Raw genomic sequence first — 72,089 nt, 5'->3', positions numbered from 1 at the left:
GCCTGGTCTTTCTCTTGGGTTGCTTCCAGCCACCTAGTTTCCTCCCATTTGGCCACGCGTGCTCCATGCCACCATTTCCTTCCACATACAAGCAATGCACATGCTAACACCATCTAATTGCAATACTTTTATAATATACAAATAATATGCATGATTTAAATTCCAATTCCTCAAGCCATGGTGCCCCGCGGGCTCTATAATAAATCTCTTCACCTATGATGTACATATAATATACATGTATTCATATAATGTGCATGCAAGCCACTACCTCCCTCAAGCAAGTGCCTATGGGCCCCCACTTCTATGGCTTGTCCCTCATAATCTTCCATTGCAATTCACCCATGATGAACATCCAACATACACACGCGTATGTCATACACTCATGTAATTACCCAATGGGTCCCTGCCATTTCCTAATTGAATTATATAATATAGGAATATTGCACGAGTATAATTGAATAATTATATAAGATGTATGCAATTGATTAAGTTAATTAGATATATATATATATATAATATACATGTAATTATCTAAGTTAAGGAGGAAGTGCCTATCAAGTTATAAGGCTTTCTAAGCTGCACCCTAACTCATCTTGAAGGAATTAATTCATATGCACAAGAAGGATGTAATCTCTTTTAGAAATGTCACGTTAAATTTACAGTAATAGACAATACCTAGAAGTATCCTCTATCTCCCAAAAATTTCACCTGGACAGGCCATCTAGGGGCCAAGAATTTGCTCTGGCGGGCCGCCGTAAGGCCCACCTTCTCCTAGAAGACTCCCTAAGCCATTTAGTCCTTTGGCGGGATTCCTCTTGAGCCTATCTGAATTAGCCCAAGGACCACATTCCTCACACACACCATGTGCAAGTTCATCCCTGATATTTGGTTAAAAAACACTATAAATGGCCCCTTTCTCGACAGGAAAGTTATTCACCGAACACATAGGAGGCTACTCCCGGATGGATTAATATCTGCTACCAAAAATAACCTCGAGGGTTTATTCAAGACCCCCGAAGAGATAATAGAAGACCGAACTTACCCGATGTACATTTCCACAAGTAGATACCTGTTAGTTGTTCACCTCATTTTGTCATAGCTCTAGTGTTCTTGAGTTATAAATTCATATTATTGTATTTTTTGAAACAACAATTTGGCATCATCTGTGGGAAGACTGTCAAAAAGCTAAGTTTGACAATGAGAACAATCAGGTCTGTTGGTGTTAAGAATAAGTAAGGTAACACAAAAAGGAACACCAAAAAATACACCCCATATGGGGGGCTCGTTCATTGATGGGGTCCTCCAAGATGAAGTTGTCAAATGGAGTGTATGAATTTTCACGAACCCTTAACAGCTATAAAAAAAAAAAAGGATCCTTAAGTGGCCACGGGAGCACTAGGGTCCTCGGCAAAGCATCGCCAACTATTTTTCTCCTTAAATACAAGGGATCCAAGAAATACCCCAATGCATTTAGAGCATAACACAATGCTTAATCACCAAAAGGGGTCCAACTTATAATACCCCATATTTTCGTGAAATAGCCACATATTTTAAGTGAGTTTAAAATATCAAAAAATATGTTTGAAATGGAAACAAGTGATCGAATCAGTTGTAGGGAGTACCCTAGAGCTTAGATACCTAAGGTTAAAGGTATATTTTTGGCAAGCATCTCGAGGTGAGATTTATGACGCTGAAAGAAATCAAATCAGAGATGGTTTTTCGGTTAAACTAAGTTGTAGCCTAAAATAGCCGAATGATGGTAAGGGGCTTCAGGAAATCGTATATATTGAGTAATTTTGAGTTATTAATTTTGAGATTTTAAGTATCTCGATAAATTTGATGTTTGAGGGTGTAATTGTAATTAGAAAATTATCCAAATGAAATAAGCATAAAAATTAAGAGCTTATGTGGTAAAATATTAAAGTTGATGACTTGAAATAAGGGCCAAAGTGTTATTTGAAAGAAGTTTGGGGTTTTAGCTTGGATTTCAAAAGATCAATTCATTCTAGTTTTGGATTTCAAAAGCCACTCAATTATGGCTTTGAGTCTTTGGAGTCCATGGCTAAGATTTTGACAAGTGGCATAATGTGATTGGTTGGAGAAATCTATAAAAAGACACCATGGGTTGTTCTCAAATCATTCCAAGCAATCTTGAGAGTTGAAGCACTCTAAGAGGAGGAGCTTTCTCTAGAGAGAGAGTAGGAAGTTCAGCAAGAAGGCAGGAAGGAATCGAAGGAGAAGCCGGGGAGAACGAGCCTCGTCGGAGTTGCGGGTCTTCGCCGAAATTCGCTAAAATTAGTCAGAAAAAAAGTGAGATAAGTCCCTTTTTTGATAATCCTATAGAGGGAGAAGAGAGGGTCGTGTAGGTTCAAACGGGGGTCGAATCGGAGTTAAAACGAGGGAGATATGGCCGAAATACGAAAACGACGCAATGTTGTCCGAAATCTGGAAGCAGCGCGTGAGATACACGCGCCGAAAAATGGCTGCGCGTGAAGGCACGTGGCCGACCTTCTTGGGGCACATGAGGGCACGTGAGGGGTCTACTTTCCTTAAAATTTTCCAGTTATGCCCCTACTTTAATACCCTTCAACCCTATGTAAAAATATTTGAGGTTAAGTTTACCAAAACTCGTGTTTTCTATCGAAACCTAGGCCGTTTGTTGTGAAATTATATCGTTCAACAGATAAACCAACAAGGTGAGACTCCTATACTCCAAATCTTATTTTTTATTCTCTTATGGGAGACTTCTATTGCATGAGACGTGTTTCGTGAAGTTCTTACACATAAACGCTTGTTATTCTCTTACGTGAAATCATGATGCATATATGAAATGTATTTTTCTGAAAATTATATGCTATTGGCTTTTTAACTGTTGCATTTATAAAATTCGTGTGGCCATATTGTTGTACCTATTTGTTGTTGGCCGAGGGCAAAAGTCGAATATCCCCCGAGAGGCACTATGCGTGCGTCATCGAGAAAGCTCTCGTAGGGAAGACCGTGAGCCTAAGGAACAACGGATGTGGTGCTTGCATGTGTGCTATGAGGTCGGGCCGAAGTGACATGGTTAGGGACCTCCCGAGAGACGTTATGCGTGCACCATTGAGAAAGCTCTCGTTGGAGGAGGCTAATGTGTTCACGAGACACTTCGGAGTAGTTCTCCTTATCTTCTCATACATTTTATACCTAATCATGCATCGATATAAACCGTTTTTTTGGAGTTTCTCACTAGAAGATTCATTTTCTAATTGGACTATGTCCCTGGAATATTCAACGTTTCAGGTTCGACGAGCAGCTTTAAGGGAAATGAGGTAGCTGAAGATTTAGCTTAAATTACTGTCTATAGCATGATTAGCATATTTTTGTGCGAACCTATGTAATTTTGGATATGTTTAAGATGTTCAGTTATCACTTGATGATGTCCATGTAATATATTTTGTAGACGTCTTGAATAATTTTATGATAAATAAAGTATAATTTTTGTGAACCATATCAGGTTCGATCTAGCTTCCGCATTCAAGATTTTAACGTCTGTCTTTGCTATTTGATTATTGGATTTGTTAAGCTGAGAAGGTGAAAATTAGGATTTTTTGGGATATTGTGTGATGTATGACAGCTATTGTGATATGAAAAATTTTTATATTCCCGAAATCCTAAGTTATAACATGCTCAAGAAAATTTGGGTGTTACACAACTTGCATTGCTAATGAGAGGATCACGTACATTTATCAGAATCCTCATTACCTAAATTAACCTATAGAGATCTTCCAAGAAACATGACTCTAGGAAGCATGAGTTGGGATCATTAAGTGTTTCTGTAAAACCCGGGAAATTATTAAGAGTATATATGGTATTTAATGAAGGGTATAACTGGAATTATCTAAAGAATAAGGCTATAGGACACACTAACGCAGCTTTGGATGACCGAATTAGTCGAAGGGAGTACCCCGGACCCTAGACGATTAAGGAAAATGGTATAGTATCGACGAGTGATTTAAAATATGATTTTTAGTGATGAAAGAAATTAGATCGGGAACAATTTTCGGTACAGTTATCGACTGGGCTGAGAAAATCGAATCGACGTAGGAGACGTTCAGAAGGTCAACAGAACGGGTCAAGGACTAGTATTTAATGTATAGAACAACCCTTAAGCGATTTCGGGTTGAAACAAATGGATTTAAGGTCAAATTAACCAGTCAGGCCTAAATGCAATTTTCTAAATTTATCCGAGGGAGGTCAAAACGGTAGTTTTTTAGGAGTTTCAAGGTTCAAATGAGAAGTAAAAATATTGTAGGCCTTGGTGGTATAGTTGGATAGATCAGGGGTATAATGAAAAAGGCCAAAATAAGAGTTGAAGAAATCAGGGGGTGAAAGTGCAATAAAACAAAGTTATAGTGTGAACACAGTGAAGGGAAATCGACCGCCACAAATCTTCCCACGTGGGGGGGGGCCGAATCCGGCGATGGGACGGCCAAGGGCGACCTGGGGGAGGTAGTAGCTGGCGTGAGGATGCTTGGTGACCAAGCCATGGCCGGTAATTAGCCGGAGGAAGGTCGATTTTTCGGGTATAAAAGGGGCCAAGGGTTTCGATTTTTGAAGCATGAAATCGACCTCGTTTTTGGATGATTTTGAGGAAATGGTTAAGGGGCTTTAGATCCTTGCATTCAGGAGAGTCATTGGAGTTTTTGGTGGGTTTTCGAGTGAGTTTAATGGCCGATTGAGGCTTGGCCGAAGTCGGGTGGCGGACCGCCGCGAGTCGCTTGCAACTGCCATTTTCGGCCGTTTTTCGATGGCCTTTTGGCCTGAAACCGGTACCACATGGATCGATTCCTCATGGGCTTCAAGGGGGTACCTTTTTCGTGGTCATCAAAACACCCGTCAGCAGCCAGAATTTTGGAGAAGATGGTGGTGCGTGAGCTGCACGCGCCACACATTGCTTGCACTCACGCGCCGGCGCGTGAAGGCGCGTGAGAAGGGGCATTTTGGTAATTCTTTTTCCAGTATTTTTATTGATTTATTTTAGGATTTATCATGTGCAAAAATTGAGAAAAATGTTTGAGGAAATAATTATTTTGGAATTATCAAGGTGAAAAAAAGGGAGAAAATAATGAAAATTATGGAAAAATTAAGGAAAATAGATTTTAATGTTTCCTTAATTTAATATGGTGTTTAGGGAATATTATGGCCTGAGATTGAGTATAAGTTCAAGTATTTGGGATTCAGCTCAGCACGTAAATCGAGGTAGTGAACGAGGATCGAGGTGATCCGAATATGTCCGAGGTGAGTGGTCTGACTCTAGTTTTACCTTTGTTTTTGGATATGTCTTGATGTGAGTGTAGTGAGTTCAGGTGAACGAGTGACACGGTAGGGCACTCAAGACCAGAACTCGGGATGCTATGCTTATGCGTTTTATTCATATATATATGGCATTATTTGCATATTGATCATGTGGTATATTGCATCAACTGTTTTTACTTGCAAAAGAGTCGGTGCATGGCGTGTGATTTTCATATCATCGGGGTATTGATTTTCGTGTCGTTATTGGGTCCATATGGGACGGGATGGGGTCTTCTTGAGAATGAGACAAGGTTAATCCTGGTGAACGAGTGACACGGTAGGGCACTCGAGAGATTAAGTATGTCGCGGCAAGGTCAACCCCAACGGTGTGTGGAAGGTGTTTTCCACGGGAGGTTGAGTATGTCAGGGAGATTTCTCAAGATAGACGTGTTTGCATGTGTCGTTTTGTCTGTAAATGCCATGCTTGTATGTCTTTCATGCATTTGTAAACTGTTTCATGCCGTCACTTAGATGTTTTATCATCTAACCTGGGTTATGCCCCTGGAACATTCAATGTTCTAGTCAGGAACTGCTGCGAGGGCAAGGACATGGTCGGTTGAAGGTCAACGGTGCTTAGATTAATAGTCATTGTAAACTTTGGGGTTTTTGGTATGTATTCTAGCGTGTGTATAAGTAGTTGTACGATAACATTGTTATCATTTGGTTATCTGTATTACATATTTCGTTATGGAAATGCTATGTAAGAATCACGGTGTTTGATGTTAATGTATCCTCTGCATTATGATATCTCTCGTTTAGTTGTTAAGATTATTGATCTTGTTAAGTTAAACGGGCAAGACTGGGGTTTTCGGGATCTTGTGTTTGCATGTGAAGGTGGTTCATGAAGCACCGTGCGTGATGATATTATTTAAGAAAAAAAAAAGGGATTCCCGAAAATACCTTTATAGTGACACATCCGATAAGGCGGGGTGTTACAGTTTCCTTATGAGCATACTGCTAACAATGAGAAAACTGAAAGACATGAGCGGACGTGAAAAATAGTCAGCCGCGAAGGATCCATTAACAATACAACCTCAAGGAGAAGTGAAAATCCAGCTTAAGTCCTCAATGTATGATCATCTACAACTAGGGCATCATGGTTGGCCCAATAAAGAACCTCTGAAGGTTATAGAGAAAATTTTAGAACAGAGGAAAACATTGGCTTTTTACGAGAAGAAATGTAATCAGAAGGTCTTGCTTCCTGTCAACTTGTTTAGGTAACCACTCTCGCCAATGTTTGAACTTCCATAATTACCAATGCATTGAGGGAGGAGAAAACCCTTGACCACTGGCATGGGTTGATAACGCAATTGTGTGCCATACATTCCTTTCGACTTGGAAGAACAACCTATGTTGTGAATGCTCCAAAGGAAAAAGAATTCAATATATCTACTCAGCATTCAATAAGAAGCCTTGCAGGTCATAGGAGCACTATGGAGATCATTTTGAAAAATACTACTTTAGAAGCACAAAATCTACAGGTAAACGTGGCAATTACAACATATCTCCAGGGAATAACATGTATGCCTTCGAGATAATCTTGCTTTTGGCTCGCGCTCTCCCGAATGAACTTGACTGCCCGAGCTGGCATGTAGGACAAGTAGATGGAGATTTTGAGTATTTTCAATCCCTTGAATGCCTCGAGTATGAATAAAGAGAAAAAGGAAAAAAATAGGTGAGCGAAGGGCCTAATGGATTTGAGAAACTGGCATGCTAGTGCACATTAGGTTAATCAACTTTTCTCCTCGCTTGGACCATAATGCTTTTTACAAATTTCATGGATATCTAAGGTATGCCACCAAGCAAGGTGTGTAATCAAATTGAGTAATTGATTAGCTAGAAGAAATTGGATCTCTCTATGTTTGACAAGCTTAGGCCACGATCCGACCAATGGTAAAGGTAAAGGCTAACACGTAGAAGGAAACCATTTCGGCACGATCATGGCAACAAAGGCAATTGACAAGGACAACTAGAGAAGGGATGATGCATCAACCACTCCTAACGAAGATGACAACAGATGTACTTGGGAATGAATTTGTGCGATCTTGGTACGCGAAAGTGTAACGACTCATGAAATGTAATTTAATTTAATTAATAGTTATTGGGCTAATTTAATTTAAGGGGAATAATAATATATATTGTTGGTATTAATAATAATAATTTATATAGTTTTAAGGAAATAGGAAATTAGGTTAATTAATTATTTTATTCTGGAATATTTAAGGGAATAGGAAAAAAATTAAAATAAAATAAATTGTGTGATTTTTGGAAGTTTGAGTGTTAATGTAAATATTAAAGGGGCGTATGTGTGAATTCCAAAAGATGGGGGGGGGGACACTGGTGTGATTTCGAAAAAAGGGACCAAGGGTCCCTTTAAATTTAATGGGTCGCGCTATATGTTTGAAGGAGTTGGCTGGAGTGAGTGGCATGCGGGAGTGTGGAGGTGAGGGCGGACGTGGGTTCGAGCCCGCGGTTGCACGCGCGAGGCTGGAAAATTGGCTGATTTTTAATCAGCCAATTGGCATCCAAAACGACACCGTTTCGCTAAGAGGCGATGGCCTCCTAGCTGCTGCCACGCAGTCGCTTCCCAACCACTTCTTTTTGCTTCAATTTAAGCCTAATTCGGGGCGTTTTTCTCGTAGCAGAAGCAGCCCACAGAATTGGAAAAAAAGCAGTGCGCGTGCACAAGGAAATTGGAAGAATTTGGTGAGGAAAATTAGGATTAAATCAAGTTTAATTGAGGATTTAATTAGCCGGGTAAGTAGAGAAGCTAGTATTAATTATTCTGTATGGTTGGAATTTCGTTTAGAGCTTAATTTTATTAATTTTGGCAAATTATTGCGATGTTGCAGTTTGTATAATTTTTATCGCTTTGGGACAGAACAAGCCGAAGGATATCTTCGTTAATGCAAGTTCTTTATTCCCTCTGCGACATTCCTTTCGTTGTCAATTTATTTACCCTCCCTTCGTCTGTTTCGTCCCGTTTATTAATTATAGAATTTTGAGTTGTTTGATTTAAATTTAATTTATTAAGCTGGCTTCGAGGATTTTATTTATTGATTGCCTATGGGGGTTTGTGCCACCCCATGCCTGTGGGAATGATGCTGAACTCACTCGGGAATAGGATTCTTAGATGTTCGGGTATTATTATGAAATCTTGGCTGTTAATGGGCTTGAGCTGCTGAGCAGTGGGGGCAAGGGTCAGCTGTTTAGTGACTTCGGAGTGGCTATCATACGGTCTTTCTTAGGCTGTCGGTCAGGCACTCCTAGCCACTGACCGTCGACCGATGCTAGGCATTGCTGACTAGCTCTGCAGTTATGTGGTTATAGCATGACTGGTTATGTTCTATTTCTGTTGCATGGTTTGGTATGCATATGGGTATGGGCTGCATGTTGGGGTTTTCATGATCTGGTTATGCTTGGCCACGGACATCCTAATATTGTTAGTTGCATCTGGCACGGGCATATGCATCATGTGTGATTTACTATGTGGGCGAAGCATCTGCCTGATGCTTGGATGTATGGGTGCCAGTGTATCTAGTTAATGCTTACTACGCCTTGCATTCTATATGTGCATTGCATGGTTACAATATGTACAGTGGTCTCGGACAGAAGTACTGTTCCGAGGGAGCCTAGGGCTCGATTTTTCAGTGGCTCGGGTGTCGGGAGTACTGAACCGAGAAGTGCGCATAGGTTTGTTGAAGACATTTGTTGCCTTTAGGGCAGCGGCAGGTTGGTATGGGACTTGGGTGCCGGGTGTCTTGTGTGGGCCCAAGGACCGGTATGTGTTTTTCTTTATGCTAAGCTCTTGTTTTGTAGTGTCTCATGGCTTGTGTGTATGTGTGGGACTGTGTTCGGGGTGATCCTCCTCTTTTATTTAATTTATAGCCTTTCTTTTCTTATAAACTTGCTGAGTCTTGTGACTCATGTTGCTTTCCATCATTCCAGGTAAGGGTAAAGCGAGAATTGAAGGCGAGGATCGCACCACCTAGCAGCTAGCCGTGTTGGTAGGGTGTATAGTTAGCTTTCCCCTGTAGTCTTTGATGTTTGGCAGGATTTTTGTCCTTTATTTTTTATTATGCCGGGTCGTTTCTTGTATCTTCCATTTGTTGGCACAGGTGTCTGTATATGTTTTTTCTGCTATGTGACCGTTGTTTCAGCCGGGTACTCGTGTGCATGCATAGATATAGTTTTGCTTCAGCTGTTGTATATCGTATGTATGCATGCCAAGGTAATTTCCACGTCTGGTGTTTCATTTTTGTCCCTATCGTAAGTGCTCCCATTCGGGTAGTCCGTGTGGTTAGGATATCCAAGCGGGGGTGCTTACAGAAAGCATGGTAAGGGATTTCACAACAAGATTTAAAATGGTATGCTCAACAAGCACTACGCATTAGCCTAACAACCGAACTTGAGGAGGATAAGAGTCCAATTAAATTCACTATGGATGACTAGGGTGATGTGTTAATTCCATATGATGATCTTCTCATTGTCTTCATGGTAATCGCCAAGAATCTCATTAAGGAAATCTCTACTTGTTTACTAACACTCTTCCTGGCAAATATACCTACCCAAGACAATAGATACGCCACACAAATGGAGATTTGGGGTACTCTCAGTGAGAAAAAAGAGAGATAGGGCACATCGGGTTAACCAAATTTTCTCCTCGCTTCAAACAACCACAAGGAAGGGACCTTAATGTCATTGGGAAAAATTCATGAATGTTTAAGTTACACTACTAAGTAAGGTTAACGACTGTGTAATTAAATTGAACCGCTGATTTGCTAGAAGGAACCAGAACTCTTTATGTTGGAAAAGTCAAGGCTGAAGCTCGATTGTTAGCAAAGAACAAAGCTAAGCTCTAGATGAAAGCCACCTGGGCCTAATCATGGAAGAGAAGGCTACCTTGACATCCAATCAGATTCATGCCAAATGAATAAGGGTGATGTGTTGACACCTCAGGATTACCCTCTTATCATCTCTATCGTAATCATTAAGCATCTCGTCAAGGAAATTAGGACTCACAAAATTTTACTGAGAAGACGATACTAATAATGGAAATAATTCAGCTACACGTAATATTGAAAGCATTCCCTAGGAGTAAACTCAACAAGGTAACTTTATGGCGATCAAAACACGTTCTTTTACCTAATGCAATCTTGAATAGATCTTTTATTTTTGACAAAAAGACACAAGTTGAAGTGGCAAGTTATGGATGTAGGCAAGACACGCCGAACCACAAAAACAAAATATTGATATAGATATTTTCAAGTTGCGAACGTAGGCGAGACGCATCGAACTGCTGAAACAAAATATTGATATAGATATTCCCAAGTCGCGGACGTAGGCGAGACATGCCAAATCGTTGAAACAAAGTATCGATATAGATATTCTTAAGACGTAGGCGAGACATGTTGAACTGCTGAAACAAAATATTGAAATAGATATTCTCAAGTCACAAACGTAGGCGAGACACGTTGAACTGCTAAAACAAAATATTGATACTGATATTCTCAAGTCGCAAACGTAGACGAGACCTGCTGAATTGTAGAAACAAAATATTAATATGAATATTCTCAAGTTGTGGACGTAGATGAGACCTGTTGAACCGCGTAAAAAAATATTAATATGAATTTTATTAAGTCGCAGACGTAGGCAAGGCATGCTGAAACAAAATATTAATACGGATGTTCTTTTGTCGTGGACATAGGTTAAGCACGCTGAACTGGAAAAATAAAATATTGACAAGCAGTATTCTCTTGTTACGGAAGTAGGCAAGACAAGTTGAACTACATAAACAAAATCTGACAACATATGTTCTCTTGTTGCGGATGTAGGTGAGGCACGCTAAACCAAGTGAATGAAATATTGATACCAATACTCTCTAATCGCGAAGGCGTATGCTAAGGAGGCAGGTAAATCTGAACCACGCTAAACCATGTAAATTACCTCACGTAGGGTACATTTTGTATGCGTTGTGAGATCTAATGCAAGAGTTGTAGCCCAAGCACAACTTAAAAAGGCGACTAACTCACATAACCCTTAGCAAATTAGCAGGCAAACCCACCACAATTTCACCTCCAAGGGTTGAGTCGCCTAATGGTAATCTAGTGCTGATGACCTCGAACCGGACTAGGATCACTGGATGTTCCGACGCCTATGCCCGCAGGCTCACCTGGATCCATTGATAGAGTTCAGTGACGAGTGCCTAAACTAGACCCAACTTCTTGGTTGATCCAGTGCCTAGGCCTCCCGGAAAACTTAGAAGTCTGGAAGGAATCCCGAACCAGACCTTTGGCCAAACCCAAATTTCCTAAGTGTGGAGGAATGTGAAAGAAGTGGCTCTGCTCCCAGGGTCCCATCGCCTAGTTGCAATTTGGTGCTGATGAGCTCGGACCAAACTGGAATCACCGGATGTTCCAACGCTTATGCTTGCAAGCTCATTTGGATCCCTCAATTGAGTTCGATGCTAAGCGCCTAAGCTAAATCGACTCCTTGGTTGATCCAATGCCTAGGCCTCCTGGTAAACTCAAACGCCCGAAAGGAATCCCTAGTTGGACATTTAGCCAAACCCAGAGGCAGACTAATCCTCAAAGGAAGCGGTAGAGGACGAAACAACAACACGATAACCCAGAAAATGATTCCACCCTTAAAAGGTTTAGTCGCCTAGTTTAATCTGGTGCCTATGACCTTAGACCAACTCGGGATCACCGGATGCTCAGATGCCTATGCTCGCAGGCTCACCTAGATCCCTCGATTGAGTCCGGTGCTAAGCCCCTGAGTTAAACCCGACTCCTTGGTAGATCCAGTGCTTAGGCGTCCCTGCAAACTCGAACACTTGGCAGGGATCCCGTGCCAGACCTTTAGCCAAATTTAGATTACCTATGGTAGACAAACCTAAAAGGGGAAGTTTAGTACACTACAAGAGGTTTGATTTTTTCCGGCGGTTAAAAAACTGCCGGAAAAAGTAAAAAAACCGCCGGTAAAATTTTTACCGGCGGTAATTTCATCTGTCGGAAATACGTCCGTCGGAAAATATTACCGGCGGTTTTCAACCGCCGGGAAAAAAAATTACCGACGGTTTCTTCAAACCGCCGGTAAAAATAAGAATTCCCGACGGTTACTAAAATTTGCCGGCAAAGTTTTTTCTTTACCGGCGGTTTAAAACCGCCGGTAAAACATCATTACCGGCGGTTTAAAACCGCCGGTAAAAGCCGGCTATTAAAAAACTTTTCCGGCGGTTCAAAACCGCCGGTAAAACATAATTACCGGCGGTTTAAAACCGCCGGCAAAGGTTTTATACCGGCGGTTTAGAACCGCCGGTAAAATCCGGCTATTTTAAAAAATTTGCCGGCGGTTCAAAACCGCCGGTGAAACATAATTACCGGCGGTTTAAAACCGCCGGTAAAAGCCGGCTATTTAAAAAAAATTGCCGACGGTTCAAAACCGCCGGTAATAATATCATTACCGGCGGTTTTTAAACCGCCGGCAAAGGTATTCACGGCGAAAAACAAAAACGCACCAACAATACTAAAAAATTTTTTTTTAGGACCTGTGTACCTGTATAACATTAATCAAATGCAATCCTATATAACAAAAAATCACGAACAATTTTAAAAAATTCACCCACTACACACAACTAGTATAACAATTGTATAATAAATCTATTTAAATACCATTACAATTTTAAAAAATCAATCTTGTCACATCTCATTACACAATACCATTTTTGTACATACAAATCAACCCCTTAAACTAAAACATGTCCGAGTGACCTCAAATAACCCTTGACTACACCACCATACTGATACATTAAACAATTAAAATTTACAGTTATGAAATTCAAACTGTCAACCTTCATCCCTCTGTTATTGTCAACCCAATCACACTTAAACAAAACAAATTTGATGACATAGAGCTTGTACCTGCTAAAACATAACACCACAATAAATTCAGATTGAATTAGGAAAGAATAATAATTTTTGGTATTTACCTTGCTGACTATGTGAGTTTTGGGGGTTAGATTGTGAGTGGATCAAGTCCTCTTCAGGATGATGGAGATGTGGCGGGACTGGGTTTGGGTTTGGATGATGGGATGGAACTGATTGTGAATCATCGTGGTGTGAATCTATACTACGTGACATGGATCCAAATGGCCAACGAGTCTGCCTCTTAGGTGCCATCAATGTAATTGCCTATTATTGATTTGAATGTAAAAAACAATCTGTTAGCATATCAATTTAGGTTAAACAAAAATAACAAATCAAAACATAAAAAGCTAAAAACATAAACATATATACATACCACATCATTAAATATTATGCAAGGAAGACATATACATGCCACTTCAATATTAGAAATCATTATCATCACTGTGTGCAGTATAAGGAATGGAATTGTCGTCATCATCTGATATATCGACTAGCATACCATCCTCATCAGATTCTCCAGAAGAATAGTCTTCATCAGATTCTCCTAACTCTGCATGTAAGGACTGATCATTGTTGATTTCAACATGATTACTAATTAAAGCATCTTCCTCGTCACAGCTCCCTACCACATTTCTTTTACCCATGTTATACAAATCTCTAGGTGTCATCTTCATGACAACGTACCATTCTTCATCAAGAGGATCAGCCACATACCACACTTGTGATGCTTGAGTTGCAAGTATAAAAGGTTCGTCTGTTGGTTTATTCTCTTGATACATTAAACAATTAAAATTTACAGTTATGAAATTCAAACTGTCAACCTTCATCCCTCTGTTATTGTCAACCCAATCACACTTAAACAAAACAAATTTGAATTCGTTAGAGTATCGTATCTCAACAACATCTGTTAGGACTCCATAAAAGGTAACATCACCACTGATAGGACGTTTATCTTTTGAACTAGCATAACTTTCAGTATTTGCATTTAGTAATACTCCACTGTTTTGAGTCATTCTTCTCCTTTCTCGAATTATGAAATTAAAGTACACATTTTTTTTATTATGAAATAAAATTGATTAACCAGATTAAGTTATAATAATCTTACTCTCGATAAGATGAAATTGTACTACAATTTGCTAGCACATAACGATGGGCTTGTTGCAATGAAATCTCATCCAATGTGACTAATTTCCCCTTTTTTGGGATAGGTTGACCATGTGCACCCTCATAATTTCGAACCGGCCTATTAAACTTTGTTTCCACATCATCCAAATACCTTGCACAAAAAGTCAAACACTCTTCTGCCAAGTAACCTTCAGCAATAGATCCTTCTGGATGACTTCTAGTCCTTACATACTTTTTCAATGTCAATAAGAACCTACATGATAAGTTACATTATCAAGTAAATTCACAATATTTACTTAAAAACGAACAAACAAATTCACAAATTAAAAAAATCATGGCTTAATATACCTCTCGACTGGATACATCCACCGAAACATTACCGGTCCCGCAATTTGGACTTCGTCAGGTAGGTGAACAACTAAATGCTCCATTATATTGAAGAAGCTCGGTAGAAATATTTTCTCGAGGTGACAAAGCACCAATATAATGCGTGACCTCAATTGGTTACACTCGTCTACTGTAATATTTTTAGAACACAACTGTTTAAAGTAATTGCATAATTCAATCAAAGTTTTACTGACATACTTTCTCTTGAACACCCTCCTAATTGCCAATGGAAGCAAATGTTGCATCAAAACATGATTGTCATGGCTCTTAAGTCCACTCATTGTGTGTTCTTTGAGTTGGACACGACGTGATATGTTTGATGAGAATCCATCGGGTGATTTTATACTTTTCAATACTTTCAAAAATATATGTTTTTGTTCTCGATTCAACGTGAAAGATGTAGGAGGTAAATACTTTTCAAACGAGCTTCATCAATCTTCACTACCATGCCCACTCGATCTGTCTCTGCTTCCTTCATCCGACGCTCCCTCCTAATGCACTCCATTTCTAGTTGCGTCCTGATTTTCCTGCTGGTGGCTGCAGCCCCTGGAGCCACCGTTGCTCGGTCGCACCCGGTTGCCGGAGACGATGGAAACCAGTATGGGGGTTATTATCCGCCGCCTGTTTCAACACCCTTGACCCCTCAGGAACCACCGCTGACGGTCAAGCATCCACCTCATCATCCTCATCATCGGCGGCCTTCTCCCAGTTTACCTCCACCATATCAGTACCCGCCACCCAATCATCCTCCGCCTTCCCTTGGCTGTCCATATCAGTACCTGCCACCCAATCATCCTCCACCTTCTCTTCGCTGTCCACCTCCGCCTCCGCCACCTTCTTATGGGCACCCTCCGCCTCAAACGCGGCCCTCAACAACCCCATCACCTTCCCGGAATCCGCCGAGTCCATATGCCAAGCCACCGCCTTCGGCGCCCCCGCCCTACTCCATGCACCTTCCCTCCAACCTCCACCTTTAATTACTTACAAACTGCTAGCTATAGCTGCCGTATCCATGCATGACTATAGATTTACATAATGTGGTGCCTACTATAATTACCGAGAGAAAAAAAAAAGAATCATGGACATAATGATTCTGAGGTACGTTCGCTACATATTATTTTTTGTATGAAGAGTAATTGTTTGTTTGTAATTGTTTTTCATTCTTAGTTTTTTGTTTTTCATTTTGTAGATGACCAAGATGTTGACTCAAGCACTTCAGTTGTTGCAAAGTATGGACTCTCGGTTGAGGCAATTTGAGAGGAATCAAGAAGATATGGACTGTCAGTTGAGGGAAGTACTAAGACATTAGGAAGCTCTGTTAGGCATGTACGCTCGATTGATGCGAGTTGAGAGAAATTAGGAAGAACTGTTAGCTGTGCTACGCATCTTGATCGTCTCTAACCCCACAGATCAGCAGCTAGCTGAGGAGGACCAAACATCCCAAGCAAATGTAAGCCCCTAAATTTATCATATTTACATATGATTTTGAAGTATTACCATCTTATAATGGTTAATTAAAAATAGTTGTCAAAAGACGTGGTTATGGACGATGGATGAACCGCATGTGATCGTGCACCATCGCAATATTTTCGAACACCGTTCACCGATCCGACGCAACAGTATAGGAAGAGAAAGAGGATTAAGAAGAATGTCCTGGAAGGGGTCAAAGTGGATCCAATAATAGACACGACTTTGTTGGCCCCCCAAGTGCAAGAGGGGATAGGAGATGATGGTCCTCCTCCTTATAGTGCACCAGGCTTGGACGATGAATTATTCCCCCTAAAATGATACAATCAGTATATCAGCTCAAATGAAGAAATCGAGTAAGTATATATAACTAGTACTTTTATGATTTGCATTGCTAATGAATTATCACCCTAATAATAATTGTTGGTTATTATAGGCGGGACACTGGTTTCTTGCTAAATCTATTACCTAGCCGCCTCCAAGATTTAGAGCAACCGACGTCATGGATGGATGGGTGCGTGATTGACATGTTTTTGTGTTGCCTCCGATGTAGGAGAAATGAGGAGTCTGAGCATCCTCCATATGATACCAACTATGCGGTGATGCCAACATCGTTTTTTGTGAGTGCTCAATCCATCTCATTTAGCTCATTTTCTTGTTCATATGTATGTCGCCCATGATAAATTTCAAACCTTTATCTTTTAAGGGTTGTTCAATTCCCTCCACAGTGGGAATGATAACTCGACAGCCCAATTAACGCTGCTCAATTATGTCTCAGGAAAAGCTGGTGAAGACATCGCTTGGTGGCGAGTTGAATACGTAAGTGGTATTTAGTTTTAATGGTTGATTTAGTTAATTGGACATGACATATTTTGTTACATGCAGGTCTTAGTTCTTATTTCTCAAAAGAATGAACACTGGACTGCTACCAAAATTTATTTGAAAGAGATGAAAATTGTCATCTACGACTCCCTGGCACGGTCTGAAGATAATGGGAAGTACAGGTTCGAGTTCATGAAGCCATTTGGGAGCCTCCTACCCACGATACTGAGGCGCAGTGGATATTACAATCATATCTCCACGCATGTGCCTCCATGTAAAGAATAGGAGTTGGAGAGTCTTGATCTGACAAAGGTGAACATTCCACAACAACTGGACAAGTACTGTAATTTTTAAATTAAATATTACAAAAGTCAATTGAATACATTAAATTGTTATCATCTAATGGTTTGACATTGAATTTTTTTATTTGTAATACAGTCATAGCTATGGCTGTTATGTAATAAAATTCATTGATGACATTTTGAGACACAGAGAAGATCGTTGGGTCACCGATCAGACGAATGATGATGCCTTTTCCCTTCGGAAGAAAATTACATATTATCTATATAGATATAGTAAAGTAATTAATGATAATTGATGTTCGGTAAGTATTCTTAGGCTTTAGTTTTAATTCAATTGTTCTATCTTGTTTTATATAATAAACTATCTTTTCCTTTGTATGTGTAGTGGCCAGTGGCATTATATCCATTGTTAGGCTTGCATCTACAATCTCTCTATATTTGATTTACATTTCACTATATTTGAATAGGTAGCAAGCATTTTATTAGTTGAATGTTGAACTCATGCACAAGTCCTGATAAAGAGAATAAATATGTTGTTTTGGCATAGAAGGCAAAGGCTCAACTCATTCCGGACTCAAAGGACATTGAGATAACCATAACTGAGCTTTAGAAAAATTCCCTAAACTACACCCAGGTTATTTATTGTGTGTGGGTGTGTATAGCTTAAACTTAAGTCAACAAATATCCTAATTCACTGAATAAACATTTATCTTCTACTTAATTATACCACTAGTAGATTGAGAATGCTTATGAAAGGAGTTAGCAAACTATTATGACATGATATAGATGCATCAATGCTATGGTAATGGGTAAAATATGAAAACACACACACATACATATAGTCTGTTCATCACTGACTGTGGCGCACAAAAATATGGCAGCAATGAAGAAAATATGACTAGGTCGTGTTAGAGCATTTGATCTCTTTTTTCAGTCAGTATCAGTAACTGTAGTGTATTTATTACCGTGATCTCGTTTTCTGGATTTGTAACTTTATGTTCCCACAGTAACAACTTGTTTGAAATTTCCTTTCATGAATGAACAGGGGAATGAATATACACTGTAAGCTACTCAATTGTATTCCTATTTCCTTTGATGAATGAACGAGGGAAAATGTGGGAATTTAGGATGTGAATGGAAATGAATATATGTTCCGAAAAATATTCCAAGTTAGTCAAAACCTCATGTGGGTCTCTTCCCCCCCTCTTATCATTTTTTGCTTTTTGTTTCTCCTAGTGGGTTCTTTTTTACCACTTTATATTTTTGTATTAGTTTCTCTTCTTGTAAAACTACTCATCATGATGAATATTAAATTGTGATTTACCCACAGCATAATCCTTGCAAAGCAGTTGGCCAAGAAAACTTGCCAATTGCCATCAGAGAACTGCATGTGTTCTACCTGAATTACTTCTTGTAGTTAGATAGATGTAAGTATTATTATATGGTGATTTCTTGTAATTTTCATTGTTTTTTCTAGTTAGCGGTTGTATTTTACTTTTGTGAGTAATGTTTTGTATTTGTCTAATTGATAAACCAAGACATTAGCATTTTAATGTATTACTTATAGGTATTTAAAATGAACCGACCGACATCCAATATTGTTACTAATTTTAGTGTTCATAGAAACAGAATGTTGAAGTCCGAAAGTGGACTTCATCTTGGTTTAAATCCGCCTTGCAGACTTCATCTTGGTTTAAATCTGCCTAGCAGACTTCATATTAGTTGAAGTCTGCCTAACGCTATCCGGTCGGACTTCATATTAGCTTAAGTCCGCCTAACATTATCCGAGTCCAACAGAGCGTCCGGGCGAACCCCATCAACGACGAAGTCCGCCCGGATGCTCACTTAGGCGAACTTCATTATTGCCATCAAGGATGAAGTCTACCCGGACATTTTGGAATGCCATTACTGCAACTATTTCGTGTTTCAAATAATGCATTGACAACGAAAACCATTATAACTTAAAGACTATCCAACTATCAAAACAGAAATGAAGCTAAATGCATAACAATTTCTAAACTTTTATATATACCAGCCATCCATCAAATCCCATCACAATAGCAATTTCATAATAGCTTGGCATACATTCGAGCAAATTTATTTGTTTCAAGCACTTAATTAATCATAAATAATTTGTAACATAAATCACTACATCAATGACAACTTTTCAAAATAACATTCCACTTAAAAAACCAAAAACTAATCCAAATATACATCCTAAAATGAACAAATTTAAGTTGCTATATGCATAAGTGTCCTCCATATTACTAGAGTCTGTATTTAAATCCAAGACAAAAGTACCAATAGATCTAACACTGGAACTTCCTTCTTCATTCTTATTTCCATCAAAGAAAGCATAGAACGCAGCAATAGCTTCATCCTCAGTTTTGAATGACTTGTATAAACTTCCACTAAAACCAATCACATATGGTGCGCATTCATCCCAGCTGGAATATACCCCAGGTTGATTTCCTTTGAAAACAACATAGAACCTCTTTCTTTTTTCTTTCTTCCATTTGTAATTCCCAGCTATAGAATGGACAAAATCAACACCAATGTCGTTGGAAAGTGTTTCTTCATTCAACCTTCCTTCAAAAATAGCCTGGTACGCTTCAAAGAAAGACTTTTATAAACTGCCCCTAAAACCAAGCACATGTGGTGCACATTCTTCCCAGGTTGAATAAATTCCAAGTATCATACCTTTAAACACAACATAGAGTCTTTGTTTCTTCTTGTTTTTTATTTCCATAATTCTCTAAAAAAAGAAGGAGATAGAGAGGAAGATATGGAGATAGAGGTTGGATGAAGAAGAAGCATAAGATAGAGAAGCAATATAGGTTGGACTTAGACGAAGAAGAAGCACATAATAGCTTTTTGGGGAAGGCCATTGTTAATATTGATATTCTTAAAATACATTAAATAAAGTGAGAGAGATTGAAGCACATAATAGCTTCTTGGAGAAAGCCATTGTGACTCTTAGGATTCTAAGAATTCATTAAATCATGCGAGAAACTAAAATTTAACAAGAAAGAGAATGAAATTTTGACTTGTGACTAAATAGGGTATTGTTGGTAAATAAAATATTAATTGACAATACTTATCCTAACATTAATAAAGGAAATTCTATTTGCAACCATACGTTTTGCTCTTTGTAACCCATTTTTAATATTCCTAAAATACCCTAAGATGAAAACTCATATTTGCCCTTCATTTAAACATTTGACGCTCAACCACCCATCATTACTCTTCAAGTGCATGCACTCACTTTCTCGACCACCATCGCCACAGCCACTTTCTCACTCACAACTGAACATCGCGCAACCATTATTATTCAACACCAAACATTGCTCAGCTGAGTTCTCCTCGCCATAGCCATTACTATAAGCGATTGATGATTATTATCTGCAAATGTTTATGAAGAGTTTGACAAAGAAGACAACGAGTATTCCTGTTTCAGCGAGAAAAAACACAATTTATAACATTTATCACTAGTTCAATCACATGTATACGACAAATGAATTAAAAAAATAAGATTAATTAAAAAATAAAAATTACATTGCCTTGGGGGCCAGGGGATGCCCCGAACTCTAGTGTCCTGGGTGTTTGGGGAACCCCGAACCTTAGGGTTCGATAAACGGATTCGGGAAAAATCAATTCTCCCGAACACATGAGTTCGGGAAAAACCATTTTTCTCGAAATCATGAATTTCCCGAATCCATGGGTTCGGGAGAATGCAATTCTCCCAAATTCAATTATATAATATATTATATAATATTATACTATATAATATGTATATAGAATGCAATAGTATCCATTCTCTCGAACGCATGGTTTCGGGAGAATGGATACTATTATATGTATATTATATTATTATATATTATATGTATATTATATTATTATATATATTATAATTATATATATATATGTATAATGATTTTGTATATAAATTATTCTAAATCATTGTGTCCTGAATCTTTGGATTAATATTATATTTATTTTTTTTAAATTAATGTTGCTTTAATTTTAATTTTCTTTTGAGTTAATTTTAATTTTTGATACCAATAACTCAACCTAATCTGATCCAAATTTTACTGTGCGAAATTAGGTAAGTTCGGTTTCAATTTTGTACATCATTTGCTTTCATATTTTTTTTATCATTGGTATCAACTAGGTTATGGTTGCTTTCATATTTTTCAAGAAACCCCTTACTCCCGAAGGGCGAGCCGAACCTCGTGGTTCGGGGAAGCCCTCCCCCCCCCCCCCGAACAACGAGATTCGGGGGGTAAGGGGTTCCCCGAACCCCGCGGTTCGTGGAACCCCTAACCCCCCCCCCTGCTGAATGAGAAGCATTACCTATTTTTGCGATTTTGGGAAACTCCAATGAAGAGGGTGGGTGAGGCAAGTGAAGTGGACAATGACGAGAGGTGGACAGTGGTCTGTGAAAGTGGTCTGAAGAAGAAGAAGACGAATAACAAGGTTTGATACGCGAAGAAGGAGAACAAGAAGAAGACCAGAGTTTGATGCGAAGAAGAACAGATTGGATATGCGAAGAAGAACAAGGTTTTTTGAGATATGGGTGTTTAGAGGGTATATTTGGTATATAAATAGTTGGACAAAGTAATAAATGTGATTGCAAATAGTAAAATTTAAAAATTTTACGTATAGTGATTATGAAGAGCAAAATTTATTATTACAAATAGAATTTTTCCATCAATAATTGAAATGATAAAAAGGACAATACCCATTATATCCAAACAGCGAGGTCCGTTACGAAAATGGCTTGAGTGGACAAAATGGATGGCTCATTAACGCTGCAATGGTGAACGCTACCTACCTGCCTCTCACGCGTCATATGTGCATGCTTCCATGAATGAGAGAGAGAGCAATTAATTAAGCAGCTCAGCTGCTCGTCATCTGGAGGACGACCGCCTTTGGCCCCCCTCAACCATCAACTCCCCCTCCCCCACAACAAACACACACTAATTGCCATTAATGCCGCCACCCAACCCCCACTCGCATCCATATATATATATATATATATGCATCTAGACTTTATGTTATTATTCTGAATTTCTGATGATGATGTGATAAACAAGAAGGATGATGGCGATGATGATGATTAATCCTTGGCCATATGCATTCAGCCCATTCATTCATTCATTCATTCTCCAACCGTCCCGGCAGATGGCCAATTAATTCGTATGCGAACTTAAGTGGTTGTTCATTTATGTCTTATGCATCCACAGCTTGCCCCACAGCCCAGCACCAGTACCAGGACCAGTACCAGTACCATCACTCTCCTTAGATATAATATATTTATTTATTTCTCTCCACACTTCGTCTTCTTCTTTCTCCTCCGAAGCTCTCTCCGTCTCCCTATAGGAGGTACCCTACTTCACTCATTTTTTTCTTATATATTATACTAACATTCGGAAAGTTAACTGAGATTCACAAGATTCAAATTCATTTTAGTTGGTGTTGGTTGTTGGGCAGGGGAGTTGAGGAAGGAGCAATTCCAATGGGTTCCAGAGAAATCAAATCGCCTGCTCAAGCCCCGACCTCCACGCCTCTGAGTGTAGACCCCGCCTCTGCCTCTGATTCCTTCCGGAGAAAGAAACTCGGAGTATATTTCATCGAGTCCGATGATCGCCGGACGGCCCTGGGCGGTGGTTATACAGTCCCCATCAGTGGCACCACCCCCGTCAATATTCACGGCAAGCCCATTAAAGATCTGTCCAGAACCGGCGGCTGGATTGCCGCTTTCTTCATTTTCGGTGCGTTCCCGCCAGATCCATCCATCCCACTACCATTAATTTTCCATTCATTCTCTTACTGAATTCCTTGATCAACAGGGAATGAGATGGCGGAGAGAATGGCGTACTTCGGCCTCTCCGTAAACATGGTGGCCTTCATGTTCTACGTCATGCATCGACCTTTCTCGAGTTCGGCAAACGCAGTCAACAATTTCTTGGGAATCTCACAGGCCTCCTCTGTGCTCGGCGGCTTTCTGGCCGACGCGTATCTTGGTCGATATTGGACCATCGCCATTTTCACCACCATCTATCTAGCAGTAAGCAAGACCTCTATACATACATATATACATATATCTTCTATATGAATTATTATCCTGAATGTGGTGGATTTCTTCTGTAAAGGGTTTGACGGGAATAACGTTATGCGCCACAATGAGCATTTTCGTGCCCAACCAAGACCAGTGTGATCAGATCTCCCTGCTTCTGGGCAACTGCGAGCCGGCGAAGCAATGGCAGATGCTTTACCTCTACACAGTACTTTACGTGACCGGGTTTGGGGCCGCCGGAATAAGGCCGTGCGTTTCGTCTTTCGGGGCGGACCAGTTTGACGAAAGAAGAAGAGATTACAAAGCCCATCTGGATCGGTTTTTCAACTTCTTCTATCTCTCCGTCACCATTGGGGCAATAGTAGCATTCACGGCGGTGGTCTACATTCAGATGGAGCACGGCTGGGGATCGGCTTTCGGGGCCTTGGCCATAGCGATGGGGATCTCGAATATGGTCTTCTTCCTCGGTACTCCCTTGTACAGGCACAGGCTGCCCGGAGGAAGCCCTCTCACCCGCGTTGCCCAAGTCCTCGTCGCCGCCTTCCGCAAAAGAAATGCTTCCTTTGATAGCAGCGAACTTGTGGGCTTGTATGAGGTTGTTGGCAAAAGATCCGCCATTAAAGGCAGTAGCAAGATAGCTCACACCGACAGTTTCAGGTAACTGTACAGTAGTATCTTACAATTGAAAAAAAAAAAAAAAGACCTTTTGACATATTAAAATTGCAGTAAACAATGCCCAATAAACATAACTCTTAGAAAAGTAACTCAATAAACTATTTGGGTCAGCTGAGAGGGCACGGAAAAGATCAATTTTAGAGTGGATCCATGTGTAATTTTACCCAATCTGTTTGCTTTTTCCCTTTTTTTCTTTTTGTTTGGGGTCGGGGTTTGGAAATGCAGATGTTTGGACAAGGCAGCCCTGCAACTGAAGGAAGATGGCGTGGATCCAAATCCATGGCGGCTTTGCACCGTGACGCAAGTGGAAGAAGTGAAGATCCTCTTGAGACTCATGCCAGTTCCGGCTTGCACCATAGTTCTCAGCCTAATCCTCACAGAGTTCTTGACGCTCTCAGTACAACAAGCGTACACACTGAATACCCACATCGGCCATCTCAAACTCCCGGTGACATGCATGCCGGTCTTCCCCGGCCTCAGCATATTCCTGCTACTGGCCCTCTATTACTCCGTCTTCGTGCCGTTGTGCCGCCGCATCACCGGCCACCCCCATGGCGCCTCGCAGCTGCAGAGGGTCGGCATCGGCCTGGCGGTTTCAATCCTGTCGGTGGCTTGGGCCGGGATCTTCGAGCGGTACAGAAGAAACTACGCGATCGAACACGGGTACGAGGTTAGTTTCCTGACCAGCATGCCGGAACTAAGCGCATACTGGCTGTTAATCCAGTATTGCCTGATTGGGATCGCCGAAGTGTTCTGCATTGTGGGATTGCTGGAATTTCTCTACGAAGAGGCGCCGGATGCAATGAGGAGCATCGGGTCGGCATACGCCGCCGTAGCGGGGGGTTTGGGGTGCTTTGCGGCCACCATACTGAACAGCATCGTGAAGTCGGTGACCGGCGGGGGAGGGGAGACGCGGCCGTCGTGGCTGTCGCAGAATATCAACACGGGGAGGTTTGATTACTTGTATTGGCTGCTGACAGTGATCAGTGTAATCAATTTCTGCGCGTTTTTGTATGCCGCGCGGAGGTTTGAGTACAGAGCGAAGCAGGAGGAAGGGAGTGAAAGTGGAGGAGGGATGACTGGCACTAGATGAAAAACAAACTATAACTATATATGGATTGAAGTTGGAAGCCATTAATTAGTGGATATTATTGATCTCTCAATTGTGTGAAACATGAAAGAAGATGCTTTTTAATTTGTCTGCGAAACTAAATGGGGTTTTGATCCTCTCTCTCTATTCCATAGAAATTAAGTTGCTGGAATCTTGCAATGTGACTGGACTTTCCTGAATGAATGATTTCCTCACCTCACCTCACCTACCACTACCAGTCTACCACAGGGTGACTACGGCTTAATTATGCCTACCATTGTTCATCCTCCATTACCGCAACTTATTTAACATTTCTAGTTTTAGCAGTAACTCCAGATATTGATATAAACTTTTTCTAGTACTGCATACCCATTTTTTAGTACTATGGAGATAAGCTCTAATTTCTAAAATCGCACTCCCCATTTTTTGGAAGAGTAATACCAATTTTCTACAATAGTAAAAAAAAAAACCCTTTTCTAATACCGCACACCCCTTTTTTTTAGAACCGTAGGGACAAATTTTAATTCTAACACCGTATCCTCTTCTGTTTGGAATCATGAGGCCCATTTTTGCCCCTTTTGTACCGTATATCCCAGATTTTAATACTACAAGGTCATACTCCTATCCCAAGAGCCACACCTTTTTTTAAAAAAACTATAATTAATGCCTATTTTCTACAACCATGAAAACAACCCTTATCTTGTACCGCATATTACATGAGGACAAAGTCTCATTACAAGAATCGCTATCATCTTTTTTTTTTTTTTTCTACAACTACAAAAGCAACCCTATTTAGTACAACATACTCACCTTTTAGTAATGTGGGGACAAATTTTCTACAACCGCAAAACCAACCCTATTTAGTACCGCATACTCACTTGTTAGTACCGCGGGGATAGACTCTCATTGTTGGTGCTTGATATAAAGATAGAGCTTATGTATTAAAAACAGAAAAAGTTAAAACTGATATTAAGAGAAATAGGAGGAAATAATGAACTGATTCATTAATTCTTTAATCAATAGCATTTATATAGGCAAAATACACAAAGCACTAAATTAGCCACTACATGACAAGCAAAAACAAACTTTCCTATAGTTAGGGACATGTACAGACCCACAAAATCACTAGAAATAGAAAATCTTATTGACCAGGAATTAATACTTCCAACAATCCCTCCCTTAAACTGATGTTCCAGACATAACATTTAGTTTATGAGCCAAACTTCAATGCATTATCTTCTAAATTGGATCGGGAAGCACTGAAATGTAGGAAATTTGAGGGGCTTGGTTAGAATATCAGCAATCTCGTTTTCGCTCATGCAGTAGATTAAATTAATGACTCCAACATTTGTGAGATCTCTCAAGTAATGATACTTCACATCTATATGCTTGCTTTGTCCATGTAGAACATGATTTTGGAGACAGCTTTATTGCTAAACTGTTGTCACAATAAATTGTAGTGGCTCCATCTTGCTTGAAATGTAGATCTTCACGAATCTTTCTTATCCAAATGGTTTGACATACAAAGTCTCGATTTTTCAAAAGCTTTACTCGAGTGTGAAAGATTCATACTCGATTGTACAAAGTATCATACTCGATTATAGTTTTAAGAAACATAGTTTTATAAGAACATACTCGAATAGGTTTTTATGACACTTGGTTATTTTGAAAAACAGACTAACCAATACTCTATTAAATCAAAAACTAACTGAAGGTAAGTGTAGAAGTTTTAAAAGATTGTTTGAACACTTTGCCTTAAAAAATTTCAAAAATACATATACTTAGTTTACAAAAGACTTTTTATACTTAAGCTGAATTTTCATAATATTTTCTCAAACATTTAACATTAAGCTTGATTAACATAAAACTATATTTTGCTATTTTGAAGTATATAAAAATATATAAGCCTGAAGTTCTCCAATTTAAGAAAAATATATTTATAAGCTTCATACTTCTTTATCAATTAAAACCAATACTTAGTTGTTTTGAAAGAAATACATAATGTGGTGCCATGAAAAAAGATAGGATAAAAAAATCAAAAATCAAAAAGAAAAATAGAAAAAGCTGGCGGCAAATTGCCGCCAGCCTCGCGGCAGCCTGCCATGAGGATGGGCCTCGCGACATGGGCTAGCCACAAGACCAGCCTTACGGCAGCCTGCCGCGAGGCCAGCCTTGCGGCTGCTCGCGAGCGACAGCCTCGCGGTTACATGACGCGAGCTTGCTTGCAGCTAGTTGCCGCAAGCAGCCTCGCAGCATGTTGCCGCGAGGGCCGCAACCCCCACAGTGGTTGGCCGCAAGGCTCAAGCCTTGCGGCCCCAAAATCGTTGGCCACAAGGCTCAGCCTTGCGGCCACTTGTTGGCTGGCCGTGAGGACTAGCCTCGCGGCACCCTACTGTAAGTTGCCTCACGACAGGTTCGTGGTGATCCCCCTTCTTCGTTGAAGTTATCCCCATTGAGCAAATGCCACGTGTCAACACCAGCACCCTTGGGAATCGTGCCCTATAAATACCGAGCTACAGGGCATTAATGAAGGTCTCCTCCAACTTCGGTAAATCTTGTCATTTTGAATACACTTTTACTATTTTCGTGAATAGTCATTGGGATCCGGGACTGACTTTGGCATCGGAGGGTCTTCGCGGGGAAGATTCCCGCGAGCCCTCTAACCCATTTTTTGAGTATCAACAGGGTCAAATCCTTGTGGCAAACCTAGCGGCGAAGGCAAGTCTTGCGGCAAACCTAGCGGCGAAAACAAAGTCTAGCGGCGAAGGCAAAGTCTTGCAGCGAACCTAGCGACGAAGGCAAAGTCTAGTGGCAAACCTTGTGGCGAAGCTTGTGGTGAAACCTTGTGGCGAAGCTAATGGCGAAATCTTGTGGCGAAGCTAGTGGCAAAGCTTGTGGCGAAACCTTGTGGCGAAGCTTGTGGCAAAGCTTGTGGTGAGAGCTAGTGGCAAGAGCTAGTGGCGAATCCTTGCGGCGAGCATTCCTAGCGGCAAACTCCCTTGAGGCGACACCTTTTACCGCAACCTAATCTCACCCGACAACAAACTCGAGTGGACCCCACATCACAAATTTTAATTGTTGTATTTTGGCAACAAGAATTTGGCGCCGTCTATGGGAAACGCAACAAAAAGCCAATTTCAGCACAAAATGCCGAGAGGGACAAGATCAGCCAGTCGGGTAAGCCTGCCTGACCCCACTCAAAAGAGCACTCATACCAGGAAGGGAGCCACAAAAAGCTCCCACCAGGTGCACTCTACAATACCAGAACTTTCAGTAGATCACCCTAACAACGAAGTGTGTTCTGGGAACTTTCCTATACTCGAATGCAACCATACCACCGGACTGGGGGGCATGGAGCATTCAGAGCAAGGAGAAACACACATAGCTGGATTGAGGAGATACGAGACAGGGCGAGAGGAACAAGTCCCCCATGCGGTGCCCGCTAGTCAGGAACCACGCTCATTTGGACAATCTTCAATTCCAAATGGAAACCTCATGGGGACTTCAAGAATAGCTCCACCCACGGTCTTACTCTCAGATTATGAATTATTGCGGAAGAACTTTGAGGAGCTGAAGCAGCAGAATAATGAACTCAGAGTGAATAATAAGGAGAATATGAGAAGACTACAGGAGGTCACTGCTTTGTTACGTGAACTAAGGTCGGATATTCACATTCCCCACATGGGACAAATCGATACAAAGGTAGAACATCAGAGATCCCAGGACAACCCTTCAAGAACCCCTCGGTAGGGGACAAGAATTAGAACTCCAGGGCTGAATAGTCAAGTCCCGGAAGTAACGGACTCGAGAAGGAAAAATTGCAGGAGGATGAGAAAAGCTCCCACATATAGAGAGACAGCAGAAAACACCTACTCGGGAGTGCCTCATGACCCATCTCTTTGCCAAAATGAAAAGAAGCAGAAAACACTCAGCGTGTCTGACATTAAACGCCTCATAGAAGAGGTGGTAGAACAGAAGCAGGTAATGATGATACCAAAGGTAACTCCCTCGAAAGGGTTCCTTCTATCTGAGGAACTCCAAAGGTGACCAGTACAACTAGGGTTCGAGCTACCGCACCTTTCGATATACTCGGGAAGGGAAGACCGCAAAAAACATTTACAACATTTTATCGCAATAGCTGTGCTACATGGATGGAATGAGGTCACGTTGTGCAGGGCTTTCCCACTCTCCCTAATAGGACAAGCTCAACAGTGGTTCACCGAATTACCAGTAGGGCATATACAATCATTCGAACAGTTGAAGAAAGAATTCTTAAATGCATTCTCCATCTATCTCCCGAAGAAGAAGAATGCAATATATCTAATGAGCTTACAGCAAAAGCCGAATGAATCCCTGAAACAATACATCGAGCAATTCAGAGCCACGATGCAGGAAGTAAGAGATCTCCCACTCGAGTTAGCGGTGTTAGCCCTACTAAACGGAACTACATACGCCCCGCTTAGAAGATCCTTAGCCTTCTCCGAGCCAAATTCAGTGACTAAGTTGTTCGACCGAGCAGAACAGTTTGTCACCCAAATAGAAATTTTGGGCGCAGGGGAAGGTAATAAAAGAGGAAGGGAAACCCAGCCCGGAGTGCGAAGGACCTTACAAAATCCAGAAAATGGTAGACACCAATAGGTGCACACTACCAACACCACAAAGCGAGGCAATGGGAAAAGCTTGGAACACCGTGCACCTCGAGAGGTACTTCCCGGCTTTAGCCCCAGGGGAAGGGACGAGGCACGAGACATAGAGTCAACCCTATCGTTAGAAGCGTTCCTCGACCCGGTTAGAGGCCGAAATTGTCTTTAAATTTTCCATTGTAATGACATCCCCCGATAAATAAAAGAATATATCCCATGTATTCTCGTGGAGTAGGCAAAACTATAAGTCGAACCACGTAAAATCTGCAAGAGCCCAGATTATTTGTATGTGTCTTGCAGGTATAGCAGCTCAAGCACAGCTCGCTTCCAATAGGTCAAGTCGCCTAGCTGCAATCTGGTGCCGATGACCACGGGATGGCCCGGGATTACCAGAACATTCGACGCCTATGCCCGCAGACTCACCCGGATCCCTCGTTTGAGTTCGATGCTATGCCTTTTTGGCTAGACCTGACTCCTTGGTTGATCTGGTGCCTAGGTCTCCCGGCAAACTCGGATGTCTGGTAGGATTCTCATGCTGGACCACTGGCCAAACCCAAATTCCCGGAGGTAGACTGGCCCTAGGAAGGCGGAAAAGAAGTGAAGTGATCACCTGATAACTCCAACATAAGACTGCTTCCGAAGGTCAAGTCGCCTAGTGGCAATCTGGTGCCGATGACCACGAGCTGGCCCAGGATCACTAGAGGATCCGATGCCTATGCCAGCAGATTCACCCGGATCCCTCGTTTGAGTTCGGTGCTATGCCTTTTTGGCTAAACCCAACTCCTTGGTTGATCTGGCACCTAGGTCTCCCGGCAAACTCGGATGCCTGGTAGGAATCTCGTGTCGAGCCACTAGCCAAACCTAGATCCCCTGAGGTAGACTGGCCCAAGGAAGGCATGGAAAGACAACAACCCTATGATAACTCTGCCATGACCCCGCTTATCAGAGTTGAGTCATCCAGTTGTAATCTGGTGCCTATGACCACGAGTCAGCCCGGGATTACAAGGACATCCGATGCCTATGCCCGCAGACTCACCCGAATCCCTCATTTGAGTCCGGTGCTATGCCTTGTTGGCTAGACCCGACTCCTTGATTGATCCAGTGCCTAGGTCTCCCAGCAAACTCGGATGTCTAGTAGAAATCACATGCTAGATCACTGGCCAAACCCAGATTCCCTGAAATAGGCTAGCCCCAAAAAACGGACATGGAGAACATAACAGCCAGAGCGCTACAACCCATCATAGGATCGCCGAATGCTCCGGAGACTGTGCTCGTAGGCTCGTCGGGATCCAATGACTGAGTTCGGTGCTATGCTCCCGAGCTAAACCCGACTCCTTAGTTGATCTGACGCCTAGACCTCCCTGCAAGCTCGGACACCCGGCAAGAATTTCGCAGTGGAATCTACCTATCAAAGGTATGACTCCCTAGAGATAATCTGGTACCTAAAGCCCTTGGCTGGTGTTCGATATTTGGGCATCATAGAATCCTTGGTTGAGTCAAGGTGCTAAACCCAACACCTTGGCTAATATTTTTACTCTTCAAATTTTGTCTAAAGACAAAACAGAAGAGTAGGGGGCAATTGTGGTGCCATGAAAAAAGATAGGATAAAAAAATCAAAAATCCAAAAGAAAAATAGAAAAAGCTGGCGGCAAATTGCCGCCAGCCTCGCGGCAGCCTACCACGAGAACGAGCCTCGCGGCATGGGCTAGCCGCACAGCCTGCCGCAAGGATAGGCCTTGCGGCATAGGCTAGCCGCGAGGCCAGCCTTGCGGCTGCTCGCGAGCGATAGCCTCGCGGTATGTTGCCACGAGGGCCGCGGCCCCCACAATAGTTGGCTACAAGGCTCAATCCTTATGGCCCCAAAATCATTGGCTACAAGGCTCAGCCTTGAGCCTTGCGGCCATTTAGTGGTTGGCCGCAAGGCTCAGCCTTGCGGCCACTTGTTGGCTGGCCACGAGGACCAGCCTCGCGGCACCCTGCCGCAAGTTGCCTCGTGATAGGTTCGTGGTGATCCCCCTTCTTCGTTGAAGTTATCCCCATTGAGCAAACGCCACGTGTCACCACCAGCTACCCTTGGGAATCGTGTCGTATAAATACCGAGCTACAGGGCATTAATGAAGGTCTCCTCCAACTTCGATAAATCTGGTCATTTTGAATACATTTTTACTATTTTCGTGAATAGTCATTGGGATCCGGGACTGACTTTGGCATCAGAAGGTCTTCGCGGGGGAAGATTCTCGCGAGCCCTCTAACCCATTTTTTGAGCATCAACAGGGTCAAATCCTTGCGACAAACCTAGCGGCGAAGGCAAAGTCTTGCGACGAACCTAGCGGAGAAGGCAAAGTCTTGCAGCGAACCTAGCAACGAAGGCAAAGTCTAGTGGCAAACCTTGTGGCGAAGCTTGTGGCGAAACCTTGTGGCGAAGCTAGTGGCGAAATCTTGTGGCGAAGCTAGTGGCAAAGCTTGTGGCGAAACCTTATGGCGAATCTTATGGCTAAAGCTAGTGGCGAATCCTTGCGGCGAGCATTCCTAGCGGCAAACTCCCTTGAGGCGGCACCTTTTACGGCAACCTAACCTCACCCTACAACAAACTCGAGTGGACCCCACATCATAAATTTTAATTATTGTATTTTGGCAACAACACATAACTATATGACTATGAGGTTTTTTTCAATATACATATATAAAATGTTTTCAAAATCCAAATTTACTAAAAATATATTTTTCAAAATTATTTTCTTCATAAATCAAAACACAAATTTCTCAACAATCCAAATGTGCTTCTCCTATCATCTTAATCCCCTGCAAAATCGCTATCAATAAAGCCTACCAAGCCTGTTGCTTTCCCTTTCTTATAGAGTAAACTAAACTCCTTAGTTCCCTGCAAATAGAAAAATATCATTTTGGCAGCGAGAAGATGCATCTCTTTCATATTTTCCATGTATCTACTAATAAGACTCACAAAGTACATTATGTCGTGTCTTGTTCCTGTTAAATACATCAAACTCCCTATAATTTTCTTGTAAAGAGTACTGTCAACCTTCTTTCCTTCATGATCTTTGGTTAGCTTCAAACCATACTCCATTGGTGTATTCACAGGATTGCAATTTTTCATTTCGAACCTATCTAAAATTTCTTACACATATTTCTTCTGAGAAATAACAATACCAGTAGCAGATTGCTTTACTTCAATACCAAGAAAAAATGCATCATTCCCAATCAAACATATCAAATTTTACCATCATCGATTTCTTGAAATCATCAAACACGGTACTATCATTTCCAATAAATATAAAATCATCCACGTATAAGCACACAATAATCATATTTCATCTATCTCTAATTCTAACATAAAATGTATGTTCATATGGACATTTCTTAAAACTTTCATTCATAAAATAAGCATATATACCAAGCCTGTGGAGCTTGTTTAAGTCCATATAGAGCATTTTTTAATTTATACAATTTATGCTCACTTCCTAATATAACCAAGAGGTTGATTGATGAATACACATTCTTCCAAATCACCATGCAAAAATGTCGATTTAACGCCCAACTGAAAAATAAGCCTTGAGTTTTGGGCTTCCAATGCAATCATCATTCTAATTATATCATGCCTTACGATAGGAGAAAAAACCTCTTTGTAATCCACACCAAACTCTTTCTTAATGTAATACCTAAAATCTTTGTAAATTATTGCTCTTAAAGAAATAAAGCATTTCTTGGAATTAGAGGTCCTGGGGTGTAAGTGCAATTTTTGAAAAGTTTAAAAACTAGTGTAAATTTCCAAAACCTCAGGAATTGAAACAAAGAACCACTATTTCAAGGGTGATTGGAGAAGTCAAGGTTACCTCAAGGGCTCAAAAGATAAGGGGCTAAAGTGCAATTATGTAAAACTTTGACCCAAAGTGTCGGCAAAATGAACCGGCCAAACCGGTGATTTAAGGTAATCATAAGCACACAAAACAAGGTGGCTAGGTGGCATAGTAAGTGGGAGATGGGGATTGGCCGAAGCTTTCTATAAATAATGCCTTGGGGATGGATTTTGAAGTAATTCAAGAGGATTAAGGCGATGTTAGGCTAATTTGAGGTGATGATTCAATTCTTAAGAGAGTGGGGAGTATTCTGAAAGAAAGAGGGAAGTTTTTCGTCAAGAATCAAGGGAGATATCCAGTTTGTTGGAGTTTCAAAGCACTCATCGGAATTTGAGCTCGAGTCACTAGAAAACAACAAGGTAAGTTTAATTTAAGCTTATAATTGAGTAGAGGGAAGAAATAGGAAGCTGTAGGTTCAAACGGGGGTCAAAACAGAGTTAAAATGGTAAAAAACTGAGGTTGGTCGTTGCAGGTGAAGACAACCAACGTGTGCAGTGCAGGCACCAACCCTGCCTGGTTGTGTAAGCACGTGGGTCTCTTTTTGGCAGCGTGTGAAGGCCCATGCAGACCTCTTTTTACTTGGAATGTTCTAGCAAAATAAATTAAGTTATTCTCTACAACCCTGTGTAAAAATATTTTGTGTTTGGTTTATGAAAACTTGTGTTTTCTGTAGAAAACCTATTCTCACTCTCGATAAACAGTACACCGATAAGGTAAATAGCAAGGTGAGTGGTCCTTGCATGTTATTTGTGACATCCCGAACATTTGTTGGTTCATTTATGTGATTTGTGGCTTGCATATCATGTTTTTCCTTTACCTGAGCATATCTCTTTGTTTTATCATGTATCATCGTGGTGTGTGTGGCTAGTTGACGGCAGGGCCATTATGTGAGATCGAGGAGCAGTCATGTGAGGTGTTTGGGCATGCTGGATCAGCGAGGGAGATTGCAACATCTCGGCATCTCTACCACACATGGAGGTTTCATGACATCTTTACATATTGCATTAGCATACACTAATTTCTTTCCTTGAATCACTCACTAAGATGTTCATATCTTACGACGACATATTCAAATGTGCCATGTGCCCCAAGTCCAAGTTCAAGCAAAGGCAAGGAAGTGATAGACGCTTAGTTTAACTTTATTTAAAGTCGTTATTGTAAACTGGATGTTATATCGTAAATAGCAAATTGGATATTTGAGTTAAGTCATGTACAAGAGTGTGTATGTATACTACGGTTATATTGTAAACAGTATGTGTATGGTTGTTAAGAACAGGTATTATAGGTACGTGTATTATCTTGAGGAAGGCTCGTCTATTTAACATTTTAGGTTTCGATCCCTTTCTTCCGTTATTATGGGCTTTCCTAATGCCCCAACATAATTTTAGTTTAGCTTGGTATCGTGGTGTTAAGAAACGAGGTGTTACACCTTAGCTACAAGACGCGCCTTATATTTATTAAGTTCACCATTCTCCTTCAACTTCGTCTTGTAAACCCATTTGACCCTAATGGTTTTCTTCCCTTTAGAAAGATCTGTCAACTCCCAAGTGTGATTCCTTTCCATAGTTGCAATTTCAGCATCCATGGCTTTGTGCCATTTTGGTTATTTCACAGCAACTTCAATAATGGCGCGTGGTTGCCTATGCTTCTCAGCAATTGAAGAACCATGAAATAAATTACCCAACACATGATCTAGAGTTAGCTGCCGTGGTCTTTGCATTGAAAATCTGGAGGCATTACTTATATGGCGAGAAAGTAGAAGTTTATATCGACCATAAAAGTTCAAAGTATCTTTTCTCCCAAAAAGAGTTAAATATGAGACAGAGACGGTGGATTGAATTATTTAAGGATTTCGACTGTGACATTTTATACCATCCAGGGAAGGCCAATGTGGTGGCCGATGCTTTGAGTAGACGAGAAGCCTCCATTGCAAGTATGATGATGCAAGAATGGAACTTGTTGAAGTAACTCAGTGATTTATCTATCTCATCCTCTGAGGAGAGACCAGTTATATTTTGTGGCCACCTAACAGTACGACCAGAGTTAATTGACTGGATTCAAGAGCAACAATCTAGTGATGAGAAATTGGTTCGGGTCTTAGAGAATGTGGATAAATTTGGTGCCTTGGGATTTCGACAAAGGGATGATGGTTTACTGTTATATCAGGGTCGTATTTGTGTTCCAGAAAATGTAGAAATTAGACAAGAAATTTTATCAGAGGCTCATAGAACTCGTTACACTATCCACCCGGGGACAACCAAAATGTATCAGAATTTGCAACGCTGCTTTTGGTGGGATAGTATGAAAAGGGATGTGGCTATATTTGTGTCATAATGTTTAGTATGCCAACAGGTAAAGGTAGAGCATCAGAAGCCTGCTGGATTGCTACAGTCTCTACCAGTGCCAAAATGGAAATGGGATCACATCTCCATGGATTTTGTTACGGGTTTGCCTAGGACTCAGAAGGGACACGATGCAATATGGGTAATAGTGGATCGACTAACGAAATCTTCCCATTTCCTTCCTATTAAAAAGACCTTTCCCTTGAGTCGGTTGGCTAAACTATATATTGAGGAGATTGTGAGACTACATGGAGTCCCCGCCAGTATTGTATCAGATAGAGACAGTAGATTTACATCCCATTTTTGGAGAGCCCTACTGAAGCATTGGGGACCCAGTTAAAATTTAGTATGGCATTTCACCCACAAACAGATGGTCAGACAGAAAGAACCATACAAACTCTAAAGGATTTATTGAGGTCTTGTGTGCTAGATTTCCGTGGGAGCTGGGATGATCACTTACCATTAATAGAATTTGCATATAACAATAGCTTCCATTCCAGCATTGGAATGCCCCCTTATGAGGCCTTATATGGTAGGCCATGTAGGTCACCTATTTGTTGGGAAGAAGCTGGGGATAGAGCCTTGTTAGGGCCCAAGGTAATCGAGCAAACCACTGAGAAGATCCGACTTATTAAGGGTCGGATAAAGGTAGCACAGGATCGTCAGAAAAGTTATGCTGATAGACGGCATCGTGGCTTGGAATTTACTATTGGGGATCATGTGTGGCTAAGGGTCATGCCTAGGAAAGGTGTGCGGAGGTTTGGAGTTTCAGGAAAACTTAGTCCGCGTTATATGGGGCCCTTCGAGATATTAGAGCGGGGAGGGTCTGTAGCCTACCGCTTGGCCTTGCCACTGCAGTTGGCTAGGGTGCATGAGGTTTTCCATGTATCCATGTTGCTGAAGTACATGCCAGACCCTCAGCATATCATTGATTACCATACCCTTATGCTTCAGGAAGATGCGTCATATGAAGAGCTTCCTACAGTCATTCTGGATCGGAAAGAAAAGGTATTAAGGAATTGGACCATTCCTTATGTAAAGGTGCAATGGGAACGGCACGGGCTTGAAGAGGCCACATGGGAGCTTGAGGATGATATGAAGCAATCTTTTCCCCAATTATTTGAATAGCCAGGTATGAATTTGGGGGACCAAATTCTTTTAATGGGGGAGAGAAATTGTAACGACCCGTTACTCGATCGGATTATATTAATTTGAGAAAATAATATTTAATTAATTGAGTAATGACTTTGAGGCATTATATGTGTTATTTGTAGGTAATGCAACCAAAGTAAAGAGAATGTGGAAAAGATCAAAGGATTGATTCTTATAGAAATGAGACCCACGACTTTGCAAGGTATGTAATAAGCATTTTATGGAATATGGGGTATTAGAAATATTGTAAAATGAATTTTAGCTTAAGTGTGCATAAATATATGTAAGGGAAATGATTTATTAAAATAAAGGAGAGGGTTATTAGTGCATATGTATAAATATATATATATATATATGATATTATGTTATAAGTATAAAAGGGAATTGGGAAAGAGAAGGAAATTGAGAGAGGGATCCGTGAGATTGAGAAAGGGGAAAGCTAGGGCTCCAACTCTTCTTCTTCTTCTTCTTCTTCTTCTTCTTCTTCTTCTTCATCTTGGATGATCAAAGTGCTACAAGAGGTTGGTGCAAGATTTTAGTTAATTTCCATCTTCTCCTTCCTCTCTTAGCTTGTTCTTGTTATTGAAGGTAGGTTGTGAACCCTTTTCTCTTGGTTGTTCTTCAAGATCTAATCAAAGAGATAACTTGATAAAGGCAAGTTCTACTCCTCTACTCCTCTTCTAAATCTTTAAGTCTTGATGTTTTGAGGATTATTGTGTTTCATGCTTTTGGTTGAGATCTATGTAAAGATCTTTGTAAATCTCCCTAAATTCTTGAATGTGATGGTTGGAATTATTTTGAGACTTCAATAGGGTTTGTTCCACCCTATATTTGTTTGGGAATGGTGTATTTTGGCTTTAGATTTGAGTTTTGGGAGAGTTGGAGGAGTTTGGGGGTGTGTTTCTCGTCATTTTTGGGTTCTGGGGGTTTAAGAGTCGACTGGTGGGGTCTGGGAGTCAACTCCCCAAGGTTTGCTCTTGGTTAGGTCGACTCTGGGCATGTGACAGTCGACTTTGCCTTGAGAGTCGACTCCCGGGTGTCAAAAGTCGACTCCCGCAGTAGACTACACTGCGCACCCTATACTATTTTAGTCATAACTTTTTTTGTAGATATCCAATTGACAAACCGTTTGAAGCTTCATAAACTAGACTCAATAGGATTCGATTTGATATATTATGGGTACTATTTGGACAAAATTTGAAAGGTATCCCTAGGGTTTAAATCCATATCAACAAGGATTGGGAGCCAATCCACAATCCGTGGCATTTCTTAGTTTGGGTTTTAGGGTCTCATGAATGAATATTATGAGAGGTGGTTGGGATGCATATTTGGGGGGTGTTTCACGCATTTTCATGTTATGATATATATATATATATAAATGTGTGGATTAGCCTATGTATTGGGTGGAGCTGATTGACCTCAAGGGTTGCGTGTGGTCGCGAGCATCGCCCTTGGAGTGGAGCTATCCGGACCCAATGACCTCCTGGCATTTTAAGGGGTTGTGACCTTGGGTGGGAGCTAACTGTCCTCGAGGGTTATTGGTGCTCATGAGCTCAGCCCTGAGAGTGGAGTTGTCTATCCCCAAGCGCCCATTGCTAATTGTACAAGCTAATGGGAGTCATATGTGTGTATATATATTTTCTTTGGTTTATGGGGACAGGGTACATGACTTATCGGGCTTGTTCCTTTTTCTTTATAGCAAATCACTCATGTGGTAATCTGATTTTCGTTATCATTCTTGTTATACTTGCTGGGCCTTGTGGCTCATTCTCTTGCTTCTTACACTATTCCAGGAAAAGGCAAAGGTAAGGCTGAAGGCGAGCCTAGCAAAGGTGGATCTCCAGGGACTTAGCCGTGTACAGAGACTACTGAAAGACAAGGTTATTAGAAGTCTTTTGTTGTGTTATAGAGAACTTGTCACTCTCTTATATTTTGATGGCCTATGTATATATTGTTGTGGTCATGGTTTGGGGTTTTGTATCTAATGAAAGCTTAAAACTTGTGTAATGATGTCATGAATGGATGTGCATATGTGTTAATATAGGGGGCGTTTATGGATGTTTTGATGTTACCCCTCTCTTGTGGTGGTTGGGTTGAAAGTTTTTAATTGAGTTGTTTCTATATCATTCTATTGATGATCTCTTCACGGATCCTCTATGCTAGCCGAGGCTCCGGGTGGCGGGTCGTCACAACACCTACCCAATACATGAACATAAACCAAGTTATGCCTTCTCAGTCACTTGACCAGCATGCAACACTCCATTTCCTTCCTTGATTATTAGATATACACCTTGGGTTCCATAGGGAATTCATTACACATTTCATATCATGGCCCATAAGGCCCCATTTTCCATTACATAACATCATACGTAGTACATTTCAAATTAAAAATTCGAACGAGCCATCCTTAGTTATATTACCTGCATAACACATTAAAAAAACAATGTGGATGAGCCACCCTGGGTAGGATATCCCCCTGATTTTGTGGACAAGCCACCCTATTTGTCATGACATGCCTTTTTGGGATATCCTTTTACTTTCCTTTCTGCACAAAATAATAGGTGCGCAAATAAAAATATATACACAACCTTTAACAACCCCATAAACCATACACACCCTTCAAGCCATGGCTATGTCACACCAATACAATTGTAAGTAAATCATGCACATGTAACCCATATGTGATCATATGATGCATAACTTTAAAACGACACAATATAATTCAAGAAAACAACATTTTAGAGTTTAGGCAGCTATTTAAATGGGCATTTACTGGATCTAGACATGGCCAAATTTTCTCATATTATACCAGCTACAACCTAACAAGGAACACGTCATTCCCAAAGGAGACCAGCAAGATTAAACAAGATGCTAGGAAAATTTTACAATCATTTTGACATAAGCATCAACCAAAGCCAAGCCTTTAGGAAAATCTGATTTTTTAGACTCACACATCTAATACCTCAAAGTCTAAATGTTGAGGGGGAGAATGAGGAAAGAAGAATTTGCATGAAAGAAAGGACTAACAAATACGGTTAGAGACTTACTTCCAAAATAAAGTAAAGAAAAAAAAGAACTTGCCTTTATGAAAAACAACCAAATAAAAGAGCTTGCCCAAATGTTGAAAAATTTACCCCAACTTGCAGCTCCAATCCAAATAGAAGAAAAAAAATGGAGAATATGGAAGGAAGAACAGTATATATATATATATATATATAGCCACGAACTTGAAATTCCATCCAAAACTAGATTGGAATGAGATTTGAAATCCAAAATAATCCAAAATTAAATTGGATTGAAATTTGAAATCCAAACCAATCCAAAGCAAAATTAGAATCAAATTTGAAATCCAAACCAATATTGAAATGAGATTTGAAATCCAAGACTATATTGAAATGAGGTTTGAAATCCATCCAAAACTAAATAAATGCCCATTTTTCAACTTACATTTAAACCCAATAAATTTCACCAACTCTCAATTATTCCTTTCATTTACAAAGATAATAAATTTAGCATGTTTCCATTGATTCCTCAAGGTCATGGTTCACCTTAAATACATATATTATTTACTATATTATTTTTTCAAAAATCCCGGCCATTACAATTGTTGTAGACATTACTGTCTTTCTATTTCATTTTCATCATCAAAATCTGTTGGGATTTGCTATCCAACATTATCATCGAAAATTACATCAAAACTAATTATAATAATGTTCTTAAAGCACATGGCTTTGAGAACAATATATGTTATTCAACAAAAAAATTTCTCTTTTCTAGACTTAACATAATAATCTTTCTACTTAGCACATAACATATTTCATAGAAATACCATTACTCAAATAACTATTCATTTATATATCAAATATATACACATGAAACACACATAAATCAAGTAATTTACTTGTTACTTGACAGATATAGAACACATACAACATTGCAAATATATTGAGCACAAAATATGTTAACAACAAAGAACATCATTTGGCACAAAGATACTCTAACTTGGGTGTCATGATGTCTTCTTTATCAAAACATGAACATATATATAGGATGAACACATCTATCTATAATATTCATTCTATAATCTTTAAAGAATCATACTAATGAATATTTTGAGTAATTCTTGAATAATAGACATTTCAAAATTTTATTACTCAAATGCATTAAACCCAACCTTGATTCTCAAGCTAGACAAGCAACATTCATTCAACTTCAAAAGTTCTTCTAGATATTCTTCTTAGATTTTAGGACTTGAGAACTTTAAAAATATGTGCTCTATGAATTAGAACTTAGGATCACTTGCCTAAGTATGTGTGTGTGTGTATACATACACATTATTTAAGAGCAAAGATGTTTGATTTTTATTGATTAAATAAACGCATTGCTCCTATATTTGATAAATGTTTCCACATATTTTGAGTACTTAAGATATTTTTCAAGATTAAACTTACTCTTAACATCATGAAGTCCACCCGACACTCATGCATTATGGATACTTAAAATATCCCTTGAAATCCTGGAGTAACTTATTAACATATCAAACATATTGACAAATAAGAAGCAAAAACAAGATTAATCACAAATAAAAAATATTAAGGTTATTAGCACAACCTTAACATAGGACAATTTAAATTATCAAATCAAAACTCAAATACCATCAGTTGAGGGTATGATCACTTACTTAAACATTAGACATAAAATATAAAACACATTACTTTTAAACTTTGAGTAATGCTGCCACATAAAACACTTAGCATATCACGACCTCTACAAAACACTCATGCATTATTTTTAGGATGACCCCAAAAAGAAGCATATTAATAAAACATATGGCTAAAACAATTTTAGCACATATAAGAACATTAATAGATAAATCATATTAAAAGATAAACCTATCAAAGTTCATTGACCTTATATATATTCTCAAGACAACCTCAACATATATTCTATCAAGATAGACTCAACATATCCTTAAGCAATAGTCTAAAAAAGAATAAAATAATTTTTATATATACAAAACATATTAATAAGCCTATGAGAACATAGCATAAGAGTACATTAAAGTTTTGGCATAATGCAGTCATCATCAAAACATTTAAAACATAAAACTCAATAATAAGATTATACAATTTATAGGCTTTTGAATAATCACTAACACCAAGAAAAATGCATTTTTCTCCTTTATCATCAAGCTTTCTCCTCTTCATATTTAGGATATGGGTGTAGGCGCCCCTAACCAGGGACCCACAACAAGATGACATAAATGCCAAAACCTATTAAAACATTACACATCCTCCTTGACATTTACAACAGAAGCCACACTCATACATTCTTACTCATAGACAAACACAAAAGTGTTCACATGCTCGCATAAACAAGAGCAAGTTAATATTACACACCACATCGGGGTCCATATCTCCTCTAAAACATAAACAAGCATAATTTAATATTACACAACACAAACACCCCCAGGGACCTTTGATTGAGACGGCTCTGTACACACTGCTATCCCATGGATCCTGTCTCACTTGGCTCGCCCTCTACTTTAGCCTTACCTTTACCTAGAATGATGCAAGCAAACATAAGCCACAAGGCCCAGCAAGTATAACTAGAAGAAAGTGAGCATAAGAGTCATGGGTATCAAGAAGCAAAAGAGACATGAATGCCATTTAGGGTACTTTTACATGATAAAATGATGATACATGCATCCATGCTCATATGTAGTACTTTTTAGAACCATAAACATAGGACCGAAGTCCAACTTTGAGTTCAACACTTTCTCTGCGGATATATCCTGCGGACTTGGCCACTACGCGCATCATGAGGCCTTTACACATTCATTTAAAAACCATTTCCATGCACATGCTTCACACATCCTCATAGCATGCATATTTATAATAGCTTCTCATACATAATTGGCATGCAATTAATGAAACAATATGCACAATGGGCCAACATTCATGCAAGACAACATCAAACTCTTACATGTCCACAATAAAGCCTCATTCCCAAGGAAAGATAGGATGATACAAACCCTATTTGATATTCAATAGGTATAAATGTAAATCATGGAATAATATGCATATTCATAATAGCTTCTCATATATAACTGACATGAAATTAATGAAGCAAGATACAAAATGGGACAACATTTATGCAAGATAACATCAAACACTTGCATGTCCACAGTAAAGCATCATTCTCAAGGAAAGATAGGGTGATACAAACCCTATTTGAGATTCAATAGGCATAAATGTAAATCATTGAATAATTTACTGGAAAAGGGGAAATAACTTGTAAAATAGAAAATTATCGTGGAATTTAGAAATTAAGTGGTAGGATCTTGCAATGACAAGAGTTAGAAAATAGAACTTGCAATTTAAAACATAACTTGAGAAAAGAGGAACTGACTTGTAAAATTGGAGAAGAACTTGCAATTTAAAAGATCAGGGACTAAGAGCTTGCAATTTAATAAGAAAACTAAGATTTTGCCTCTTAGATGGAACAAAAAGGAAGAAGAACTTGCCTTCATAGAACTTAAAAACATACACTTGAGAAGAGGGAGAAACTGAACTTGCATATTAATAAAAACTGAGACCTTGCTTCTTAATTGACAAAGAAGAAGAAAGACTTGCAAAAACTAGGAAGAGAACTTGTCTTTAAATATCTTCTTAATTCTTGCAGCATACTGGAGTTGCTGTGCCACAGCCCAAATTTACACAGACAGAATTTCTCTTAATTTTCCCAAAATTCTCCCTAATTTCTCTCCAAAACTTCCCCTCAAAATCCTCCATTTTAGTCTAATGCTATGGCCTATTTATAGGCCAAGGGGTAGGGGGGTTGTGAGAGAAAATTCACCTTTTTTTTTTTTTTCAAAAAATCGGCTGCTGGACACATGGCTGCAAGAGGCAGCCACGTGGGCACGCTCGACCGCGCGCATGCGGCCCGCGTGGCACGAGCGTGCGCCTGGGCCTGGCTGCTTCGAAATTTCATTTTTTCATTTTTTTTAAAACACCATAAAATAGTTATTTTCTCTGAAATTTTCAACTATTCCTCAAATAATTATTTTAATCCCAAAAACATACCAAATTTAATATTTTCTATTAATCTCCATAAAACTTCACATAACTCAATAATCACCCTAAACCCATAAATTAATTATTTTTCTTAAATCCTCAAATACTCCATAATTATTTCAAATTTTGGGATGTTACAATGGGCGTAGCCAATACACCCAAAAATTCTGAAGTGATCCACAGTTGATTTACGTCCACTCCATGCTTCATCCGGAGTCATATTTCTAACAACAAGGACTTTTGTTCAGTATATGAGAGCTCCAATTGACAACTTCAGGCTAGAAACTTTTTGGAACACAACTTCTTGGCAAAAGACTTCGCACCATGTTAAAAATTGTGCCATTTTTCCTCTCGCAAACACCATTTTGTTGTGGCGTAAAGGCGACAGTCAACTGCCTTCATATTCCTTGCTGATCATAGAATTCATCAAATGTTTTTAACCTGTACTCTCCTCCATGTTCGATGCACAATATTTTTATTAAGGTACCTACTTCCTTCTCAACTAGTGCTTTGAAACTTTTGAAAGCTGTGAGAACTTCAGATTTTTCATGTAAAAGATAAACCTAGATTTTTCTACTAAAATCATCAATGAACGATATAAAATACCATTTACCTTTATTTGACATTGGAGTGATTGCCCACACTAGTCAGAATACACTAGTTCCAGCACCTTAGCTCTTTGAGATTTTCCTTTTGGAAACTAATTGCGATGTTGTTTGTTAACAACGCACTCTTCACAAACTTGAGAAGGTGGAACAATTTGTGGTAGTCCTTACAACATATTCTTTTGTTACAGAGTCTTTAACCCACCAAAACTCATATGTCTGTGGCAAAAATGCCATAACCAAACCTATTCTCTTAATCTTGTAGAACAGCATGAATGTGAAGCATTGTTGAGATGTAGCAGAAACAATCGATTTGCCATCATATTGATCTTAGAAATTAAGCCTAGTTTTTCATCTAATATTCTACAGACTCCTCATTTGATAGAGACTTCATACCTCTTCTCTTATAGCTGACCAATGTTGAGCGATTTTGTTTCCAAGTCTGGAACAAACAACATATCAGTAATACTTAGAAAAGAATTTCCCTTGGTTCGAATTGTTACCTTTATGTTCCCCGTAACAAAGACTTTAGAATTGTCTCCAAACTTTACTGTATCATGAAAGGACTCATCCAATTTTGAGAATGCAAATTTGTCTCCACACACATGATTGCTGCAACCTGAGTCTAAATACCATAAATTTTGATTGGCTTCCTCCTTGGCATAACAAGCCATCAACAGAGTGATTTCATCTTCCTTCTTTACATAGTAAGATTGTCCATTGTGTCCTTTACACAAATTTGTACGACATTTTGATTGATAATGTCTGTACCTATGACATTTGTAGCATTCAACTTGTGACTTGTCTACTGACTTTTGTTTATTGGAAGGTGTGTGGTTGCCACCTCGACCTCTTCCTCTCCCATAAGAATCACTATCTTCAGAATTTTGAGACAGGTTCCTACGATCCCTGTTCCCACGACCTCTTTCTCTTCCTCGATCTCCTCTGCTTAGTGTAAAGGATGGATTCTTGATGGAAGCCTTCAAAGCTTGCTCCACTTTGTCCTGCTAGATCAACTTTTGCTCATGAACCAGTATTGAACCTGGTAGTTTATCAATTGAAAGCTGGTCAAGGTCATTCATCTTCTCGCCATGGACTCGCATCTTGTTGATAATTGCCATAGTTCTTGAGAAGAACTTAGAAATAGAATCTCCTGATTTCATTTGAAGCATTTCAAACTCTGAACGAAGAGCTTGAAGTTGTTGTCGTTTCGCCTTGTTGAACCCCATAATTTCTTTTTCATATAGTCCCAAATCTGCTTGGAGGTCTCTTTATTAAGAATTGTTTCCAGTATAGATTGATCAATGGCTTGGAACAAATAATTCTTTGCTTTCAAATCTTTGAACTTTAATCCTTCCAAATATGTTTTTTGCGTCTTAGTTAAGTGCCACACCAGCTACAGGTACTGCTACACCAGAGTCAACTACATTCTAGTACTCTTTAGATCTCAAGAAGTTCTCCATTAGCATGCTCCAATGGTCATAGTGACCATCGAATCGTGGAATGGCTAGCTGCACAAAATTGTCATAAGCCATTTGTTCATGGCTTTGATTCTGATGTTATAAAGACATAGCTTATGTATAAAAAACAGAGAAAGTTAAAACTGATATTAAGAGAAAGAGGAGGAAACAATGAACTGATTCATCAATTATTTAATCAATGGCCTTTATATAGGCAAAATACACAGAAAACTAAATCAACCACTACATAACATGCAAAAACAAACTTTCCTACAGTTAGGGACATGTACAAACCCATAAAATCATTAGAAACAGAAAATCCTATTGACCAGGACAACAAACAATTCAAATAACTTAAATAAATTAATTAATACTTTCAACAGTGCTCCACCTTTTTTTTAGAACCACAATACCCATTTTCTACAACTGCAAAAAAGGTCCTTATCTAGTACCATGTACTCTATTTTTTAGTACTGCAAGGACAAATCCAAATTTCTAGCATTAAACCCCCCCCCCCCCCCCCCCCCCATCATGACGCTTATGTTTTACAATCCAAAAAAAAAAAAAAAAACCTTTATGTACTGGCACATACTTGAATTTTTAGTACTGTAGGAATAAACTCCCATTGAAAGCATCACACCCCATTTTTTTAGAATCGCAAAAGCTTATTTTCTACGATAACAAAAACAACCCGCATCTAGTACCACATATCCAATATTTTAGTACTGTGGGACAGACTCCAATTGCAAGCACCCCATCACCAACCCCCCCCCCCCCCCCCCCCCCCCCCCCTCCATCTTTTCTTTTGGGGGGAATTGCAATACTTGTATTTTACAACCACGAAAACAACTCCTATCTAGTACAGCATACCTTTCTCCTCTCTTTTTTTTTTAAACTGCAATGTTTGTATTTTACAACCACGAAAACAACTCCTATCTAATACCCATACCCCCCCTCCTCTCTCTTTTTTTTTTGGAAACTACAATGCTTGTATTCTACAACCACGAAAACAACTCCTATTTAATACCGCATACCTTACTTTTTAATATTGCGGGAATAGACTCTCATTGATAGAACTACGTACCTTTTTCGAAACCACAACCATTTTCTACAATTACAAAACAACCCTTATCTACTATTGTATATCACAATTTTTAGAACCACAAAAACAAACTCTCATTGTAAGTACCACATCCTTTCCTTTTTTTTTTTAAACTACAACACCTATTTTCTACTATTACAAAAATAACTTTTATCTAGTACTGCATAGCTCATTTTTAGTACCATGGGGACAAACCCCAATTGTTAACATTGTTCTTTCCTTAAATTGCCCTTTTTTTTTTTTAAACAACATACCCCATTTTTATATATTATTATATAATACTTTGACTATTATATATTATGTTACAGTATATAGCCACATTTTAAATTTGTTTGGGTTGTAGTGTATGTATTATATCTAAAATGAACAAAACATTAATTTATTTTTAAAGTTTTGTGTTCTTAGTGCATTTTATTAAAAGTTGAAGGATGTTCAAAAAAGAAAAAAAATAATTAAAACAGCCCGTTATGCAACCGGCTGCTCTAGCAGAACTGCCACATCCCGGTTCGTACCAAAGCCTTTGGTACTTGGGCTGGTACCATAGACAAATCCAAAATTTTCAGCCAATAACACAGCTTCCTGCACAAATAAAAACTATGAGAAGAGCCAACATTTGGTGGCTATTTCGAAACGAGATTACGGATCGAGAATATAATAGTCCAATCATTAGCAATTGCCAATGGAACAGTTTCTTGTAAACTGTCTGTTAACATTCTGTCTTTCTTTCTTTCTGACTACCAAAACTGGTGTCCAATTTGCAACAAAGAAGGAAAAAGGAAAGGGGAAAAAACGAAAAAGAAAACAACAAATCATGCTTGGAAATAATGCAACCAAAAAAAAAGTACAATAATCAACAATATCCTTTTTCAATTCATTTCCAGAATTGAAACCTTTGATGTGGTCAAGACATTCCAAATAACATCGGTGCTATGTTTCAAATGCTGCCACTACAACAATCACAAACTCGAATCCCATTAGTTGAGATTCCTTGCATAATTCTAGTCCTGTAAGCTCATTGTATGGTTTGTTATGCATAATTCTATGCGAGAAAATTCAAAAGAACTATTCGACAAAAGGAAAGAAGAGAGAATAGACACACTACACTACTTGACCCAAAACTGAAAGAAAACAACTAATTTTATCTGTGCGCTCTTACATAAATGAAAGAAGTTATACAAGACATTCTAAGCAAATCACAGTGACTATAATGGAGATCCACAACAAAGCCAGCCCTTGCCTTCTAACTTAAAATGTCTGTCACTGTAAGCAGTTAAATGGGACGAATGTTCAGTGATCTTTACCCTTCAAATGGTGGTGATACTGCAAAGCCGATATTCAACGCGCTAACATAATGTAAGCATCTTCAAGACTAAGATAACAGTGACTTCTAGTAGGCTGAACTGAACCAGGAATTTGGAAAACCACTAAATTGCACGCAATGTTAAGTTGCTTTCAAGTAATCATGTTGACAACAGAATTTGGGGCAAATCCAAGCAAAAACAAACCAGCTTAAGAACAAGATAGGGGTGACCAGAAACTGTACTTTCATACCTCACTTGAAAATTGCCAAAATATATTGTACAGAGTTTGTATCATCTAAATAAACTTCAAGCCTGACATATAGTTCTGTCTAGAAATCAGATACTGAGCCAAGGAGTATATTACCCCAAGAAGTCCAAGTATCTTAATCTTGATCACATCAGTTATTAGGATTGACGGAAGATTGAGGGGCAATGTCAGCAGTGCTGATGGGTCTGATTGATTTGTATAGCTCCATACAAACCGGTTAAAAAGGATATGACTAGGGAATGTGAGGACGAGAAGGGCCACATTCTTGACTGCAAAAAACCAACTTGGTCCTCCAATTTCCATGTCCCACCCAGCATTCCCGTGCCATATATCTTCCCATATGCTATGAAGTGCAGTCAATACCAAGTAGGCAGAAATAACCACTGTAACGGGGAAATACCTCTGCTTGTCCCCAAATCCAGCAACAAAATCGGAGTCCTGGTTGAGAAGCAGCAAGATGGGTGCCAAGAAGAATATTGCACGGTTTGAACCTCCAGTGAGATTGGCATTCAAGATTAGGCATATAGCAAAGCACATTATTGTAGCCACATTACCAACTGCTGGCATCCAGGCTCCCTCAGCGGCCATCCTCTTGATAGTAAAGGCTGGCACAGTTGACGCCCTACGTTGCTGCATGAACCTTAGCTTTGGAGGGAAAGTGGCAGAGCTACTTTGACCAGATTGGCTGTGTTTAATTCCACCCCGTTCAGAAGTCTTCTCTCGCATAAGTGATGCCAGTTCAAACTTTATTTCCAATGCAATAAGCATAAAAATAGCTGCATATAAACCTAGGAGTGATGTCCTAGCTCCCTCAACAGCAAGCAATGTTGTCAACTTCTGGTCTTCCTCTCCAGCATTGCCAATTACACTGTCCCCAAGGATGTTTTTAATTCTCACCTGCCCTTCCAATAAATAAGTAACAGGGAAGAGAGCCACAAGCAAAGCAAACACCCACGGTAGCAGTTTAGTGCTTGAGGCGGATGGGAAATGGGTGAAGACCACAAAGACAGCAGTGCAGACCATTGTTACAACTATAAGGGCATGCAGCATTGCTGCTTGGAGGAAATATTCTGCAGCAATATAAATGCCAAGAGCAGTCCCCATACCAATGGAGTAAAATGCCCGCAACTCAACAATATACTTTATAGGGATAATGGAAGTCACAGCTGCAAGTGTGAGAAGGACTGCTGCAATAAGTAGCCATGATGGCCATGTAGGCTTTGATGTCATGAAGCCATATATGGAGATGTCATCAGATGATTGACGGGCTGCTTTTATTAGGTCAGAGTGATAAGTCCATGACAACGGAATTGGAGGCTGCAACAGAATAAATAACAGCCCAGTTGCCACTACAAGCACCAGGCATCTCTTAGCAGACTGCAGCAGGAAAAGTAGAAAAGTCATTTTGCTTAATCTGAGTACGAATTGTTACATAGGATCTTGGAAAAACTAGTACAAACAAAAGTTCACTGATTCAGACAAATATAAACATGATATAAATACTATGTGGTGCACTATCTATAGTCTGATACCAAAGACCATAACTGGAACGGAGAGGAAGTATTTCAAACTTTCGGTAGCTCATAATATTTTAAAAGGCTGTCAAACACCTAGGACATTTGCAATCTCGTTGAAATGGTAAGTTTCCACAGGTCTAGGTCAATTCCCAACTGTTAAATATTCTTATCACAAAAATATGGATAATGGATGTCATTAATCACTTAATCAAATCCATACAAATAAGGATGCAGCACAAAAGTCATAACTGCTAGCAGATGCTCAAACATTGGCAATCAAGCATGTAGACTATTGTTGAATTGTTTCAATGTGCATGGATGAATGATGTAGTTATTTCAAAAAAAAAAAATGCACAACATAACTCAAACAAGGGCAAAACATAAAGTATTACCATGTCATGAGAGAAGTGGAGAGCAACTATTGGTACACAAGCCAATCCTGTCAGAAGAATACAGGAACCCAAAAGTAAACCATCAGAGGCAGGTCTTCCATTCCACCACTGGAGAGCTTCAAAAATTGTTTCACGACAAAACCAGACCGAAAAAGCAACCACACCAGCATGCACATAACCTTGCCAAGGTTTCATCTTTGAGGCTGCTTTTATCTTATCCCTGAAAAATTAATGGAAGATTACAAGTCTGATCAATATTCAAAGACAATAAAATGAAAAGCTCATAAATGTGAAAAATAGCTATTACTTGTAAAGAAGCAATGGCGGAGAAACAGCCAACAAGAGAACAGCACAGGCCCATAAAGCAGTCTTTGATGTTATAAAAAGCATCACCAGCTTTGAAGAATAGAGACACGACAGAATCCAGACTGTCTTTGGTCCAATTCGATGATCCACAGAAAGTCTCCTCACCAAAGCCAAACCCAGAAAAGTAGTCAGGGCAACCATATAACTGGGATACATCACATCATCCTCCAATACATAGTAGTACATGCTAGAGTAATTAAAGAGGCGATTCTCAATGTAGCATAGCAGCAGCGCATGGCTGATCAAACCAACCTCAGCTAGAAAATGAAGTTTTGGCGGAAGAAGAGCTAAGCCAGGGACAGCTATTGCTAGGACAACACTGGTAACTATAAGTTTACAAAAGGACCTCAAAGACATGCCTGCCATCCAGATATTGAGATCCCAGAAATTATGCAGCACAAACCATGTCACCATCAAGCTCCCAAGCACAACAAAGGCAAAGTATGATGGCAGACTCTTCTTTGTGAAAAATCGAGCCAAATAGAAACCAGCAATACAAGGGAGTGGAAGAAACTGTAAAATAAAGGATGAAAAGAAGTTCAATTTAAATATATCCAACCTTATATTGCAATGAACTAAAAGAAAAGAGTTTAACATAAGCATCTGCTTCACAAAATGCCCAAACCAGCAAGCATTATTTCTTAAAATTTGGCACTTATAAGAAGAAACTGTAGTATTATTGTATGTCAAAGTCCACACTCCTAACCAAGTAGGTCCCTCACTGGATCAAAAGAATTCACAACATTTGGCTCAGACTTCAGTTTTAGTTCTAATTTGTTTAACATTATGGAAAGACATTGACAAAAGGTTGGCTTCCACATTAAAAGCTCACCAAATATTCTAAATAATTATGTACAAAAGAATTCTAAAGAATAATGGCAATTCTGTGGATTCACTATTACCCCGTGTAGGTTGAGAGAAGAAATGAGCAAACTTCTCCAATGATATTTAAACAAAGATGTACCCTCAAAGGTTCATGCAGGGGAAATAAAAGCCCATGCCAGCCTAAATCATAGAAACCTCTCATCAGACATGCAACCAAGGAAAAAATAAGACCAATAAATTTCTCTATTTTCCTCACTTGGCCCCTAACAACTGAGTTTCAACTTTAAATCAAGTTGACTGGCAAACACAATCTTTATTGCTTACCAGATACACAGATAACACACACACACACACACACAATCTTTCATAAGCATATTCCAAACATTGTCAATCTAATTCAAAAAATTTGATCCCAAAAGCAGCCAAGATTTTCATAACTCCTCAGAAAACAATATATTTCCTACTCAAATTCACTCGTAAATAGAATGGACATAAGATTTATTTCACATTTCAAGCTGCAAAATAGCCAGAAAAATTATTAGAATCTCCAAGCTTATACAACAACAATTTCCACGAAAATGTTGGCACCTTAGTAAGTACTGTGTTATTTACTAAAAGTAGTAAAGACCCCAGTTTTTGGTCCCTTACCCAATTGGAAAAAGTTTCTGCAAATCCAAATATCAAACAAGGCCATGAATGATCACTGGCCAGGCACTCAAGAATCTCAGGCACCGTCATATTGGTGAAAAAAGCATCAGTTGAATAATTCTTTCCTTATGGTTGGCACCTGCTTAATCTTCTTTCCTTTCATATACTTACTAAAAAAATAAACAAACCAAAAAAAAAAAAAAAGGCCTCCAAAATAGAAACTGCTGTCAGATCCTAATATCTGAACTAAGGTTGTTTTAGGTAGAAATCGAGAATAGAGAGAATTGGAGGGAGAGTTAGACTGAAAGAGAGGGAGAACAGAAGGTGAGAGAGAGAATAGAGAATTGGAGGGAAAAGATTCTTGTTATTTTCCACATGAATCCCCATCTTCTACAGTTAGCCTATTTATAGGCTTGCTCTCTTCAGTTATTGTAACTAAAGGTACAATAAAAAATACCAACAAAGTACAATCAACAGAAATACAATTACAATGCAATTACAGTATTGCCCCTGGGGTCGTGACAATTCCCCCCTTCTTGAAAGATTTCTTGTCCTCAAGAAATCGCAACAGTTGAGCCACCCTAAGGAATTGCTTGAGTAGATCAGGGAGATATTTCCAAGTAATGTGATCAGGATGTAAGTGGAACCACTGCACCAAATTGAGTTAGGGGCATTGAATCTTGGTAGATAACCCTTTTCTCCAATACTGCCAGGGGTTCAATATCTACTGCCATGTCCTTGGCTGGTAGGGGAAAATCTGTACTTGTTATATCAGTAGGTCCAACCGACCTTTCAGCAATGAAACATGAAAAACAGGATGAATTTGCATGTCAGCTGGCAGCTTCAAACAATAGGTCACCTTTCCCACTTTAGCCTCTATAAGAAAAGGCCCATAGTACTTCGGACTCAACTTAGATGCAGGGGAATTAGAGAATACATGCTACTGGAATCGTTTCACCCTTAGATATACCATATCTCCTACCTCAAAGACTCTCACTCCTGTCAGCAAATTGTTTCATCCTATTTTGGGCTATGGCCAACTCCTTTTTAATCACCGGCAGAACCTCCTTCTGTTGCTGTAAATAATGATCCACTGCCATTTCTGTAGTAGAGAACTGCATCATAGCGGGCAATAGTGGGGCTTTATACCCAAACAAAGCCTTAAAAGGAGCTCTCTTCAGTAAGCTAAGGAAGCTAGAATTATACCACCATTGAGCTAAAGACAGCCACTTATTCCAGCTCTTAGGCTTGGAAAAACACATGCATTTGAGGTAGTTTTCTAGGCATTGATTCACCCTTTCAGTTTGCCCATCAATCTCAGGGTAATAAGCAATTGACATGTGTAGTTTCACCCCCAAATTTCTAAACAACTCTTGCTAAAAATTGCTGGTAAAGATCTTGTCTCTATCTGAGACTATGGATAGTGGCAGTCCATGAACTTTAACAACAGAATCCAACAATAAAGGGCTACTTCTTGAGCTGTAAAAAAATGAGCCAGACTCAAGAAGTGTGCAAACTTAGTCAATCTATCCACCACCACCAATATGACATCTCTCCCTTCGGACTTGGGCAGGCCCTCCACAAAATCCATAGAAATTTATTCCCAAGCCTGTTCTGGGATGGCTAATGGCTGCAGCAGACCAGGATAGGCAACCTGTTCATACTTGCAATGTTGGCATATAGCACAAGCCAGGAAAAATGCAGTGACATCACTCTTAAGTCCTTGCCAATAGAACACTTGTTTCACCTTGCGATAGGTGACTCTTAACCCAAAATGTCCCCCCAAGGGAGAGCTATGTAAGGACTGTAAAATTGTTTCTTCAATTGGTTATCATCCCCTTCACCAACCTTCCTTTAAATCCGAGTAAACCTGCTGAAAGACTATACCCCAGTTTACTTGCAGGTTGAATGGCCAGCTGTGACACAAAAGTCTTTGCCCACTCGGACTTTTCATAGCTAGCTGAGATTTCCTTCACCCAATCTGGAATTGTGGCTGAAATAGCTCGGCAGCTGCCATCCTCTTCCCTTCTAGATAGGGCATCAGCCACTACATTCTCCTTACCCCTCCGATATTGAACTACATAATCCAATCCCAGCAGTTTTGTAACTCCTTTTTTCTGCAGCTGTGTATGTAATCTTTGCTGTAACAAGAATTTAAGGCTCTCATAATCGGTGCTACTAATAAACTGATTTCCCTCCAAGTAATGCCTCCATTTATCCACTCCAAACAATGCTGCAATCAGCTCTTTATCCTAGATACTTAGTCCAAGTGCTTTGGGGTAAGGCTTGAGTAACGTAAGCCAAGGGTTTTCCATCCTGTGTCAATACAGCTCCTAACCCCATATCGCATGCATCAGTGACAAGGACAAATGGCTTTGAAAGATCTGATAAAGCCAATATAGGTGCCCAAGACATAGCTCTTTTTTATGCTTGAAAAGCATCCTCTACACTTGGAGTCCATTGAAAGTTGTCCTCCTTGAGCAGCTCAGCTAGGGGCCTGATTATTATCCCATAATTTTGGATAAACCTCCTATAATAGCCCATAAGGCCCAAAAATCCCCTCAACTCCTTAACAGTCCTTGGCCTTGGCCATTCAACCATGGCAGCAATCTTCTTAGGATCAGGTTTTACTCCTCCTGATATAATATGGCCCAAGTATTCTACATGTTTCTTAGCAAAAGTACACTTGGATAACTTTACATACAATTAATTAGACCTGAGGATTTCAAATGCTGTCCTCAAATGGGTTAGGTGTTGCTCAAATGTAGGGCTGTAAATGAGGGTATCATCAAAGAAAAATAAGGATGAATTTCCTTCAATAGGAACTGAATATATGGTTCATTAGGGCCTGAAAAGTTGCAGGACCATTGGTTAGGCCTAAAGGCATGACAGTGAACTCATAAAGTCCTTGGTGAGTTCTGAAGGCTGTTTTGGGGATATCAGCAGGGTTCACTCTAATTTGGTGATACCTTGCCATCAAGTCTAGTTTTGTAAAAACAATGGCTGATGTTAATTCATCAAGTAGGTCTTCAATAATGGGAATTGGAAATTTGTTTCTTATGGTTAGGACATTCAGTTGGCAATAATCGACACAAAATTGCCAAGTCCCATCTTTTTTCTTAACTAGTGAGACAGGAGAAGCAAAGGGGCTTTGGCTAGGCTGATTAATAGATTTAGTTAACATTTATTTGACCAATTTTTCTATTTCAGCTTTTTGAAGGGTGGATACCAGTAAGACAGAATGCTTACAGGTTCTAAGTTAGGTTTTAGGTGGACAGAATGGTCAAAGAATCGGTTTAGGGGTATAGAAGAGGGTTCGGCAAATATATCCTCAAATTCAGTGTACCTCCGAAAGAAAATGTAAGGTAGAGTCAGTTGCAGGCCTAGGCTGTTCATAAGCCTCTACTGCCTCATTTTTGTCATCCTCCAACTCCACAGCATAGATGGAATATATTTGAGCCCATGAAGTTCCCTCTTGCTGGAACATTTTCTGCATCCTCCCAATTTGCATTCACCAGCTTCCAAACTCCATCACTGTCAATTTCTTCCCTTCCATTTCAATTTCTTCCCTCTAAGTTTGTTGAAGTCAAATACTAGAGGACTGGCAGTCTTCATCCAGTCTACCCTGAGGGCTGTCACACCCTCCCAATTTCAAAATTCTGAGGTCTGCAGTGAATTCCTGCCCCCTGCATCTTCCATTTAAAATTCTAACATTTAAATCCACTAAACATCTTACTTCCATTGTCCACCGCAACTGATAAAGGAAATGTGGCCAGTGTAGGGCATTGCAACTCCATGGCAGTGGCTTCATCCAAGAAGCTGTGTGTGCTGCCACTGTCTATTATAATCATCAATCTCCTCTTTCCATAATTTCCTTCCATCAATCACTCCAGATCTGATCACAATCGCTGTGGATCAACAATCAATCCAGATCTGCTTCCAATATGTACCTTTCTTACTCACCTCAAACTCAATTCAGCAGCCAAGGACCACCAGCTCTGATACCAATTGTCAGATCCTAAGATCTGGACTAAGATTGTTTTAGGTAGAAATCGAGAATAGAGAGAATTGGAGGGAGAGTTTGATTGAAAGAGAGGGAGAACAGCAAGGACGGAGAACAAAGAGTTCGACAGAGAGAGAACAGAGAATTGGAGGGAAAAGATTCTTGTTATTTTCCACATGAATCCCCATCCTCTACAGTTAGCCTATTATAGGCTTGCTGCTCTTCAGTTATTGTAACTTAAGGTACAATCAAAAATAGCAGCAAAGTATAATTAACAGAAATACAATTACAATGCAATTACAGAATTACCCCTGGGGTCGTGACAATAGCCTATGTCATTTGCAACTCAAGCATAATTGAGAATATTTTATTTTTCAATAAAATTTGTTAGCTCCTTCAACATCAGTAGCAACAGAAAAAATTAACTTGATTCATATATAAATGCTTCAAAACATTGGGATCAGAGCCCTAAAACCTCTCACCATGCAAAATGTTGCAGTGCATAGGAAAATCAAAACTTCAAAGCCCTCTGAAATGAAGTAAAAGAGATGATCACACCAGAGCATAGCTATGATGACTAAAATCAAGTCAAGCAAATAACCATACTTTCTGCGTTCATAGCAAAGAAAAAAAGATCCAATTCACATCCCAAAATCCTATCCTAATAAAAGGAACCACACAGATCTCCTATCCAGACACAATTCATCTCAGCTGCATTCAATGCCAACCTTCTTGAACCAGCCTCAATTTCATGCAATCCGCAGTCGAACATATATAAGGATATGTGGGATTCGAAAGCAAATAGAGACTTTGCCTATATAAAACAAAACATCGCAAAAGAAGTTTTAGAATTTTGTTTGATAAAACATATACCAGATTTTGACTTGTAAAAATACTGATCTACATTAGGCCAAACAATAACTCTGTTAGCATTTAGAATCAGTAAATTTCAGAACCAAAGTTTGCTTTAATTGAATCATTTTCTGTAATGAAAATACGTACAAAGCATGTGTGTGATGTCAGATACATGAAGAACAAACTGCAAATTGAGGATTGAAGATCAGTATCATTTTTCTGTAGTGAGTTCAAACAGGCTGAGGAATTTGGTAATGCATACAAAAGCATGAGGGGACAGTTTAAATAAGCAGGTTTTCCAAATGCCCTTACACCCTATTTACAAAGACCATCAAAATTATGAAAATAAGGAGCCCTCCTCTTTTACATGGGAACACCCATGGTTATAAAGGCTTTCGTTATAGCAGCTAGGATACAAAATTCAGACAGAATTTTTAGAGGATTTGTAAATAAAAAGCGGGCTACTTAGCATCAGTGCGAAAAAGCACGCTTTAAGCACAAACTGCAAAGCACAACATGCTTGGGGCTTTTTTCATGTGAAACTCAGCAACTTTAGCTGAGTGTGATTAAAGCACACTTAAGTTGTGCTTTTACCTAAGCTCCAAAGTGCAAAAAGCGCATTTCGGAAATACACCTGGTTTTTTTTATCAAAAAATATGAATTTTTGGATTTGTTTAAATTTTTGCAATAATGTTGCTACCTGTAAGGAATCCTTACGGAAAAAAACTATTATCAAATCTTAGAAAAATATAAATAAAATCATATATATTTGTTTGAAAAAAATAGAAGACTCGGTTGTATTTAGCGAGCAAAAAATATTAAAGGAAATATGTAATTAGGCATAAATTAGGGGTTGCTAATTTATTCCTAATTGTTGTAAATTAGGAATTGTTGATTGATTGCAAATTAGGAATTGATTGATTGATTGTGAATTGTTGTAAATTAGGAGTTGATTAATTAGGGATTATATAAATTTGGGATATTATTTTTCTTATTCTTCTATCTAATCCTTTGTATAAATCATGTTAACGAAATAGAATGGGTTTTTTGGGGGCCAAACTTTTAAAAATAACAAAATAAGACTGACCAAAATAAAAAAGTTAAAAATTAAAAATTAAAAAGGGATCCTTGAGTTTAAACTAATTTGTCCTCCAAGATCGATCATGACCAGCAATTGACCAGATTGTATCCATTTTTATGGCCTTATGTATTTTTGCTATGGTTGCATGAACTTGTAAATTGGTATAAAATATAAATGAAAAATGGTATCTCATCTTTTATTAAATCTCCAGCTCTCATTCTTACTTAGTTTTTTTTAATGATTGTTTTTTCAATAGTTTATATTTTTTATGCTTATAAAAGTATATACTCTTTATTTTATTTATATGCACTTCGCTTTGCTTAAGCTTGCGCTTAAGCATTGTAAGACCTCTGCACTTAACTGTGCTTGGCAATTTTCAAAACACTTCTTAGCATGTAAGAGAGAATTTTGAAGTAAAGTTCATAGTTGAAAAGCTTCAAGAGTTCAAAAATTTCTTCAAAAGTAGTAGCATAACTGGTTCTGAAGAGTTCAGCTCTATGCTATGGTGCCAAGCAGAGGCAAAAGTTAATAATGAACATAGGTTGTCATTCATCACGGTATATTTAACAAGCAGAATTCTTTGACCTTAAAGATTGTTGTGCATCTAGTAGGGTTGCATGTATAACTTCAGAATCTGTACTTTATAATGTTTGTGGTCTGATTGCAGATCTTGTGTTTTTTTCTCTCAATACTAGGGTTTTCATGCAAATGTAAGTCTTTTTTTATTTTTTGTTGATTATTAAATTGTGTAAAGATTATGATTGCACTAGATAGATAGATTGATTAATAAAGAAGACCAATCCAAGCATGGTCTATGATTATGTACAATTATCTTAATTGGTATCAAGCTTACCTTTTTGCTCGTTTGAATAATATACTCACAAAGCACATCATGGTGTGTGGTTTGCAAACAATATTATCTTGGTACATCAATCAAAAGATTGCATAAATTTCAAGAGTAATTAGAGACGGACACTTTAAAATCTAAAGGCTTCAAGTTGAGTTGGTTGAAAACCAAATATATGAAATGTAAATTTAATAAAAGTAGAAGCATATATGATATCATGGTGAGACTTGGAGATCAAGTTATTCCAAGAAAAAAACAACAATAACAACATTTTTGTCAGATCCTAGATCTGACATGAAAATTCTCAGTCCATTTGTTTAGGATAGCTGCTGGTGCCACTGATTCCATTTTCTCGCTGAGGATAGGAGGAAGTGCTTGGCTGGCAACTTATGTTCCAGTCGCTTTCTTAAGTAGGGAGATGTGAAATACATAATGGATTTGTGATCCATCAGGTAATTGCAATCGATAGGCCACCAACCCTATCTTGGCAAGAACTAGGAAGGGCCCATAGAATTTGGGATCCAATTTAGATATTAGTTGATGAGTTAGGGCCCTGAGATGTGGGTGGCTCAATTTTAAGTAGACTTCCTCCCCTATTGAGAATTCTCTTTCACTTCGCCTCTTATCTGCCATTTGCTTCTTCCTATTCTGTACCCTAGATAATTTTGTCTTTAATAATCGTAGGATATCTTGCCTTTGTTGCATATATGCCCCAACAGCTGCCATTGTGGATTGCCCCCCAATTGCTGGTAAGAGGGTTGGTTTGTAGCCATAAAGGGCTTTAAACGAAGTTGTTTTGATTGAACTGTGATAACTCAATCTCGAATTGTACCACCATTGAGCCACTGATATCCACTTATGCCACCCCTTTGGTTGCATGAAACATAGGCATATTAGGTAGGATTCTAGGCACTAGTTAACCCTTTATGATTGACCATCCGTCTCTGGGTGATAGGTGATGGACATATGTAATTTTGTACCCATAGATCGTATCAATTCTTTCCAGAATAGACTAGTAAACACCTTGCCTTTGTCAGATGCTATGGGGTGTGGTACCCCATGGAACTTCACCACATTATCTAGGAAAACTCTAGCAACTTCCTGCGCTATAAAGGGGTGAGATAGCCTAATGAAATGGCTAAACTTAGTAAATATGTCAACCACCACCAGAATACAATCCCTCCGTTCAAATCTTGGTAAGCCTTCTATAAAATCCATAGTCACATTAGTTCATGCTTGCTCCAGAACGGCTAACGGCTATAGGAGGCCTAGATGAGCCACCATCTCATGTTTGCATTGTTTGCAAATGTCACAGTTCATCATGTATTCCCACACGTATCTTTTTAGTTGTGGCCAATAGAAAACTTACTTCACCTTTCGGTAAGTATTTTGTATGCCAGTGTCCTCCCAACAGTGATTCATGCAATGACTGTAGGATTCTATTCTTCAAGACCTCACATTCCCCAATCACTAGCCCACCCTTGTATCTTATTAATCCATTAACCAAAGCATAGTCAAGCCTACTATTTGCATCCATGCTCAATTGGCTCAATAACTCCTTTGCCCATGCCCCTTCTAATACCCATCTATCATTTCTTGGAACCAATCTGGTACTACTACTGTAATTGCAGCTATCATTCCTTCCTCTTGGCAACAAGACAACGCGTCTACAGCCACATTTTCCTTCCCTCTTTTGAAGTGTATTACGTAATCTAATCCCATTAATTTGGCCATCCCTTTCTTTTGTAAGTGAGTATGCAACTTTTGCTGCAGTAGAAACTTGAGGCTTTCATGATCTATTTTGATGTTGAATTGTCCTCCCACTAAGAAGTGTCGCCATTTATCCACTACCATTAGGACTGCCATCAACTCCTTGTCATAGATGCTTAGCCCTTGGTGTCTTGGGGCTAGGGCTTGGCCAAGGAAGGCCAATGGTCTACCATCCTTGAGAGGACTGCGCCTATTCCCGTGTTGCTGGCATTTGTTTCTAGCGTGAAAGATTTGTTGAAGTCTGGTAACCCCAACACGAGCACCTTACTCATCGCCTGCTTAAGTTGTTCAAAGGCCTCCTGTGCATCGTGGTCCCAATTGAACCCATCTTTCTTTAATTGATATGTCAGTGGCTTGCCAATCAACCCATAATTCTTCACAAACTTCTCATAATAATCGGCGAGCCCCAAGAATCCCCTTAGAGCCTTTATGTTAGAGGGCCTAGGCCATTCACTTACTACCTCAATCTTCTTGGGATCCATCCCCACTCCTGCACTAGAAATAATGTGCCCAAGGTATTCTACTTGTTTCTATGCAAAGGCATATTTTGACCGTTTAATGTACAACAAGTTGAATCCTAGGATCTCAAAAGTAATCCTAAGGTGCTTCAAGTGTTGGTCAAATGAGCGGCTATAAATTAGGATATCATCAAAAAAGACTAGTACAAATTTTCTAAGGTATGGTTCAAATATACTGTTCATAAGAGCTTGGAGTGTGATTGGGGCGTTGGTTAGGCCAAATGGCATTATAGTGAATTCATAGTGGCCATGGTGTGTCTTAAAAGTTGTTTTTGGTATATCAATTGAGTTCATCAGAATCTAATGATAGCCAGACCTTAGGTCCAACATAGAAAATATAGATGCATGTTTGAGCTCGTTTAGCAAGTCTTCAATGATAGGAATTGGAAACTTGTCTTTGATGGTAATGGCGTTGAGTTGCCTATAATCAACGCAAATGCCATGTCCCATCTTTCTTTTTAACCAAAAGGGCGGGGAGGCAAAAAGGCTAGAGCTAGGTCTAATCACGGATTGGTTTAGCATATCCCTCACAAGCTTTTCAATTTCAGATTTAAGCTTGGGAGGATACCTATAGGATCAAAAGTTGATTGGTTCAGCATTTGGTTGGAGGGGTGTGGGATGGTCCAAAGACCTCTCAAGTGGTAGTGACTTAGGCTCTAAAAAAAAGGTCCTGATATTCAACCACTAATATATCAAGTAAGGCCAATTCATGTACCTGCCATGAAACTTGAAGTTGTTTGTGGCCAGTCATAGTGCATTTTCCTTCCTTCTCCCTCACAGTACTCAATTTCCTCCTTGGCTTCAATTGAAAACAGTTGTGCCACCAGAGATATCTTCCTCCTAAATAGTTGCTACAACCTCTTCCCTTTAATCAACTTGCAAGTTCCCATCTCCACATTCCCCTAAAGAACCACGCTCCTTCCTTGCTTTTCAAGAGATACCTCCATCTTGTGAAAATCAAAACGAATCAGGCTTACTCCTTTCACCAAATCAACCCCCAATACTATGTGGTAGCCCCCAAGTTTTAATAACCTCAAATCAACTTCAAATTTTTCCCCTTGCATTTCCCAACAGAAACCCAAACAAGCAAATGTACTCACCACCTTATTCCCATTTGCCAGTGTGACTAATAGTGGTTGTGTACTTGGCACTTTATCTTCTTAGTTGTCCCTTCATTAATGAAACTATGGGTGCTCCTACCATTAATCAGAACCATCAAGGTGCTATCATGCATTCTCCCCTCCACTTTGATTATCTTCCTATTGGTCATTCCCTTAATTGCATGTAAGGATATCTTACCATTGTCTTTGTTGAAGTTTGCCTCGAGTTTTGTCCTAGAAGATAGCAAAACTAGAAAGGAGCATGAAGGAGTAGTCTCGACTGAAGAAATTAGGCAGCTAGGGGTTAAAGTGTAATTAGTACATTTTGTTGGGGTTAATATATAATTTCCCTAAGTTAGTTAGTTGTCTAAGTGTGTCCGCCTACTCTATAAATAAGAGGGCAAGGCGTCTACTGAGAGACAACTATTCTATGAGTGCTCTAGTCCTTTGTATTATGAGTGCAAGGCATTGTTCAAGAAAGGAAGACTGTCTATAAGTCTTGGGGTTATTTCTTGGGGAAACAATGTGATATTGTACTCAGTGTTTGTGGGCTATGAGGGTTGTGATGTACTGATCTTCTTTCTGGAAATAAAGACTACTAGGAGGGCTATTTGAAGGCTAGATGTAGGTTTCCTCAAAAGAAACCGAACCAGGACAAATCTTTGCGATGTGTGGTTTGCTTTCTGTTTCTTGTTCTTATGTTTTCTGTTTTCAATTCCTATAATTGTTGGGTGAATTTGAGAGTGTTGAGAGAGGCATATATCTTCCAAGGTTCATTCCGCATAGTCCTAGGATAACAGTCTTCTTCAAATTCTTCCACTACCACCAAGCCTTCATCCCAATTATAGTTATCCCTAACCTTGGACCATCCTTCGAACCATACATCACCCACATCATTGAGATAGGTCAATGCCAGGGCCACTCTCTGGCTTTCAGCTACCTGGTGAACGCTAAACAATACCTCACATCGCCTTATCCACCATCAAGGCTTTTGTCCCTCGAATACAAGTAATTCCAATTTTGGTACTAGAAAACCAGAATGATGTGGTGTAGTGTGTCTCCTGTCTCTTTTCAACTACATTTTCTCCCACCGTAGTCGAATCTACCTCAAACTCTGATGATTCAGCATCTCGATTATTAGTTCCAATTCCAGGTAGGATTAGTTCCATCCTATCTTTAGGGGGAAAATCATGTGAGATTCTTAATTTTGGTTGGAAAACATGAGCATGAATTGCTGCAATTGATCGCGCAACATGTTGCCTTCCTCCCGGATCTCCTCTCATACGTGATCACGCATATCCCCTCGCAATATGTCTGCAACTGCTTCAACCTTCCTCTCTATCGTCGATCTGATCATATCCTCCATAGATCCAACTCCGTTATGTATCTCCGCCATCATTGTTGTCACTTGTTGCAACTATGACTCCATTTGTTTTATTTGAGATCTGTGGGCCATGGTAATTGATCACTTGCAATTTCGTTGGCCAGAAACTTGCTCTGATACCAGAATGTCAGATCCTAGATCTCGGCTAACTGAGAATGAATATGGTAGGGAAAATGAGAAGGAAAAGGTGTAGAATTAAAGAATTGAGAGGGAAGAGAGAGAGGGAAATTGAGGGAATTTGAATTCTCTAATTGATCATTCATGCTTTGCAATGGTTGGGCCAAAACATTTTATACAGACCTTAGTAATTAATTGGTGCCAAAACAATTACCAATCTAATACAACTTGCACTTGCCATGCTATAACATTCCTCTACCTATGCAATCTACTTTTATTCATAAGGCCTAATAGCCAAAGTACATGACAATTTCAAGCCTTAATCCCACTATGTGGGATCATCCAAGTTATTCCAAGAAAATATCAATTAAATATCTAGGATCAATTGTTCAAAGAATTAAGATTGGACAAATAAAATGGGGAAGCACATCCAACATTTGACCATTGTGAAATTCATTAGAATTGAAAGAAAAGCTTTATTAGATGACTATAAGACTATATTCGTTGTATGATGTTTGGTAGTTAAGATAGATGAACGACCATACAAGAAAAGATAAAATTAAAAGCGAGATTCATTATACTTAAGTTGGAGTGGCACATATTAAAAATAAGATGCGCGAGTATGATTAAAATGGTATAGACATCTAAGAAAAAGACTAATAAAAACAATTGTAGGGCTACTAAATAGAATGGAAGATGTTAATAGCAAGAGGTAAAAAAAAAAAAACGTGAAAAAACTTTAGTTGCAACATGGGATATGATAGTCATAAAGAAGATATGGGCCATACGGCCATGGATAAATATAATTGGAGAGCTAAAATTCATGTAGTCAACCCCATATAGTGAGATTAAGGCTTGCGATGATGTTATTGATGTTAATATCTATCATAATAGATTCACTCAATTTTATTCTTAAAATTTATTTACCAAACAACCAAGTGTAATCCTTTCTCACCACCTACAAGGGAAGATGGATGGAGATCAATCCTTTATCAAAATCTCTAACCAATGGGATAAAATTGAAATTGAGAATGCCAATTGGAATAGCAAGACTTTAAATTCCATCTTCAATGTAGTCGGACCCAAAGAATTTGTAGAATCACGTGTGACATTGCTAAGGATGCATGAGATATTCTTAAAACTATTCATGGAACATTTATTCTAAACCTTCCAAATCACAAAAAGGATATCAACTAGTTTTGAAAATCTAATAGTGCTCGACAATGAAATCTTTGATGATTTTCATGCTCAACTACTAACATAGTGAACTCTAGCTCTAACTTGGGTGAAAAGATTGCTCAAAAAACAATTGTTAGAAAAATATTCAAATGAAGATATGAAAAAAAAAATTGTTAATAATTTGTTGAAAGGAAAATTGAAAGGAAAGGGATGTTATTCAATTTTGTATTGAGTGGCTAGAAGATTAGAGAGACTTGGACATGTTTATTTGAGGTTATATGTGCGGCAGTGGCACTTAGGTAATATAGGATAATTGTATGTTATATTAAGTGAGGAGTAGTTAGGGAAATGTCCTGGTTATATCTCCCTTTGTAACTCACACCCTTAAGTTTATAAATAAGAGGCGTGGGGTAAACTGTCGGGGACGTGTGATTGATTATTCTCATTGTTGTGAGCGAGAGCTATATTGTGAGAGAGAGCTAAAAAAGATAGCCTTGTAATCTCATAGTGAGAGTTCTCGTGTATCAGTGAGTGAAGGGATTGTGCGAGTGATAATCTTGTACCGATTTTCATCAAGATCTTAGTGGATTGCTCTCTCTAATTAGAGGCTAGAGGTAGGACCGTTTTATGCAGTCTAAACCCGGATAAAAGCTGAGGGTTTCTTGTGTGGTTTGCATGTTCTTTCTTTAATCTTTTCAATTCTATTCTTGTTATATTTTTGTATTGAATTAAACTAGTGTGTGTAAGGGTGTTTTGAGTGTGTATTTGGACTTGAATCGAGGACTGCCAATGCTCTTAATCTAACGAGGGATCTTTGAACATTTCTAACAGAATGTTCAAAACTTGGAAAGAGAAAATAACTCTCATATAACATTATTAGACATTTTGAATACCAAAGCTATGATCATATCATACTTATGCATGCTCTAATTGGTAGAAATGTAAAGGTGAGGTCTTAAATGCCAATTGGGATGCTACAAATGAACTTGAGCATGACCAACCTAAAATTTGAAGTCGTAGAGCATTTTGGCATCTTAGGCATCATGATAGAGGCATAGGACCTTAAATATAGTCACCATCCACAGCCCTATTGTGCTTCTTTCACCCACATTTTTTGCCTTTAAAGTTTACTGGGAATATTTACATGTTGACATAGTTATTGGTATCTTTCATTTTTTGGCTATTCTTATCACCTTCATCCAAAGTACTTTCATGTCAAGAGAATGTGTTGTGCTAGTACTAGTGCCGTGGGCTATCATGCTAGTTTCCAAATGCCCCATTGCATAAGCCCTTACCTCTAGTTGTTGGCTACATTGGCAAATCCATCCACTTGACTCTCCAAGGCCTTGATCTAGTAAGGTTGACTCAACATCTTGGCATGGTAAGATTTGTGCAGCACCATATTATTGAAGATGTGAACTGCCGCTAGCAAGCAAGTTATAGGTCTCCATGTCACCGTGGCTCTGATATCAATTGTCACATATTAAATTTATCAATCACTCTCATGCAACACTTAGGCCACTTCTCCATTCTTGAACATCTAAGCCAATCTCTTCTCTCACTCAAGCTTGTGAATGTAAGTTAGAGACACAGCAAAGTAAAGTAAGGCTGCATACAAAAGCCTCCTTTGACCCTCACAAAAACAAGGAGTTCGGTGCACTGAGAACCTTTTTGAACTAGATTGGTTACAATTAAGAAAGGCATCCCCATTTTTAGTTTTCCCTTCCTCCTAGAACAACTTTGATCAACTTGATCTTAGAGCTGTAATCCATTCTCTAGAATAATCTGCCAAAATGATAGCCATTCAGCTTGTCTACAATATGAGAGATATCTACAATTGTGCTTCTTGTTAATCTAGAATGATTCTTATCATTGCCTACTGTGTGGCCCAAAGCAATAACCTTACAATGTCCAAGCAACAATAATTTGGCAACCTATGACACAATTTTAAAACATTTGTCATTTGCCTAAGTGTGATGTTAAGGTCCATGAGGTAATTCACACTTGCTTTATCTCCATTAAGTCTCTCTTTGATAGGAACTACATCAAGATAGGCAAAACATGCATGGTGCTCTGTCTTTGGTTAGATACAACTTCCTTATATAGCCAATCTACTCACTATATCCTCAATTGGGAATTTTTCTGTATTTCTCATTCAATATCACCTCCTCATTGGTTTGCCATATGCAAAACTATACCTCAAGTGCCTTGGATAGCAAGCATAACCAATCTCCCTATGCTTGAATAGTTAGAAATTTGCCAGTTTCTCCGAGGGTGGATTTGCTCCTACCTTGGCAATAAAAAAGTACTTACCCCTTGAACAACTTGTACAAGGAAAAAAAAGAATGCATTTCCCCTAAAAGGATATAGGCTGCATGCTTGCAAAAAGTCGCACCATTCTGAGTATATACAATGCCACATGAACCCTCACACCATTCTGAGCATATACTTTGCCACATGAACCCTAACATACCATCCATCAACGGATGGGAAGATGCACCTATCTTTATCACCTCTATCCAAACCCCTCATTTGAAAGGATCCTAACCTCCTTTATTCTTCCTTAACCTCAACTGTTATTCCAAGCCCCGGATCACAGTCTCTAACACTAATGTATTCTGCACTCCTTTTGGATATAACTATCTCTTTCACTCTCCAAGCTGTCCCTATCATTACCTCATGCAAGCGTTTACCTCAACCTCTCTAGAGTAAGAATCTCTAACCCATTTGTCCATAGCAATGTCAAAATATTTTTTGTAGAAACGCCTTTTTGCTATGCCATCAAGAGAATGCCAATCTATCTCCATTCACACATATCACATCCAACAAATTGGATTTTTGTATGTTGATGCTCCAGACCTTAATCTCAAAATATGGTCAAAGTCAAAGCAGAAGACACCAGTGTTAACCCCTATTTGGTTCTAAATGCTTAATGAATTTTTTTTGAAAGCTTATTGATGAAGTATAAAGTAAAAAAGTTCAACATTTTTCAGGTGAAGCAGTACAACACCACCAAGCCCTAATCCTGCTAAAAGTGGTCAACTATACGGTTCTAGTTTACCAGCCATCTATTTTGGTACAGTCATTATATCCTATGTTATTCCTAATAATTTTTCATCAATTTTTTGTTTTTATCTTCCTCTTATCTTTATTGCTATAAACTTCTTTTATATCATCCACATTATTAAATCTTCTTCTCACAACCATCTCAATCATTTCTTGCATCTTAGTTCCAATAGGCATCTTTACTTTCCAAATGAAGTAATAATTCCAAAAATAATTTAAATAAAAGACTGTGTATACAATTAAGCTATAAATTTAAGATAAGAACACACAGTAAACTTATATTGCACATCTATGGGGACAAAATGCATACCAATATAGGAAATCCCACGATGATTGCTCCAGCAGCGCTGACTACTATAGCTAAAGCAGTAAAAGCCACGGAGCTGAAAGCATCAGCAATCATACCAAGGGAAAAAGCACCAGCTGCAGCCGCCCCTCCAAGCATTGTGATGGTCACAAGAACATAGTTGAATGGCGGCGGCACCTGAATGTACCTCCCAAATGAAGGGAAAACAACTCTGATCTCCAAGCAAATCACAACAACAATCAAAGCTACAGAACCATTCACCAATCTTATACTGCGCAGCTGGCTCTCATTCTTCGTGATCCACCAGAGAGCGCCCCTCGTGGAGGCATATAGTTGCATCAAGAAAGGGATGAAGAAGAGGAGAAACAAATCAGAAACAGAAGCAGCAGAAGAAAATATGACTGAGTAGTGAGACGCAATGTGGAACAGCAGAGGGAAGTGTAAGAGAGTCAATGTATGGATGCAACTCTCAAGGTGGGTGAGGATTAGATTATCGTCGGGCACCTCTCCGCCGTGGTAACTCAATTCTTGCTTCGATTTGAAGGATGATACACGAGGAATAGAGAAGAGCCAATAGAAAACACAATTAAAGACCATCAGATAGTAAGAAGCATTCTTCATACCAAGCGCCGAGACTGTTGCCCAGGTGAAGAGTACAGAAGCGACGAAAGGGACGCACCCGAAGAGAAGGCGTTCGAGAGCGAGGACGATGGCTGGATACTCAATTTGGATCCACTTGAACTGGACGGAAGCCCAGACGCCGATCAAGAAGGTAGCTTCAGCACAGACAAACGCAGCGAGGAGAGCAAGAGGGAGGGAATTGAAGGTGGAGATGAGAGAGGAGCTGAAGAAAAAAGCGATCTGTGCGGATAGGAGAGAGAACCAGACGGCGAAGAAGGACCCGGACTTGAAGTTGAGAGAATCGAGGATATAAGCGATCATGAGGCCTAGGGTTAAGGTTGCGAAAACGGGGGTGCCGCCAAGGTCGAGGAGGAAGGCGGCGCAAGGTGCGAGGGCTACGGCGATTCTGGCGTTGTGTGCAAAGGAGGACAGCGAGGGGGAAAATCGAGAGCTCTTGAGAGATCTACTGGAAGAAGAGCTGCCGCCGCTGGTATGGCCATAAAATGCAGAGTTAGGGCTAGGGTTAGGGTTCCGCTCGGGGGAGTAGCCGCCGTTGAAGGAGGAGGTGGTGGAGAAGGAAGGGGCGCTGGCGGACGAGGAGATGTAAGGACGGTGGAAGCGAGGTTGGAGCTCCGGCGGCAACATTTTCGCCGGAAAAACACTTGTCCGTCTGATCTGCTCTGTTTGCGGGACTGTTGGGTCGTACTCTTCTTCAATTCTCTTCTCTAGTCCTCTTCCATCAATCCAGTCACCAATTTCAATTTGCGCATAGGCATAGCCACCCCCCGCCCAACAAAATCTTCAATTCTTCGCCCTTGCCTTGCTCATATAATATCATAATTTATTAATAAATTATTATTTATTATGTATTTATATTTTAAATATTTATCAATTTTAAATTTATCTAAATATTTATTATATGTATTTAAACTTTAATTTTCTAGTTGATTTTTTTTATTTTATGTTTTTCCTCTTCACTCACCTTGCAGGTAAGCAAGCAGTGGTTATCGAAGAATGTAACAATTTATATTTTTATTTCAGTGTAAAATAAATCTCAATTGTTAGGGAAGGTTTGGAAATTTAGAGAAGGCTTGAGTTTTCAATGAATAAATAAAAATGGATTGAAATTCAAAAAACATAAAGAAAAGAACCAAAAAAAAAAAGGAATTCAAATTCTCCTAGAAGAGAGAATTGGGCTCCAAATAGGCCCATAGAGATTGTTGAATTTTGGGTTAAATTGGATTCTGGTTTTGTTTGGAATGGATCAAATGGGCTTAAGTTTAGGCCCAATAGGAAATAATTACCATTAAGATTTGGGTTAAGTCTCCAATTTAACTAATAAAGAAAATTATAATGTGTAAACTGGGCTAACAAGATTTAAAGGTAGGGATGATTCAAGAGTTGCATTTTATTATGCGGACACTTATCATAAATCTCTTAATTAAGAATTTAAGACTTTGTTCTCTTTATTATTTTTAAGTTATTTTTAATTTTTAATTTTCTAAAATAATGAAAACGCTTTTTTTACTGTTTTAAAAATGTATTTTTAAAAATAAAAAAAATATAAAAAAACTCAAAACAACAAAAAGTTATTTTGAGTGTTTTCATCCAAAATAAATTATAAACTCAAAATATATTTATTTATTCATATTTTATTATTGTAATGAAAAAAATATTACAAAACTCATTAACTTTTAAATGTATATATTTTTTTAATTATATATTAACATTAAATATTTCTAATTTATTGAATAATCAAATTTATTGAATAAAATATTATTAAAAAAATATTTTCAAAATTTTAAAGAGAACGTGTTTTCTAATTTTATATTTTGAGAAATAGTTTTTCAAAATGACAAAGAAAATGGATTTTCAATTTTCTAAAAATAAACTATCAAAACAAAAAAGTGAAAATGAATTCAAAACTCAAAACTCAAAACTAAAAATTAAAAAATAAAAAGAACACAGCCTAAGATACTTACACTAATTAAAAGTTAAAATCGAAAAATACCTTCGTATATATGTATAACAAATTACCTGAGAACAATAGCATATTAAGAATTCAGGAGTAAATCATACTAAAGGTCACTAAACTTTGGTGTTTTTTACAATGTAGTCATTAAACTTTAATTTCTTGTAAAATGATCATAAAAATTTAAAATGTTTGTAATTTAGTCACATTTAAGATTTTTCGATTTGCACTCGTCGGAGCTCCTGCCGTGATGATGACCTGGTGTTGAGGTAACAATGACGTGACGAACAATCAAAGTCAAATACTTAGTGCACAAAACTAACCAATAAAAATGTGTCATGTGGCACAGCACCCCTCCAAAAAAAAAAAAAAAAACCACCAAACCCATTTTATTTCCCTTCTTTCTTTCTTCTTTATCCTTGATTGAAGTAGTCAGAAACGATGACGAAGCAGTAGGTGACCGAAGGCGGCAACGAAATAGTGGTGAC

The 72,089-nt window shown here is 39.1% G+C and overlaps 2 protein-coding genes across 3 annotated transcripts; one reads left to right on the top strand and one right to left on the bottom strand.

Moving 5' to 3' along the window:
- Nucleotides 1-22,447: 22,447 nt before the first annotated feature.
- Nucleotides 22,448-25,409, top strand: LOC127810509 (protein NRT1/ PTR FAMILY 6.1). Of its 2 annotated transcripts, XM_052350030.1 has the most exons (5): nt 22,448-22,750; nt 22,859-23,139; nt 23,218-23,435; nt 23,521-24,101; nt 24,345-25,409. In XM_052350030.1, exons 2-5 carry the CDS (start codon nt 22,884-22,886, stop codon nt 25,210-25,212), a joined length of 1,923 nt encoding a protein of 640 aa, XP_052205990.1. In that variant the 5' UTR covers nt 22,448-22,750; nt 22,859-22,883; the 3' UTR covers nt 25,213-25,409. The 2 variants fall into 2 exon arrangements, with proteins under 2 accessions (XP_052205990.1, XP_052205991.1); XM_052350031.1 differs by lacking the exon at nt 22,448-22,750 and having other exon boundaries at nt 22,760-23,139.
- Nucleotides 25,410-48,583: 23,174 nt separating this feature from the next.
- LOC127809798 (uncharacterized) lies at nt 48,584-70,425 on the bottom strand. The gene is made up of 4 exons (XM_052348894.1): nt 69,012-70,425; nt 51,250-51,821; nt 50,943-51,162; nt 48,584-50,410 (listed from the first exon to the last, which is right to left on the bottom strand). Exons 1-4 carry the CDS (start codon nt 70,272-70,274, stop codon nt 49,061-49,063), a joined length of 3,405 nt encoding a protein of 1,134 aa, XP_052204854.1. The 5' UTR covers nt 70,275-70,425; the 3' UTR covers nt 48,584-49,060.
- Nucleotides 70,426-72,089: the final 1,664 nt, after the last annotated feature.

Source organism: Diospyros lotus, chromosome 9 (assembly GCF_014633365.1).
Source record: "Diospyros lotus cultivar Yz01 chromosome 9, ASM1463336v1, whole genome shotgun sequence".
NCBI classification, from domain to species: Eukaryota; Viridiplantae; Streptophyta; class Magnoliopsida; order Ericales; family Ebenaceae; genus Diospyros; species Diospyros lotus.
Note: the sequence above shows the minus strand (reverse complement) of the source record. Positions and strands in the feature narration are given on the sequence as shown.

Excerpts from the sequence above, each read along its gene's own strand:
- LOC127810509 (XM_052350030.1), top strand. The coding sequence starts at position 22,884 with ATGGGTTCCAGAGAAATCAAATCGCCTGCTCAAGCCCCGACCTCCACG. Across the intron at positions 23,436-23,520 it reads TCACCACCATCTATCTAGCA|GGTTTGACGGGAATAACGTT; the intron begins GTAAGCAAGACC and ends TCTTCTGTAAAG. Across the intron at positions 24,102-24,344 it reads GCTCACACCGACAGTTTCAG|ATGTTTGGACAAGGCAGCCC; the intron begins GTAACTGTACAG and ends TTGGAAATGCAG.
- LOC127809798 (XM_052348894.1), bottom strand. The coding sequence starts at position 70,274 with ATGTTGCCGCCGGAGCTCCAACCTCGCTTCCACCGTCCTTACATCTCC. Across the intron at positions 51,822-69,011 it reads TCGTGGGATTTCCTATATTG|TTTCTTCCACTCCCTTGTAT; the intron begins GTATGCATTTTG and ends TTTATTTTACAG. Across the intron at positions 51,163-51,249 it reads CCGCCATTGCTTCTTTACAA|GGATAAGATAAAAGCAGCCT; the intron begins GTAATAGCTATT and ends TTAATTTTTCAG.